Below are 70,825 nucleotides of genomic sequence, written 5' to 3'. Positions count from 1 at the left end.
GCAAAGCCATCTACTATGACCTGCACATTTCCCAGGGTCACTCCCCTTGATATCAGCAGATCTTTGATTGCGTTGGCTACTTGCATCTCAGCAGCCCCCACAGTAGATTTGCCCACTCCAAATTGATTCCTGACTGACCGGTAGCTGTCTGGCGTTGCAAGCTTCCACAGGGCTATTGCCACTCGCTTCTCAACTGTGAGGGCTGCTCTCATCTTGGTATTCTTGCGTCTCAGGGCAGGGGAAAGCAAGTCACAAAGTTCCATGAAAGTGCCCTTACACATGCGAAAGTTTCGCAGCCACTGGAAATCGTTCCAGATCTGCAACACTATGTGGTCCCACCAGTCTGTGCTTGTTTCCCGAGCCCAGAATCGGCGTTCCACCGCATGAACCTGCCCCATTAGCACCATGATGCCCATGTTGGCAGGGCCCATGCTTTGAGAGAAGTCTGTGTCCATGTACTCATCACTCTCGTCACCGCGCTGATGTCGCCTACTCGCCCGGTTTTGCTTTGCCAGGTTCTGGTGCTGCATATACTGCTGGATAATGTGTGTGGTGTTTAATGTGCTCCTAATTGCCAAAGTGATCTGAGCGGGCTCCATGCTTGCCATGGTATGGCGTCTGCACAGAAAAAAGGCGCGGAACGATTGTCTGCTGTTGCCCTGACGGAGGGAGGGGCGACTGACGACATGGCTTACAGGGTTGGCTTACAGGGAATTAAAATCAACAAAGGGGGTGGCTTTGCGAGAAACTGAATGGCCACCTCAAGGATAGAACTCAAAACCTCAAGGACAGAACTCAAAACTGGGTTTAGCAGGCCGTCGATTTCACAGAGGGAGGGAGGAGAAAATGAATACAAAACAAATCTGGTCTATTTCTTGTTTTGAGCCACTTCATCTATCTTTATACATCATGCTGGCAGCAGACTGTGCAGTACGACCGCTAGCCATCGTCACCTCCTGGGTGCTCAGCAGAAGATGGTGCAGTATGACTACTGGCCATCGTCTTCAGCTGACTGCAAATTAAAAGACAGTGCACTGCCGGTAGGACTCAATCGCCATGAGATGAAACAAGGGAAATGACCTGGCTGAGTCACTCCCACGTTTGCCCAGGTGCTCGGTTAAAAGAGCACCCAGGACTATGTCGACGACGGCTACCAGTCATACTGCACTGTCTGCTGCCAAAAGGCAATAAACTGCTGCTGTGTAGCAATGCAGTACCATGTCCGCCAGCACCCAGGAGACATACAGTGACGGTTAGCTGAGCGGGCTCCATGCTTGCTGTGGTATGGCGTCTGCACAGGTAACTCAAAAAAAAAGGTGCAAAACGATTGTCTGCCCTTGCTTTTACAGAGGGAGGGAGGGAACGGGGGCCTGACGATATGTACCCAGAACCACCCGCAACAATGTTTTAGCCCCATCAGGCACTGGGATTTCTACCCAGAATTCAAATGGGCGGTGGACACTGTGGGAAATGTGGGATAGCTACCCACAGTGCAAAGCTCCGGAAGTCGACTGTTGCCTCGGTATTGTGGACACAGTCCGCCGACTACATGCACTTAGAACATTTGTGTGGGGACACACACACTCAACTGTATAAAAACGCTTTCTACAAAACCGACTTCTATAAATTCAACCTAATTTCGTAGTGTAGACCTACCCTAAGCACTACAAAACTGCACCACAGCAGCGCTGTACGTGTAGACAAGCCCTTAGTCTCCAATGCTGTCAAGACAGCAGCTTTCATCAGCACTCGGTTCACCCACTCAAAAAAGAAGGTTTCAGAGTAGCAGCCGTGTTAGTCTGTATTCGCAAAAAGAAAAGGAGTACTTGTGGCACCTTAGAGACCAACAAATTCATTAGAGGATAAGCTTTCGTGAGCTACAGCTCACTTCATCGGATGTCCACCAAATGCATCCGATGAAGTGAGCTGTAGCTCACGAAAGCTTATCCTCTAATGAATTTGTTGGTCTCTAAGGTGCCACAAGTACTCCTTTTCTTTTTTTCAAAAAAGAAGGGCAGGGTGAGAGGGAGGCCAGGGGGAATTACAGAGATTACAAACTCCAGCACAGATCAAAAGGAGCCTCAAGAGAGTGCGCTCTCCCTGAAACTTTAGGCATATAGCGCCACCTAATGAACAATTAGCATTCAGACATGAACGAAGCACAAAATGAATGTAAAACAAATCAGAATGGTAGCATTTTATATCCCCTATGCACTGTATAAATGACTACACAAGGTGCAAAGCTATGGTGAATCTGGCCCTATGTCCCCTTCTCCCCACAGCTCTGCCTGTCCAGCCCATGCACTCAAGTCTGTGGACCAATCAGAGAGAGGGTGAGATTGAGGTGCTGGCTCATAGTTCTCCTCTCCTTTTCTTTGTTGACAGTTTCAGAGCCATCATGGAAGGCCATGGGGCACCAATGCACACCTCTGCTGGGAAAAGCAATGGAATGCCGTTCCAACCTGTTCTTCCCACTCCAGGTCTGAGTCCTGCTTCAAAGTATGCCTGAACCACCATCATGGCAAGTTTATAAATAGCAACTTAGTCATAGGCCAAAGTGCCAAAAACAAAATATATTACAATAAAACTTAAAACTAAATCAAAAAAATTAAACTACCAAAATACATGTAAATACAGATGAAAAAGAACATAAAACTAATTAAACCACGTATAATGACTGTGCTACTTGCCTTTCCCTTATTTTAGCGGCTGACTGTGCAAATAGGACAACCGCTTGGATCACAGTTACATTGTCAGTTCCTAATAAATATTCTGTTTTCTGAGAGCTCACAATTGAATGAAGGAGACTGCACAGATGGTGGATTAGGCCCAACTGCCACACCAATACACCCAACTGCCACCCTCACAAATCTCCCAGCATCCACCCCTCAGTACAACCACTCACACAACAACACAACCCCCATACCTAATAGCCTCAAACATCACTCCGGGCAACAGCATGGGCTTTCAGCTACTTAACTGTATAATAGCCCTTCACACTTCCTAGTGCCTTGCAGCCACACATCGCAAGGTGCTTTATAAACATTACTTAAATAACCCTGACAACATGCCTGGAAGCCAGGGAGATAATATTATTCTTGTTTAACAGACAGGGAAACTACAGAACAAAGAAGTGAGCTGTAGCTCACAAAAGCTTATGCTCAAATAAATTTGTTAGTCTCTAAGATGCCACAAGTCCTCCTTTTCTTTTTGCGGATACAGACTAACACGGCTGCTACTCTGAAACAGAACAAAAGTTAATTCACTTGCCCAAGGTCACATAGTTAGTCAATGGTGGAGTTGGGACTAGAACAGATCCTTTCTCTACTCTAACCACCAGATTTCACTCTTTCTCAAGGAACAATAAGGAAACCTGCCACCATATGGGGGCATTGGAGTACTCATCTGTGTCCTTGTCTCAGCTTGAGTGATACTCATTGGGCAGCTTCCCATACTCTACCATTTACCATCCTGTTGACCTCAGCAGGTCCTTCTCATCTGCTAGGCAGCGCAGGAATGGAATTTAGGTTGGTTCCTAGTTGATTAGGAGCTGAGCAGAGCAGTTGCAATATTAGTAGTAAGATAATATTAACAACATCCATAAAGAACTAGACCTACCATTTAACCAGTATGCAATTACCAGATGGAACCCAGCATTTTATATGATGAAACATCTAACAGTAAATGAACAAACTTTCCATGTTGGTGTGAATTTGGTGCTTGTGGAAATTGCTGATTTGACAGACCCAGTGATCAAAATCCACAGTTTATCCACAGAATAGGGACAGCGTGGGAAAGGCATGTTTCCTCAAACTGCCCCATTAACATGTCTCACGCTGAAGAGACCATTGTAGAGATGAGAGGGTAATTCACTTGCATGCTCGTTCAGTCCTTGGACTTCAGAGATGCTCAATAAGGGGGCCAATTGTGGTGTTTCTTATGATCTGAGCACGAGGAGCTGGACTGAGACCGCCAAATTTATCTCAGCTAGTGCTATGACACCTAACAGCAATCCGACAATAGCAACTTTCAGTCACTCCAGACCTGGGCAGACTTTGAACCACCAATCTACATGTGAAAGATGCTATAGCCCAGTAACAATTCCCCTATGCCATCCAGTCCTCACAATAAACTTCTTTGAGCGTTGTCTGCACAGAATATCTGAACGTCTCATCACTGACCCCTTTGCAATGGAGGAATTGGGAATTTATATATTCCAGCCATTTCAAGAACTAACAAGAGAAATCAGTGCTGGCTAAAACCGCTTCTCTATTGTGCTTTCTGCAGTGTGCACTTTGAAAGTGTATGTTCCACTCTGAGGCATAAATACTATGAAACAGAAATAATGAACTCTGTGATCAGCATGGGATAAAATATTGAATTGGAACAAGGTTATATACTCTTTGTGGTGGATGCACAAACCCCATGCTGGATCTCGACAGAAAGGGGTTAATGGTCTATCCTGGTAACTGAGACTTAAATCAGTCCAGTCGCCACAACACCTGCCAAAAACATTAAGCCTGATACAAAGATTTTCCAGATGTAGTTGATAATCAGGAGGGAAGATGATATAAAGGGGAGGAAGTATAACCTAGAGTTAGCTATTCTGATAGTGGGAACACACATCCCCAGAAGGAGATGCACCTGGGGATTAGAATCCACAAGTAGCCTTCCCTGAACTAGGTAATGTACAGCCAACTGAATGTTTGACCATCCAGGAAATACTGACCAGATTTCCGTGAGGAAAGGGAATGCCTATGTCATAAATATAAAGGGAAGGGTAACCACCTTTCTGTATACAGTGCTATAAAATCCCTCCTGGCCACAGGCAAAACCCTTTCACCTGTAAAGGGTTAAGAAGCTAAGGTAATCTAGCTGGCACCTGACCCAAAATGACCAATGAGAGGACAAGATACTTTCAAATCTGGAGGTGGGGGGGGGGACAAAGGGTCTGTCTGTCTGTGTGATGCTTTTGCCGGGAACAGATCAGGAATGCAGCCTCACAACCCCTGTTAGTTAGTTAGTAAGTAATCTAGCTAGAAATGCATTAGATTTCCTTTTGTTTAATGGCTGGTAAAATAAGCTGTGCTGAATGGAATATCTATTCCTGCTTTTGTGTCTTTTTGTAATTTAAGGTTTTGCCTAGAGGGATTCTCTATGTTTTGAATCTGATTCCCCTGTAGGTATTTACCATCCTGATTTTACAGAGGTGATTCTTTTACCTTTTCTTTAATTAAAATTCTTCTTTTAAGAACCTGATTGATTTTTTCATTGTTCTTAAGATCCAAGGGTTTGGGTCTGTGTTCACTGTACAAATTGGTGAGGATTCTTATCAAGCCTTCCCCAGGAAAGGGAGTGTAGGGTTTGGGGGGATATTTTGGGGGAAGATGTCTCCAAGTGGGCTCTTCCCCTGGTCTTTGGGTAAGACGCTTGGTGGTGGCAGCATACTGTTCAAGGACAAGGCAAAGTTTGTACCTTGGGGAAGTTTTTAACCTAAGCTGGTAAGAATAAGGTTAGAGGGTCTTTCATGCAGGTCCCCACATCTGTACCCTAGAGTTCAGAGTGGGGAAGGAACCTTGACAGCCTCCATTTGGACTAGATATTCTTCTTCTTTCTTGTGGATCTGACCTCAATCCATTCCCAACTTGGGCTATGGTACTTGTATGGTTGTTTTGCTTGTTGGTTTTGAGTAAAGATGATTGTTTTTTCCAATACTACTTACAAGTATCTCATTCTTTTTGGCCATCGCTGTGTCTAGCTGACACTCTACTGATGTGAAACCCCACTGCAGATGCTGTGCCAGAATATTAAGAGAGTTAACTGAAGGTTCAGATTTGAACACAAAATCACTCTCTGGGTAGGCTTGTGTGTTCCAAGGGTTCTGGGTTAGCCTAAATTGACACCAGTTTGGCAGGAATCTCCTACTGCATTCTTTCCGTGTGCTTTTACAAGCAATAAAATTAAAAATACAAAACAAAAAGTCCACACCATACAGGGTAGTTTTTCTGATTCCCCACAGCTTCCTGACTTGGCTCCTAGTCAACACCGCCCCTGTTGGCCTCTTCCTTTTCTTTTAAGCTGTTGAGCCTCTGAACCCTGTCTGGGAACTAATTCCTGAAACTCCAAGCTGTGACTTGCTCATCTGGGCCCTCTCCTAGGGATAGCATTGGCATGAGATATGGCAGGGCTTTGGGGTCTCTCACCATCCATGGAGTGCCGCAAGACCTATATATCCTTATTCCAGTAGGTGGTGCTAGCTAATCTGTCTAGGATCTTGGCTTCCTAGACCAAAGTGGTATTAAACTTATTTGTGGCATTCAGAAGGCAAGCTCTGATGTCAATTAACTGTTTTACTGTGTGGTCCCCCCAGCTCTTGTGAGGACATGTATCTCCCTGAATTGCTGTTACAAGAGTTCCATACAAAATACACCTGTTTAGGCAGACATATATAAATAGTGCCACCTACTGATAAAACAATAGCATTGGTCATAACTATGTAAGTTCAGTAAACTTGTTGATATGCATTGTAAATGGCTTCCTGAGTGCAGCTCATAATGGTTGCCAACTCTTGTGACATTACGGGACAATGGCAGCACAGTGCTATCAGGTTGCCAAACCTTGATTCTGTTGCAAGTTCACTACTTGGAGCTCTGCCAAACATGCATATGCTGAAGTGAGCTGTAGCTCACGAAAGCTTATGCTCAAATAAATTTGTTAGTCTCTAAGGTTCCACAAGTACTCCTTTTCTTTTTGCGAATACAGACAACACGGCTGCTACTCTGAAACCTAGCATTACTTCAGGGAGGCTATTCGCTTCTGCTGAGGCTACCTATGCTGATCATTGCTGCAAACTTCTTTTCCAAGATTAGGTTTTGTAGAGTGCAACTGATCATGAATAGATGTTAGTTATTAATATCAGTGTCTGCATCAACTGCAAGTTAAATCACTTCATCAAAGAATAGTAGCCATTTAAAATGATAATCACTATGAGCTAAATCCTGCCTGTAGTGCTTATTCTTATCTTACTCAGGCAAAACTCTCACAGCAGTTAACTGGGATTTTGATTAAGAGATTCTGGATTTGGGTTTACAAATTTGAATGAGATAATGATTCTGAGGAAGGGAAGGAGTGAGAGCAGCAGAATAAGAACAATGGACTTCAAAAAAGCAGACTTTAACCGATTCAGAGAACTGGTAGGTAACGTGTCATGGGAAAAAAATCTAAAGGATAAAGGAGCTCAGGAGAGCTGGCAGTTTCTCAAGGAGATCATATTAACGGCACAACTGCAAACTATCCCCATGGTCAGGAAAGATAAGAAGAACAGTAAGAAATCAATATGACTCCATTAGAAGCTCTTTAATGACCTGAAAATCAAAAAGGAATCCTACAAAAAGTGGAAACATGGACAAATTGCTAACAAGGAGTACAAAAGAACAGCACAAGCATGTAGGAAAAATTCAGAAAGGCTAAGGCATAAAATGATTTACACTTAGCAAGGGACATAAAAGGCATTAAGAAAAGGTTCTTTAAATTTATTAGGAGCAAGAGAAAGATGAAGGAAAGTCTAGGTCCTCTACTTACCGAGGAAGGAGAGCTACTAACTGATGATATCAAGAAAGCTGAGGTGTTTAATGTCTATTTTCCTTCAGTCTTAACTAAAAAGGTGACCAGATACTCAACACAATTAATACTAACAATAAGGGGGAAGGAAAGTAAGCCAAAATAGGAAAACAACAGGGTAAAGACTATTTAGATAGGTTAGATGTATTCAAACTGGCAGAGTACTTAAGGAACCAGCTGAAGCAATATTGGAACTGTTAGCGATTATCTTCCAGAACTCCTCGAGGACAGATAAGGTCTCAGCAGACTGGAGAAGGGCAAACATCTTTCAAAAGGGGAACAAGAAGGACCGGGGCATTACAGACCAGTAAGCCTAACTTCAATACCTGGAAAGATACTGCATAACTGCAACAAATTATTAAACAATCAGTTTGTAAGCACTTAGAGATTAATAAGGTTATAAGGAATAGCCAGCATGGACTTTTCAAGAACAAATCATGCCAGATCAGCATGATTTCCTTCTTTGACAGGGTTACTGGCCTAGCGGATGCAGGGAAGCAGTAGATGTAAAATATCTTGATATTTAGTAAGGCTTTTTACACAATCCCACATTCTCATAAAATGAGAGAAATGTGGTCTACATTAAATCACTATAAGGTGGGTGCACAACTGGTGGATAGGCCATACTCAAAGAGTAGTTATCAATGGTTTGTTGTCAAACTGAGAGTGAAGAGTATGTTTACAAAATCTGTGGATGATACCGAGCAGGGAGGGGTTACAAGAGCACTTTGGAGGACAGGATTAGAATTCAAAACAATCTTGAAAAATTGAAGAATTGGTCTGAATTCAACAAGATGAAACTGAATAAAGACAAGTACAAAGTACTACATCTAGGAAGAAAAAAATCAAATACACAACTACAACATGGGGAATAACTGGCTAGCTGGTAGTACTGATAAAAAGGATTTGGGGGTTATAATAGATCACAAATTGCATATGAGCCAACAATGTGTTGTACATAAATGCAGGAGGTATTTGTTCCGCGCTACTCAGCACTGGTGAGGCCTCAACTGGAGTAATGTATCCAGTTCAGGGAGCCTCATTGCCGTAAAGATCTAGATAAATTGGAGAGTCCAGAAGAGTGCACCAAAAATGATAAAAATTTAGAAAACCTGACCTACAAGGAAGGGTTACAAAAACCCGGCACAAGCGGAGGCGGTACTTATAACAGTCCTCAAATATGTTAAGGGATCTTATAAAGAAGTTTGTGATTAATTGTTCTCCATGTCCACTGAAGGTAGGACAAGAAGTAATAGATTTAATCTGCAGCAAGGAAGATTTAGGTTAGATATTAGGAAAAACTTTCCAACTATAAGGGTAGTTAATCTCTGGATCAGGCTTCCAAGGGAGGCTGTGGAATCTCCATCATTAGAAGTTTTAAAAAATAGGTTGGACAAACATCTAGCAGGAATAGTCTAGGTTTACTTGGTGCTGCCACAGCACAGGGGGCTGGACTTGATGACTTCTCAAGGTTGCCTTCCAGCCCTACATTTCTGTGATTCTATGATAATATTTGCTCTGAATTGTTCTTATATTTAATAGTTTAAAACCACTTACATATTGGGACCCTACACCACCGTGTATTTTAGTGTAACAGCACTTTAAATCATGTGCTATTATGGCACACTTAAAGTCATAACAGGCATATTTTCCAAAAAGATCTCAAATCTACCTGTTCTAGATATGCTATGAAACAGTATTTTATCATAAAATTGCTTTTCAAGCACTTCCAAAATAGTCTGCAGGATCAGAACACCTTGATTATCTGTCTTAATTATCCCTAGTCAATATTAAATGAATCTTACTAGCCATTACCTGGTATTCAAGTTGTAAAAACCATTATTTTCCTTCCCCTTCCTCTTTAATTTTCCTCTGGATAGATGACCAGAGGTAGAAAAAGTGGATTCCTACTTCAAACTACTACTACACTACAGTGAATAGCAATTCCAGTGACAATAAATGTAAACCTAATGTAAATTATTTTCTCTGAAGTATAAGATAAGATCGAGTGAACATTTTTGACAAAAAAAGTTATTTAGATGGCTTATCTCTAGAGTTCAAAAAGATGTGCCACAAATTACATCTATTAGATGTCTTAAATAAGGATCATGAACCCTATCAGCAATCCTTTCCTTTGGAAATAGCCAGTGGTTTTCAAACTTTTTTCATTTGCAGACCCCTAAAAAGTTTCAGAGGTGCAGACCCTTTTAGAAATTCAACCTGTGGTCTGTGAACCACTACCATAGAAGTCTTAGACTGAAAACTAACTGAACAGAATTCAACTATAAATGTTGCAGGTGCTTGGCATGGCATTTGATGCAGCACGAGAAAGGGTGCTAAATTGTTGGCTTCTACGGTAACACTTCCGGGTTTTAACCTGTAGGTGGGAGTATTCACATACTTTTGATTGATCAGAAAAATTGAATGACTTTTCTGGGATCTAACTTTATTTTCATAGTCACCTTTTGCGGACCCCTTAGACATAGTCTGTGCCCCTCAGGGATCCGCGGACTACAGGTTGAAAACCACTGGTCTAACTGAAAGCGGTGGAACTACTCATGTAAATAAAGGCTACTTGTCTGAGCAAGGGTTGTAGGATCAGGCTCTTCACCATCATAATCATCACACAGAAAACAGCCAACTTACACATTTTGTGCTGTCTTGGAATCAAACTGGAACTTCGCTGCTACACTGATATCATCTGGTGCCAAGAATTAATTTGCAGTCATTCCAGGAAAGATACAAGTGCCATTTCAATACCTGTAATACCAGTGATATAATAAGTGACATTCATTAAACTTAAAATTTTAGGCAACTATTTATTTGGGAGTTTTGTGATTGTGGATAAATAAATGATACTAATGGGGTCAAATGTGACCATTGCTATTGGATTACCCTAATTTATAGTGACACTGCCAGGTTGGTCAGGCCCCAAATGCAGGTTGTTTAAAATAAAAGTTTGAAAACTTAGTATTAAAAACATTCACAAAATATTTCTTAAATGTAAATGAAAACAGTGTGTGTTCAAAATTCAAGGAATATCATCTACTAAAAATCAACCTGTAAATCTTTTATGTTAATGGCTTAGATTACTAAACATTGACATTTTAAAAATTTAATTTGGTTCTTGCTATTCACATGCTGCTTGTTTTTCTGCTTCTATCTCACACTGAACTATGTCAATTTTCTTATTCTCATTATCAGGATCCTAGTGCTGCAATGTCCACTACAAAGGAAATTGTTTAAAAATAGGATGGATTTGTTGCAGTTCAGAAAAATGTTTCCAATTTGTTCATCTTTTGCTTTCTGAAAGCTTGTTTACCTCAAACTTAAACTTTATGCCAAATTTAAGTTACTGCTGCCCTTTAAAACGTTCTCTGTAGAATCTGAACCCCAAAACTACTGCAGTTTGTGCAAGTGCATGAGAAAATGAAACAGACTCAAAATAAATGTGAAATCGTAAAGTCTTATTTCACCATGCAGTTCAGAAAATAATCAAATATTGTGGTGAAAGAACTTTTGTTCTAATTTTAATAATCTAATTTGTTAGATGGTGGTTAAGAAACTTTTTAAAATGACTTCTAACCTAACAGTGTCTACTTAATACTCAGCAAAAAGAATACAACCTCTATGCTATGCTGTTTGTGCAGTTTTTGAACAAGCGTGTAGCTGCAGTAAATATAAAAACTATTTGCAAGTTCAAATGAAATAGATCAAATGCAACATATTTAAAGCAGATAATTAAATAAAACTTCCCTCCTGCACATTTTTGAGGAGTTCAAATGTACCTGCAAATTACCGCATTCTGTATATTATTCTTTTCTCTAACATTTCAATTTATGTAGCAGAATTCATACCAAAGTCCTCTAAAAACTTACATACATACAACATCAAAGAAGTGCAGCCACAGCTAAGCAGCAATCAAGAAGTGCTCTGCACAACACTAAGAAGAAAGGTGGCTAAAGATGGTGGCATAAGTGCTTAGTCTTATGAAAAATTTTTCATGAGACTTAAAGAGCAGATTTTTAATGCACAGCCCTGCAAATAAAAATGCACATACCTTTGTGTACTGCAACTGTATGTGCAAATGGATGCAGATATCTAAATACCCAACTGGTGTGGTAATTGTGCTTCCATCTTTGTGCATGTTGCACAAGAAGGTCTCTCTCTTGAAAATGTGACCTATGACATCCACCTGGAAGAGGAGGGTTCTCAGTACCTAGGTTATAGTATTATATAATGCTTTTCATCCATAATTCTTGAAACTCTTTACAGAGGAGATAAGTATCAAAGTATCGTTATCCCCATTTTACAAATGAGAAAACTGTGGAGCGATTATAGAGTTCCTCATCCTCCACAGTTAGAGAGGACAAGGATGTGTTGCAGCAGGGATCTTAATAAATGGGGGAATTTCTTGGTTAGGACTCGGAGTTCTGTATTTGCTGCTTAAAGCATACTTTCTGTGTTCAAGTCCTCACACTCCATGATGTCAGAAGCTTGTGAATCCCTTTCTTTACAGGAGTGAAAGAAAGAGCCCCCACTCACCCACCCCCGATTGACAGAGTGGTGAGTGCGTGGGGAAGGTTGAAAATCAGGGAGGAGACCTATGAAAGCTGCAGCAGGAAGAGCCCTGTCTCAGCATAGCAGTGGAGCCCACAGCACAAATAGAAAAGGAGTACTTGTGGCACCTTAGAGACTAACAAATTTATTTGAGCATAAGCTTTCGTGAGCTACAGCTCACTTCATTCTGTTAGAGAAATTTGATTTTGGAAACAACTCAGGCAGCTGGCCTTACTGGAGCCGTAGATATAAGCAACTCTGGATGGCTCCTGCTTTAAACAGAGAAAGCACAAGAATACCAGATAAATGCCCTGATATTTGCCCTGGATGCTGATGCTATCCTAAAGGCCCTACTCCTCGTTGAGGAGGAAAAGAAAGAATACTTAGAAATGAAAGAGGTTGTTGATGTCCATTTCATAGGCAGACAGAATATTATGTATGAAAGGGCCAGTTTAAAAGGAGATGCTAGGAACAAGGGGAAACAGCTGAGACTTTTATTACTGCAGTTCATAAGCTTGTTGAACACTGCAAATATGCAGTGTTAGAAGTAGGACTAATAAGGAACAGGCTAGTTGTTTGTATAAGAAACATCAGTTTATCAGCACAACTTCCGTTAGACCAGAGATCTCAAAGTCAAACCACCACGAGGGCCACATGAGGATAGTACATTGGCCTGAGGGCCGCATCACTGACACGTTTACATATAAAGATACAAAAGCCCCCCTCCCCGCCCTGCTTCCCCTCCACTCCACTCCTTCCATGAGGCCCTGCCTGCCCTGCCTCTTCCCACCCCTTCCCCGCCCCCAATCCAACCCCTTCCCCAAAGTCCCCACCCCAACTCCGCCCCCTCCCTGCCCCATTCCAACCCCTTTCCCAAATCCCTGCCCCTGCCCTGCCTCTTCTCCGACTCCTCCCCTGAGCACGTGGCTCCCCGCTCCTCCCCCCTCCCTCCTGGAAAGCGCTAAGCTCCACCAAACAGAAGCGCCTGGAGGTAGGCAGAGGAGCGGGGACACAGCGCACTGGGGGTGGGGGGCAGCGGGTAAGGGGAGCTTGGTGGCAGCAGGAAATAACTCTGGGGGGCAGGGAGCTTGGCGGGCTGCAGCAAATAACTCCGTGGGCTACATGCGGCCTGTGGGCCGTGTGTTTGAGACCCCTGAGTTAGACCCAGATCTCACACTAGCAATAGCTATATGTAAGGGGGCTGTTGGCCCCTTACTAAAACTCAGTGGGGTTTTTTGGTTGACTAGCTCCCAGTACTAAAAGAAAGGAGAAGGGTAGATGGGAAATCAGGACCCTGAGACTGAAAGTGCTCAAGAGCAATGGGGAGAGGCCAATGCTCCAGGTCAGCCTGATTGTCAGGGCGAGCAGGCTAATGAGGGAGTCAGGAGGGTCCTGTCTTCTGTGTGAGCTGGAATTGCCTGGAACAGAGTGGGGCCGAGCTAAGGAGAGAGCAGGAGCCTGAGCTGAGCTGGGGAGCAGAGCTGTGTTGGCCCGAGAGAACCAGAGAAGCAGCCCAGGGAGCAGGACAGTGCCGGGAGCAGAGCCACAGAAGCAGCCCAGAAAGCAGACCTGTGCTGGGATGAGAGCTGCAGCAACAGAAGCCAGAGGGGCCAGAGAAGCCACCCAAGTGGCTGGAGGCAGAGAAGCAGCAGTGCTGGGGCTGGAGCTGGAGCAGACCAGAGCTAGGTGCGGTGAGCAGCTGGGGAAAGCGAGGGGGGACACTAGGCAGCGGCCCAGCGCAGGGAGATGTCTCCAGCCAAGAGTCCTTGCAGGCCAGACTTCAAGGGGGATCATCACCCCGACAAGGGGGGGCTGATGCTGGGAAGAAGGGTCCTGCTGCCTAAAGTCTGACGGCATGTGGCCACCACCAGAGCAAGTGTCCGACCTGCAGCATCCCTGCAGCATAGCCAGAGCCTGAGAAGGAGGCTAGGGATGTGTGAGGAACAGACTGAACTTCCCTTACATTCCAAAGACACTGGTTGTGATGTGCCCATGCCACAGAGCGAGGTGACGGGTTTTCCTTTAATCTTTCCCATTTCTTCCTTATTTTTAAAAAATTGATTGCTGTTTAATAAATTGTATTTGCTTTAATATATGCAATGCTCCTATATGCAATGGTCAGTGGGTTAGGGAAGCATCCAGAGCAGAGAGAGCACCCCAGAGCTAAGTTCCCTCTAAGCTGTGCGGCCACACAGCAGTCTATTAAGCGCCACACAGGTGCTCAGGGCTGCAGTGGGGAGAGATTCTTTTCTCCCAGCCCCGGAACCAACCCAGCCCAGCCATGGACCTGCCATGGCCAGGGGAGAGGTACCCCTCTCCTGGCCCCAACCTAACCTGGCCTGGACCTGCTATAGCCGGGGGAGAGGCGTCTCTCCCATGGCTCCAGCCTGGCAGCTCCAGGCCAGGCTGCGTTGGGGCCATGGGAGAGCTGGCCCTCCCCCAGCCTCAACCCAGCCCATACCTCCCAGGGCCATGGGAGAGGAGCCTCTCCCCTCCAGCCTAGGTGCTGCTGAGGGGAGTCCTCTCTCCCCATTGCAGCCCCAGGGCAGCATGCACCCCAAACTCCTTATCCCCAGCCCCACCCCAGAGCCCACATCTCCAGCTGGAGCCCTCGCCCCTCCCCTGCACCCCAATCCTCTGCCCCAGCCCCGAGCTCCTCGTCCCCAACCCCACTCCAGATCCTGCACTCCGAGCCGGAGCCCACACCCCCCCGCCACACACACCCCCCATTCAAGGGTGCTGGAACAATTTTTATAGTGTGGGTGCTGACAGCCATAATACCAAACTGTAAACCCTGTATATAATGGAAACTACTTCAAGCCAGAGGTGCCGCAGCACTCCCCATCATAGGCAGCGACTTCTAATGACGCCGGTGGGTGCTCGACTCCTCTCTGCCCCCGCCCCGACTCCACCCCCACCCTGCTCCTCCCATCCCCATTCCAACCCCTTCCCCAAAGTCCCCACCCCAACTCTGGCCCCTTCCACCCCGATTCCAACCCCTTCCCCAAATCCCCACTCCAGCCCCACCTCTTCCCAGCCTCCTCCCTTGAGTGCGCCACATTCCTGCTCCTCCCCGCTCCCTCCCAGAGCTTGCTACAGCTGTTTGGTGGCAGCAAGCACGGAGGTAGGCGAAGGAGCGGGGACACAGCACGCTCAGGGGAGGAGGCAGAGGTGAGGTGGGGCGGGGGAGGGAGCTTGGCTGCCGGTGGGTGCAGAGCACCCACTAATTTTTCCCGTGGATGCTCCAGCCCCGAAGCACCCATGGAGTCAGTGTCTATGCCCCCCACCCTCCTAGTTCCAGCACCTATGACCCCCAACCCTCTGCCGCAGCCTTGAGCCACTCATACCCAGCCCCACCACACATCCATATTGGCGCACATAACAAAATTCATTCTGCACATGGGTGGGAAAAATTAGAGGGAACTCTGCCCCTGCGTGGGGACACCCCAGCCCCTCTCCTAAGTGACCATGACAAGGTTGGGGGTCGAGCCCCTCAAGAATCCTGGGCCCAGCCTTGGGGTACAAGGACTCTGCCACACAGGAAAGTGGAAGAGGAGCCCTCGAGGTCAGGCAGGCCTCTGGGTAAAGGAAGTGGGAGCGAGGACTCAGATCCTTTCGCTAGCCCATTTCACAGGGGTTATTTATAAGGCAGGAAAGTTCCCCACAATAACAGGGCCATTCCCACGCTTACATACAGCAAAAATGAGAATACAAGAAACCATAAAGCAACAGCAAAATGACTTACATGCTAGCAGCACAGGGGAGCCTGCATGAGACAACATTAACACAATAAGAGAAAAGGCACAAATGTGAAAGCAGCAATCGGACCAAATTAAAACATAAGAACAGTGCAAAATTAGAGAGTGGAAAGCCAAAAAACCTTAATAGCAGGGAAGACTGGAAAAACTGTGGAAGATGTGACAAGACACCAAGCCACAGATGACAACAGTGTAAAGAGGCAGAATGTAGGAGATACCATAAAATGGGACATTTTGCAATAGCATGCACATCACTAAGAGCAGTGGAACAATCCAAGAGGGAACGTTATCATCAGATGACGAGTCCATATTTCTAGGGACTACATCCTCAACAGAACATACAAACTTTGTTATGCAAGCATGAATCTAAATGGCTGAAACCTTAAATTTAAAATTGATACTGGGGCAGCAATCACTGCAATTCCAAAAGAAGATTATAACTGATCCAGGGATGGAGATCTGCAAAGACAAAATAAGAATCTCTGTGGGGCTAGTAACACTGCATTGGATGTCTGTGGCCAGTTCCTTGGGAAACTGGAGAAAGGACAGAAAGTTCTTCAACAAATATATGGAATACATGGACTGACAATTCCCCTATTGGATTGCCAACAATACAAGGAATACAGCTAGTAGAGAAACTGGAATGCATTAATGGCAGAAAGCAAACTATACAGGAGGTGTATCCACACATCTTCACAAGGCTAGGAAAGCTGTCAGGGGAGTACAAAATAAAATTGACGCCAGCAGCAATTCCCTTTGCTCTCATAGCTCCAGGTCACATCCCTAAACTCTTGTTAGGGAAAGTTAAAGAAGAATGAAAGAGACTCGAACACATAGGGTTTATTTCCCAGATAGAAGAACCCATTGACTGGAGTCCAGGGATGATTGTAGTACCAAAGCCCAATGACAAAATCCGGATTTGTGTGGAACTCACACAAATTAATAAAAACATGTGCAGAGAGAGATACATGCTTCCTTCAGTTAACCAGAAATTAACTCAGTTATGAGAAGCCAAAGTCTTCTCAAAGTTAGATGCTACAGCAGGCTTCTGGCAAATCCCCCTTGCTAAGAATTAATACATTTATCATCCCATTTGAACGGTACTGTTTTGGTCATCTTCCTTTTGTCCTATCTTCAGCAGGAGAACATTTCTAAAAGAAACTCTTTCAGATCATGTCAGGTTTGCCTGGCACCCTTTGCCATGCAGATGATGGGTTAGTATATGGCAGAGATAAAAATGAACATGATGAGCAACTACATGCAGTTTTGAGATGCTTCCGAAAAGCTGGCCTCACCCTGAAATGAGAAATGTGAATATGGAAAGAAGCAGATATGACACATCGTTAGCAAATGGAATTCAGCTGAATTCAGACAAACTGATGGCATTACTCGCCTTACCTGAACCCTCAGATGTTTTTGCTATAAGAAGATTCCTGGGCATGATTAGTCATTTTGGGAAATTCTTACCAGATTTAGCTCATCTAAAAAAACCCTTAAAAGATCTCCTTAATGGTCAAAATATCTGGATTTGGGGAAGCCACAACAAAATGCATGTAGTAAAATAAAAGAACTATAGGCATCTCCACCTGTTTTGGCACAATATTCAGTAAACTACCCAACAATTGTAGCAGCAGTGTATGTTCATATCGGTTAGAAACAGTGCTGACATAAAAGCAGACAAAAGGTGACCAAAGACTGGTTGCCTTCATAGAATATCAGGGTTAGAAGGGCCCTCAGGAGGTCATCTCATCCAAGCCCCTGCTCAAAGCAGGACCAATCCCCAATTTTTGCCCCAGATCCCTAAATGGCCCCCTTAAGGATTAAACTCACAACCCTGGGTTTAGCAGGCCAATGCTCAAACTACTGAGCTATCCCTCCTGCCACAAAAAACTTCTCTTCACCCCAGATGGGGCTTGAACCCATAATCCCTGTTTTAGGAGGCCAGTACCTTATCCATTAGGCAACTGGGGCTGCCACATTTCAAGAAGCCTCACAGAAACCAAGCAACTGTAGGCCCAAATGGAAAGGGAAGCTCTAGCAGTCATGTGGGCCTGTGAACAGCTCAGTGCATATCTGTTTCGCCTGAATTTTAACACAGAAACAGACCACAAGCCCTTAGTAGCACTATTGGGTTCAAAACCATTGGATGACCTTTCACCTAGGATTCAAAGATTTTGACTATGGCTAATGTGATTTTCTTGCAGCATACATACTAGAGAACGCACTCATAGCAGCGGACACTCTATCTAGAGTCCCAGTTGAGAAGCCACCAATAGAAGAGGTTTCAGAGAAAGATGTCAAACTCTACATTGACCGTGTTCTGGCAGCAATTGCAGCATCTGCCAGCTGACTTCAGCAAATTAGAGATGAACAACTAAAGAATCAGACTTGCCAGAAAATGACTCAATGTTGCCAAAGAGAGTGGAGATAAAGCAGTCAACTTCCAACAGATCTGTTATCATACTGACAGGACTGAAATGACTTTCACGTGGCCAAGGGCTTGTTTCTCAAAGGCCACTTCATTCTTATCCCTGCAGGACTTCAGAAAGAGATACTCTCCACAATCCACAAGGTATGCCAAGGTATAATCAAGTGCAGGGCACAAGCACAGCAACCTGTATGGTGGCCCAGTCTGAGTAGGCAAATTCCTTGGGACCTTAGTAGAGGACTGCAATATATGTAACAAGAGGAAGAAACAAAACAAAACAATTGCCAGAACCATTACTTTTTACAAAGCTACCTGACAGACGTTGGAAGTGGGTATCCACAGATGTTTTTCTGGAAAGGACACATATACATTATTGTAGTTGATTACTTCTCCAGTAATTTGACAAACTATATTTGACTTGGCTATATGTACGCAGACTTCATCGGCAAAGGTCATCCAAAAACTAAAGTCAATATATGTAAGTCATGGAGTTCCTGAAATCCTCATATCTGATAATGACCCTTAATTTACCTCTGAAACATTCCCAGAATTTCACAGGACTTTGATTTTGAATATGAGACTAGTAGTCCACATTACCCCCAGAGCCAACAGTGGGAGGTGAAAGGAGCAGTGTAGACAGAGGTGGATTAAGGTCTCCTGGGGCTGGGGCCAGGGCCAGAGCAAGTGGAGTGGCCCCAGGACTGAACTGTGGCCCTGCCTCACCCCTTCTGCCTGCAGCCCTGCCCATGGCCCCATCCCATTCTGCCCCTTCCTCCGCAGCCTTGCCCCTGTTTCGCCAGGGCCCCTGGGCACATGCCCTGCGGGCCCATTGGATAATCCGCCAGTGAGTGCAGACTACGAAATGTTCTGCAAAAATCAGTGGACTCATATAAAGCATTCCTGGCATATCAGTCAAAACCACTTGCATCTAGACTATCTCCAGCAGAACTTCTCATGGGATGACGACTAAGGATGCCTTTATATGTGGCACAAATACAACTTAAACCTAAGTAGACCAACCTGCAGGAATTTTGAAAATAGGATGCCAAAATAAAAATTCAGCAGCAACAAAACATCAATGTTCCACACAGAACAAAAGCGCTACCGAACAAAAGCACTACCTTTCGAGCTAGGGAACAAAGTTTGGCTCAAAAGCTCTCAGACATCTGGAACTGTTCTGAACTCCTCAATCTCCCACATCCTAACTAGTGAAAACTCCAAACCCAGTGAAGAGAGGATCTGAGACCTGCTGGCACAGGCGCCAACTTTCCAAAGTGCTTGGGGGTGCTCGACCCCTGGCTCTGCCCCAGGTCCCGTCCCTCACTCCATCACTTCCCCCAAGGCCCCACCCCCTCCCCACCTCTTCCTGACCCTGCTCCACCCCTGCCCTGCCTCTTCCCACCCAGTTCCGCCCGTCCCCCGAGCATGCCACATGCTCGCTCCTCCCCTCCGGGAGCCTCCTGAACGCTGTGAAACAGCTGATTGATGCGGGCAGGCAAGTGGGAAGCACAGGAAGGGAGGGGGACACACTGAACCGCAGGGTCCACTGGTGGGTGGGAGGCGCTGGGGGCTGGGGAGAGCTGATGAGGGGCTGTCGATGGGTGCTCAGCACCCACCATTTTTTCCCTATGGGTGTTCCAGCCCCAGAGCACCCACGGAGTTGGTGCCCCAGCCCCAGATCAGCCACGGGGTTGGCGCCTATGCCTGCTGGTACTTTGTCAGAAAGTGAGCCCCCTCCACAGGGAATGCCATGCCAAAATCAACAAAAGTGAGAACACATCTGGAAAATTGATCAAAACCCCCTTAAAGACCTGATCTTTAGAATACTGTTCAAGACTATTTAAAGGGGAACATAGAAGTTTAAATAGTTTTAAGGAACTGAAGTTTATTTTGAACTGTTATGTGTATACACATTGGTTTATAATTTAGGTTTTAATCTTATAGAGTACCTGGTCCTGCACAGTTACCAGAGGGGACCAGGATGTGTAGAAGCAGGGATCTTAATAAGTGGGGGAACTTCCTGGTTAGGGAATTCTCCATTTGCTGCTTAAAGCATGGTTCTCTATGTTTATATCCTCCTACTACAGAAACAGCACCACAAAGAGGTGAAGTGACTTGCCTAAAATCACACAGCAGGTCTATTCTATTCTCCATAAGATTTTTATATTGTGCTAATCACTGTAGTATCTGAGCACCTTCCAGTAGCACATTACTAACATTTGTTATGTGGTGGTTGTTTTCTCATCCTTTCCCCAGGGGGAGAAGTGTGTCCTGTGGAATGTTTTAGAAGGGTTTTTTAAATAGTAACATACCACAGGCACCGACTTTTCAAAGTGCTGGGGGGTTCTTGACCCCCGGCTCCACCCCAGGCCCTGCCTCCTTTCCCCCAAGGCCCCACCGCTGCTCCTCTCCCACCCTGCTGCTTCCCGCCCAGTTCTGCCCCCTCCTCCAAGAGCTCTGCGTCCTTGCTCCTTCCCCCCGCCCCCAGCCTCCAAACAGCTGTTCGCAGTGGGCAGGAGGCACTGGCGGGTGGCGGAGGGAGACGCTGATCCGCAGGGCCCACCAGTGGTGAGGAGGCGCTGGGGGCAGTGGGGAGAGCTGATAGGAGGGCTGCCGGTAAGCGCGCGCGCAAACACCCCCCCATGTGTTTATATTAGAGAAGGTAAGGTCAAAGAAACGCACGAGGTGATGAGGTTTGTTATGGCCCTCAGAGTTCATTCCATTCTTGAACTGACCCCCGAGAAAGCTCTGTCTCCTGCACAAACAAACTTTACCCTTGTCGTAGAGATTCCATTGTGCCAGAGAAGCAAAGTTGTCAACCATGGTCTTCATCCTGTAACTTTAGATTGTCTTTTAGATATCCTGGGCACAGGCCGTGGAACACCTTGAAGATAAATTCTGAGACCTTCAACTCAATATTCTCTGAGAAGCCAGGGTAGAGAGCAGGGGACAGGTGTGACGTGCTCAGCTGCCTGTGTTGCTGAGGTGATGCACTGCAATGTTCTATACTTGTTGGAGTTTCCTGAGAGCTGAAGGCTTCATGCCCAGATACATCACATTGTAGCCTCACTGAGAGGTGACAAAAGCGTGAACAGCTGAGGTCAGATCATTGTGCACCAGGACGGAATGCGTCTCCTAGCTCAATGGAGATGGTAGAAAGCACTTCCACATGCTCATCGGGGCAGAGCTGGGAACAGAGCCCAGGTCTCCTGGCTCCCAGTCCAGTGCACTATCCACCTACTGCACTGCATTTCCTCATTTAAGGTCTCTTCTTAAACAGTAAAAAAGAACCCGACCCCGCTCTACACCCCACAGAGCTCAGCAATGCTGCTCTTGGGCTTTCAGATGGAAGGAGAACTGCTGAAAGGGAAAGACAGGGGTGAGGCACTCCATCCCCTTCTGCTTGATCCCCCTCCCCATCACCTTCCAATTATGAGAGGAACACACTGCATGGGCCCTCTGCCCCTCCAAACAAAGGCTGTTCATCTCCTAGAAGGGGGTAGAACCTATGGCAGGGAGGGTCGGGAGCACAATGCCTCTCGCTCCCCCAGCTCCTCGGACACATCTTGGGAGTAGAGGAGCTCCGGGCTCGGCGGGCTCCCCAGAGAAAACTGGCCTAGGCCCCACCCTTCAACCTCAGCCGTTTAGTCAGCGCCAAATAGAGACCCAGCGGGAACAGCGAGCGAAGGCCCGGGAAATATCTCACACTCACGATCCGCTTGGCGGGAGGAGGGACCCGGCAAGGCGCGCGCCCGCGGAAGGGGGTGGGAGGCTCGCGCGCGCCTGGGAAAATGTTGCGCAGATTCTAAAATGGAACGTTGTCGGCGGCGTGATTGAGCGCGAGGGGGTGTGTGAGCGTGAGTAAGACAGGGACCAGCAGCGGCGGCAGCAGCAGCAGCAGCTATCACCACCACCACCACCTTCTTGCAGCCGGTCTCCCCGCAGCGGTACGGGGAGCAGCTGCCTCCTCCTTCCCTCTGCATGGAGCTCTCTGCTATCGGGGAGCAGGTGTTTGCGGTGGAGAGTATCAGGAAGAAGCGCATAAGGAAGGTGAGGAGGGGGCGGGGGCCACCAGCATCTATTCCCCACCTCGCCTTCCCCTGCTGCAGGCGGGGGGGCTCCAGAGCCTACTCTCTGTAGTCTCTCCCGGTCGTGCACCACGCTGCAGGGAAGGAGGGCAGGGGCCCTCCTCCCCTGTCGTGCCTCTCGTACGTATTCTGTGCTGGAGGGGGTGTGGTGGACACTGGTATCTACCTCCCGTCCCATGCTGCAGGCATCGGGTATGGGGGCATCAGTATGTACCCCCACCCATGCTGCATGCGGGGGGGGGGGCGTGGTGATGGGTACTAGCACCATGCTGCGGGCAGGGGGCGTGAAGGGGATCGTTGTCAAGCCCCAGTGCTGCAGGGCATGGGTATGTTTTTCTGTCACCATGTTACAAGTAGAGCTGTATGGTGGGGGGTCACCATCACCTACTCCTCCAGCCTCCCATAGAGAGGACAGGTACCATTTCCATGCATGCATCTCTGCATGCTGTTCCTTGCAGGGATGGAGAAAAAAAACAGCTAGATGTGAGGCTTGTAGGGGAAAGAGGATCCCTGCCTGTTCTTCTTCCCTTTTCCACCTCCCACAGCTAGGTCATCTTTTTCTTTTACCACCTCCCCTTAAATGAGTAATGACCTGTTCAAGAATAGGCCACCTTGCCAAATTTCCTGACCTCCCCTTCCTGATTCTTCACGCCTGTGGATGCAAGTCTCTTTAAGTGTGGCTTATATCTTCAATTTCTTGAGGATCTTAATTTGTAGTAAGGGTTCATTTCTTTTTGGAAAAATGTGGGTGGGGAGAGAGGCACCGATGGACATGGGAGAGATGGCTGCATGTTTAACCTCTCACCTCTGCTACCTTAGACAAGTCATTTTTGCACCATGTCTTGACTCTTGGGTGCTGAGCTATACTTGTGGTTTGAATGGGCACTTCTGTAGATGATGGGGTGATCGAAAAAGTGTAATGAATGCAGAATTTGTTTTGAAATGTTGATGTGGGACTCTAGGATGGATCATTGTATAAGAAAGCCATGGCTTTGTGCTTAAATGATAGAAGCGGGAGTTAAAGGAGCTCTGTTCCTACTTCTGACACTGACTCTTTTGGTAACCTTGGGCAAGTTATTTTGCCCCCTCTCCCTTTTTTTTTTTTAAATTGCCACTAATTTTGTGTACTGTTTTTGGATGCTTGGGGGCTCTGACTTTTTTCAGGGGTGCTGAGCTCCCATTGATTTGAATTGGAATTATGGATACTCAGCACTTCTGAAATTCATGCCAACATGTGTCGGATTGGGCACCCAAAATCAATGGACACTCCTGAAAATGTTGGTCTTGAATTTAGTGACTGTTTTCACAGCTGTAAAATGAGGATGGAGAGGGTATTAACCACCTCATGGGATATTGTGAGGATTAACCCATAAACATCTGTGAAGTGTCTTGAGAGCCTTCAGTGGAAGACACCTTATAAAGCAGTATTTTTTTTTTCACATATTTGAAAGCTAAACCCCTCCGCCCCCCTTCAAGCAAATGAAATCAATTCCATGATCTCCTTTCCTTCTACAACCCATTGTGTATGTTAAGTGTATCTTAATTTGTACATTTTCCATGTCCTGCCTCCATAAGTATGTGTGTACACACCACACTTCAGGCAAATTATAAGGGTAAAATGATGCTGTTATTTATTATTACTCAAAGATCATATCAGTTGTACACATACTCAGGGCTCTTGAATTGATTTCCATACTCTCCCATTTCTTCCTTCTCATCCTTATATAGTGAACAACTAAGTGGATACCTTTTAAATTCAGCTTTGAATTGCTGTTTGTTCGGGTCAGAATGTTGAGTGGCTTGGATGGAGGGGGACAGTGTTTGGGTAAACCATGTAGCAACTGGAAGGGGACATGCCAAAGAGGCATTTCATAGCTTCTAAAATTTTGTATTTCTTTTGGCTTCTTATAACTAGCCCTTCAGACACTTGTTCCATTCCTGGCATGAGTCTTCCTCCCATCATGTTCATGCATGCAGACTTGTTGTGGAGCTGTGCACATGTGGGATGCCTGTTGGAGGGTTGCTGGGGCTCCGCCTTCTAGTACATTAGTCACTTTTGAAGCACCAGCAGAGCTGTGCTCCCTGGATCATAGTAGGGTCATTTGAGAGCACTAGGAATACTGTACATTTGCTTGAGAAACCTATGGATTATTCAGTTTGATGAAGAAAAGGCTTAATTTTGTTTTTAAAGGTGGTGATACGGAACAAGCTCTTCAGTGCGTGCTGTTGCCAGTGCAGACTAAAGGGCATTCTCTTGACATAGTTTCTCCTCTTCCTATAGTACCCATTTTGGGTTGCAGGGCTTACCTCTTCTTTTTGTTTCCCGCTCTCTAGGGTAAAGTAGAATACCTGGTGAAGTGGAAAGGATGGCCCCCAAAGTAAGTATCTCCTCCCTCCACCCCGCTTTGTCAGTAATAGCTTTGGCTGTATTTCTGCTTCCCATGTTATTAATGTATGTTCTCTTATGCCTTGCTCCAAAAAAGACAGACAGCCCCAAACAAACTCTGTGTACCCATATTCCTGACTGACGTAATGACTGGTGAGGCTGAAGCATGGGCCCATATCCTTCAGTTGCCTATCTCTTTTCTTTCCATTGCCCTCTCCCCTCTGTACCTGTCCACTTGCTAACTACTTCCAATCCATCCATGTTACATAGGAAAACTCCTAGGGAAACCCAGGTGCTAGGGTTTTAAGTGTTACATTCAGTAGGAGGTGTTCTTCCTTCCAGGTCAGTACTAAGAAGACCCCCCCACCCACAACATATTATTAGAGGGTGGGTTGCCTCTAGAAGTGCTTCCTTTTGGATAAAATACAAATTGTGAGCATTACCTCTTATCATTAAAGATTTCCCTTCAGGAGAGAAGGGCACTGACTCAGATTTACTGGTCACAGTCCTCTGTGTTGCCTTTTGAGGTTTCCCGTTATTTTCCATTGGTTAGGGTATATTTCTGTTCCCGTCCTAAATTATTTTAGTAGTTAGTTTAGTCTTCCCCAGAAGTGGCTGCATTTCAATTGGGAGTGACTTTTTTGGCAAGGAACAATCTGTAAAATGCTGTGAGATAAAAGGGATTATGTAAAATTATTTTAAAAAAAAGAGTACTTGTGGCACCTTAGAAACTAACTAATTTATTAGAGCATAAGCTTTCGTGAGCTAGAGCTCACTTCATCGGATGCATGAAAGTGAGCTGTAGCTCATAAAAGCTTATGCTCTAATAAATGTTAGTCTCTAAGGTGCCACAAGTACTCCTTTTCTTTTTGCGAATACAGACTAACACGGCTGCTACTCTGAAACCTGTAAAATTATTACTATGTGAATTGCCTGAATAAAAGGACTAGCTTCTTTTCAATCCATATGGACATCTGTCTTCACTCATCTAAAAAGAAGTTTAAACGTCCCCAAATGCCCTGTCTCACCCCCCAACCTCCACTTCCTAGGTGTGCATGTGCACGTATACAGTCCCTATCTCTCTGGTTGGTGTGGGAAGAGAGATTTTCTTCCTGGCTATAAATTCTGTGATCAATTTAATCCTGTGCACTTGAGTACCAATCTCTATAGTGCAGTTTCACATCAAAGCCATTTTCTGTGGACCTGCTGACTTTAGAGTTAACTTCATCTTTGTGTATTCAGGCATTCAGGTTGGTAGCATGTCTGCACTGCTAGAAGCACAGAACATTGGTGTTTGTCCCCTGTTACTTTCCACAAGTGCAGTCACTCCAGGCACTATTTCACTTCTGCTTGATAGTTAGTCAGCAGGAATGGGTGGACTGAGTTTGGTCTAATAGCTCTTCTGAAGGACAGTGCAGCACTTACCTCCTTTTGCCTTCTTCTTTCCTTCCTTTCCCACAGACCTTGAGATCCGCAACGAAACAAAATCCTAGCATAGGCATTTGAACCCTCACAGCCTCCTGGTTCAGAGGCGAGAGGATTCCTTGTTTTGCTGCCATGACACCTCAAAACATAAAAATATCAAACCCTGTTGATTGGTATCACATTTTCGAAACCTGTTCTCTCCAGAGCTAGCATTGCTTGAAACCTAAATGCTTCTGTTGTTAACTCTTTTCCTTCCTTTTTATCAGTCTCTGTCTTGATCTCTGAATGTTCTGTACATGCAGAGGTGTGCAGCATACTTAGGTGTTTACATCCTAGCCTTCCAGCACATCCCATCTACCCCGACCCATCTTGGTTTTCTCTTCCCGTGTGTGTGTGTGTGTGTGTGTGTTACCATTTCTGATCTCCTTTACCCATTACTCAGTTACTCCCACTGTGGTGTTGATGGAAAGGAGTAAAGGGTCGGGTACAAGTAGTGCATTTGCTTCTTTCCTGTGCATTCCACATACTCTTCTCAAATTTCCCTCATTAATTTGCCACACCTATCAAATCACTGGGCTGGGCTGCTGCAGGCAGGGACTGGAAGGGTTACAGATCTGACTCAGCCGCAAGCTTGTTTACAACTTGTGTTTGAGGTAGGGGGATGGGGGGAGGAAGATCATGTGATCTGTGTTTTCCAGAGTGTGTGCTCTCTCTGCAGTTCTGCTGCTGCTGCAGCCTGGACTCTGTGGGGGGGCGGACACAAATTGCACCATGGTTTGTTTGGTTTTTTTTTTTTTTTTTGTTATATGCAGCGTTTTGCCACTGCAGTGAGCAGGGAGCTGAGCTGCAAAGGAAAAGGAAACACCCATCAGGTTTTTTGTAACACATCCCCCTCCTCCTCTGCCATCAGAAAAGGAATCCTCTGCCTGATCTTTTCCCTCCTTCATCTGTAAAAAAACGAATGCCAAAATCTCTGGAAGGGAGAGAAAGGAACCTTCCTCTGCACAAATAACATCTCGACTTTGACAGCCTGCGGATACCGAGACTGCTGCAGGAGGCTTGGGTGAAAAGATGGGGAAGAGTTGGTGACGGTGGAGTGAGAAGGAAGGGAAGAGTCAGTTAACAGGGAATGGTGAAGGCCTGTCCTTTACCCTAAAAAGAAAAGGAGTACTTGTGGCACCTTAGAGACTAACAAATTTATTAGGGCATAAGCTTTCGTGAGCTACAGCTCACTTCATCGGATGCATTTGGTGGAAAAAACAGAGGAGAGATTTATATACACACTCACAGAGAACATGAAACAATGGGTTTATCATACACACTGTAAGGAGAGTGATCACTTAAGATAAGCCATCACCAGCAGCAGGATAAACCCATTGTTTCATGTTCTCTGTGTGTGTGTGTGTGTGTGTGTATATAAATCTCTCCTCTGTTTTTTCCACCAAATGCATCCGATGAAGTGAGCTGTAGCTCACGAAAGCTTATGCTCAAATAAATTTGTTAGTCTCTAAGGTGCCACAAGTACTCCTTTTCTTTTTGCGAATACAGACTAACACGGCTGCTACTCTGAAACCTGTCCTTTACCCTGTGCTCTGTCCATAACCTTCTGGAATAATTCCTGGCTTTCATACCTGTCCTTCTCCCTTGTTGAGGAATCTACATTAGGGTATCTAGAATCATCCTCGGGAATCTCCCCTATCTTGGTACTCTCTTCCGCCTCAGGAGTGAATGTTCCAGAACCACACGCACAATGTACACCTCTTCATCCAAAAACCAGACCATTCTGTAATAATTTGGCTTGCTGCTCTGCTTCAGAGATGTTTGTACAAACACCACTGCCCCTGCATGTGGTTTTTGGTACCACTTCTCTCTCCCCTTCAGGAATGTATGAGTTTGTGTGCCCCACTGCATGGGTCCTAGACCTTTTTAGTCCAGAAAATCACTCTGGAACATTTTGTTCTAGAGCTATATTCTTCTCCCTGATGGGATGGGCATTCCAGACATATACCACCCCCAGCCCTAGTCAAACATAACCTTTGCAAGGGTAATCCATCCAGAATTGTTCTCTTGCATTTAGCTTCCATGTTCTAGCTCTTCTCAGAAAGCAGTTTTTAAAGACTTCCCCATAGTCGGAGTGTTTCGCTGATACCACACCTAACCCCTAGTTCCTGTCTCAGATGCATAACAGTCAGGGAGGAAGATGGGCTGATGACCTTTCTGCTCTGCAAGGCTAGCTTCTGTTCTGGGTGCTGAGTTCGGAAGCACTATTTCCAGTCCTTCCCCCCCATAACACCTGGCTTATGTTAGATAGTTTCTGTGCTGCTGAAAACAATATGCATGCATTCCTTTTTTTCTTATCCCAATCTAGAACGGGTGTGTAAAAGCTAATTGATCAGCGTCTTGTCACCTGTAGGAGGAGTTAGGAGCATAAGAAATAGCAAAAGGGTCTGAAGGCTCACAGTCAACTTTAGGCCCTAAATCTAGGTGTCTTTTTTTTTTTTTTTTTATCAGCATTTGTGGTGAAAAATCCATTCAGCTGTTATAATCCTTTCATCTTCAATAATCCGAGATTGTTTCTTCACCTGTGTTATTAACTTATTAATATTTCTTCTTAGGACTCTATTAATCTCGAGTGTCTTGTTTTCTTGAAAATCCCATCCAGCCGGGCCCATTGCCTTAGTGGTTAGTGCTCTGCCAAGGGGGAGAGCTGAATTTGCTCCCTGAGTTGGGAACAGCACTGCAGAGCAGATTTGCTCAGCCTTCAGTGGTGGGAGTAGTTTGATGCTCCTGCTGACTTTAAGAAAGGTTTTGAGGGGGCCTGTGATGGGAAACCCTCTCTATTCTCTTACAAAGAATGGATGATGTAGGGTTTAGACTGATTCGGGGGGGGTGTATGTACACGTGAAAAGGGGTGATGGGAAGTCCCCAAAGCTCTAAAAGTGGTGTGGCTGGTCCCTGACCTCCCACTGAGGAGTGATCTATGCATGGGAGGCAGGTTCCAGTGCTTCAGCAATGCCAGTAGCAGTCCTTGCAGCGAAGATGTTTCATTGAAGCCTTTTTAAAATATGTTCATTTTTATTTCTTCAGATACAGCACATGGGAGCCAGAGGATCACATCTTGGATCCTCGCCTGGTAGTGGCTTATGAAGAGAAGTAAGAGGCTCGCTCCCCCCCCTACCCCCCCCCGGCAAACTTAAAATAAAAAAGTCTTGTATGCATAGAATGGGCATAGCATGGGCAGCAATGGCATAAGCATCTCTCCTGTCCTGCCAATATGCCTCAATCGCCATCAAGGGTGGCCACCTGTCTGGTTCATTCTCCATGGCCTATTCAGCCCTGGGACTCTGCTGAGACTGGCAAGAAAGAAGTCTGTGCCAGTCATGGTGGTTTTTTGAGAAGGACACTTCTCCTGTCATTGCTCAAACGCTGCTGGAGAGCTATTGTGAATAACTTCCAGTCACTGCCACCTGGGCTGGATATAAACAGGTGACCTAGAGGTACCATATCCCAACCTAGATCAACTGAGCTGTGACGTTTCCTTCCTAACAAGGCTTTTACTCCCACGAGAAGCAGCTCTGGGGTTTTCTCCTTGCTCATGATGCTGGCCAGCGGGTTTGGTGAAGGAATTAAGGGAACTAGCTAGATACAGAGCATGGAAGCCCTAGTTGGGCCTTGAGCTGTGTTGTTCTGTATTGTTGTTTGTCATCTTGTCTCTCACATTTTTTCCTCACAGGGAAGAGAGAGACCGTGCATCAGGATACAGGAAGAGAGGGCCTAAACCAAAGCGCCTCTTATTACAGGTAACCTTTCACTCTTCCTGGCGTGTCCTCTCCCATCCTTAGCCACTTCATTACTGGGTTTATGTATCTTCCAGGGTGGAGCTGACTTTCTCTTTGCAATGGTATATCCTCTGACTGTCTGTACTAGGAAGAAAGGTGGTGGATTTTAAACATAAAAGCTAACACATTTTAAAATCCTAGTGTAGACAGGGCAAGCTGCAGTTTTAACCCACTTAGCGGATTGAAATGAACCCAAGGCATTCCCGTTGAGGGCGTGCCTATACTCCCAGGCTGAGTATGCAAACTTGTGTTGGCAGGGCTCGTGCTAGCACACGAAAAGTAACAGTGTGGACGTTGCAGCAGTGGCAGAAACGGGCTAGCGCGTGTTAAAACTAGAGTGTGCCCTGTGTATGCAAGGATTGTACAATGTCAGCTAGCATGTTAAACATCTCTTGTTCTAATGTGCACACGCCCCCTTTCTTTGCTGCTTAAGGCTCTGAGAGGGCACTGAGAGCATCCTTCTGCTGGAGATTATCCCTACATGAGGGATGGAGAAGGTTTGGGCAGCACTTGGATATTCTGTCTTGTAAACAGCTCTCCAGTGAAGCTTGTGCCTCTATGTTAATGTTTATTTTCAGCAAAACTTAAACCATGCTCAGGCCCAGATGGAGCTGGCCTGTAGAGGTTCATTGTGGCAGTGGAGGAATCAGATTAGGGTAAGTGGGTTTCACTGTGCAGAAGGGATGGCAATTAGGGCCATGTAAGTACCTAAACAATTAGATTTCTGCCATAAAAGAGATGCTATCTGTTTGTGTGCTCACTGGATTCAAACTGGGCCCTGGCCCTGTGGAATGCCAGAGCTGTTAGTCACATGGAAGCAAAGTTCTAGGAACCCTGCACAAGTAACCATAATGTCTCTGCTCACTACTGTGCCATGGAGATGATCCTAGGAGAGAGAGACTTATTGGCTCAGCTAGCCTATACCTCTCCATGGTATTCTTCTCCAGGATGTTTTCCCAATTTTAAATATCCCAAGCAATTAAGCTTCCAATTCGTGTTTGTTTTTGTTATGGTAGGGCCAAGAGGCACCAATCAAGATCATGATTCTGTTGTGCTAGGCACTGGACGATCACATAGTGAGAGACCAATCTTTCCCTGGAGACCTTAGAGGACAGACAAAAGATGGGAGGGGAAATGGAGGCACAGAGGGGAGAAGTGACTTATCCAAGGTCATTTAGAAGACACAAGAGTAGAACCAGGTCTCTTGACACCTAGACCACTACCTAGGGATGGACCAGGCTGTCTCAAGAGTCTATTCTGTACAGCAGCTGTTCTCAAACTTCATTGCACCATGACCCCCTTCTGACCAGAATAATTACTGCATGACCCCAGGAGCAGGGTCTGAAGACCGAGCCCCGCCACCCTGGGTGGTGGGGGCCACAGCTGAAGCCCAAGGGCTTCTGCCCTGGGCGGGGGGCATGTAACCTTAGCCCTGAGAGGTGGGGCTTGGGTCGCAACCAGCAAGTCTGAAGCCTACTTTGGGGTCCTGACCTACAGTTTTAGAACCCCTGCTGTACAGTAACAGCTCTTGCTGTTAGGACTGTTGACTTGATGCATTCATCTCAAGCTTTTCCTCTGCTCAGTGACCTCGCTGTACAACTCTCTCCTCCCTAGGCATTTAGGCACCTGTAGACAGTTATCCCCCTTCCTTTTAGCATGGTTCTGTCTCTGCAAGGGCATTGAAACACACAGGTGCTTTAGTTCTGTTACTCTGGGATGACTGGCTTTTCTGCTCCACTCCCATTCACAGAGGCTTTATGGTATGGACCTGAGGAGTGCCCACAAGGGAAAGGAGAAGCTCTGTTTTTCTCTATCACGGCGATTTGGAGGAGGAAGCAATCTGGCGGGGGCCAAGCCAGGACAGACAGAGCTATCTGAGAAGAGTGGGGGAGGCGTCCTACCATTCCCACTCCGGAAGCAGCGCAAGAACCAGAAATATCTCCGGCTGTCGCGGAAGAAGTTTCCACGCATGTCAAGCCTGGAGAGCCGTAACCACAGGCATGAGTTCTTCTTGAAGGAGTCAGTGGCACTAGAAACTAGGCAGACTCCCAATGACTGGGATGCGACGCAGCATGCTAGCAAAGAAGGTAAGGCCAGGGACCCCATCTGACTGTGAATTCAAGAGCATGAGCGTGATGCTCTCTGATTTTGTTTACTGGACACACTCTTCCTCCTTGCCTACTGCATCCTGGGAGTGTGGTTTTGGGTCGGCTCTTTACAATGTGTGCAAAGACTATAATTGGCAAGGTTGTCCCCAAACACCTCTGCAAGTTGTGTGGATGAATAACTCGGTTAATCTATCAGTCTGCTTCTGTGGTGTTGCCACCTATGTGTTCTTATATTGGTGACCATCATCATAGTATCAGAGTGCATGTGAAAGCTAGTGCTGCTTCTCCTCCCCACTGCTTTTCCAGAGGGATGACATGGCTGTCTGTTGCAGTGAGAAACTGTGTCTTGTCATGTTCCAGCATATAGTCCTTCCCCACACCCTGATAAAGGGAAACTTAAAAGGGATAAATTCACATAACTCATCATCCTCTAGCAGTGCCACTTTGAGGCATGTGTGCAAATGTCAGTGGGAACCCTGCCCTCCCTCTCTTCCACCCAAAATTCCTTTACATTAATATTGTGCTAAATCACCAGCTTTGAGGGTGGGGTGCAAAGGTCACTGGAATTTCATCAAATGTCACAATCTAAGTAGGGCAGTAAGTGGATGGCAGACCGCCAGGCAAACCCTGGGAGCTGCAGGGAGGGCTCATGGCATCTCAGGAGTCATATCCTTCAGAGTCAGTAGCAAACCCCATTACCCCTGCATAGTTTGAGCTTCTGAAGGTGCAGTTTTCCTGTTGAGATGTAAAATCAATGTCATGGCACTCCTGGTAGGAGCAAGGTGTTACCCGAGTTAGAATTAGGTTGGGCCATGGGGCTAATTAGATTCTGGCGATCTAAACTTTCCCTTCTAGTTTCAATTGGAGAAAGTACTCCACTTCCCCTCCACGACTGTCCTGTAGTGCCACCAATGCAGAATGGCTGTCGTGCTGCATATTGATGGTGGGTGATGTGATCCCTAGCTGTGCAGTCTGTAAAGCAGTTTGGGATCTGAAGGATGAAAGGTGCTAGAGAAATGTAAAACTATTTTTCTATTCTCCCCTCGACGTGTGCACATTCGGAATTCCGGTTAGTGTCTGGGTGAATGGACTCTTTCCGAGGTGAGAGTAGAGACACCTCAGATATCTGAGACAGAAGCCAGGAAATGCCCAGTTAAGGGGTCCACATTCCATACCCAGGTGGGACAACAGGGTGCAGTACAGGTAAAGTAATAGAGAGGGGATGTTTCCCTCCCCTCTCCATATATTTTTGTGGCTCTCTTTGGGTGCGGGTTTGTTCAATCTGTTCTTGAGTTTTTTACACTGTGGGGAAGTGGAAGTGGGGGGTATTTGGGTCCCTCACTTTGAGTGGTAGAGATTAGGAGCTCCAGGGGAGAGTAGATGTTTTTAGCTTCCTCCCCTCGGTGGGGAGGAGTAAAGAGGAAGACTCTTGTACCCTTTGGACCCCAAAGGAGTGGCATTGATGGGCTTTGGAGAGAGTCACATCCAGCCCTTCCCTTGGCTGGATTTGGAGGTACAATGGAGGAAAATCCTCAGTTTGTTAGGACCCCCTTAGGCCCAGGGAACATGGGGTATCGGGGATGAGTTTGGAAAAAAATGAGTTCTGATTGTTTGTTTGTTTTTTATGTTGGTTGATTGGGGTGGGGGTTGAATTTACACTACAGTGAACATGTGCACTAACCAGGAGACCTGGTGGGCTGAGATCCAGTTGCCAGATATTTCCCCTAAAGTGGGATATTTTGACTCCCATTTGGAAAGAGGGTGGGGAATGCATAATGAAAATGCTGATGGACCTGTAAGCATGGTGGTGCTGTTGGGGGCTGTTGTTGTATCAGCCTGCACAGTTGATTGTGTGTCTGTCGTTCTTCTTGCCGCTCCCCCTTCTTTCCCTCACCTTTCACTGTCCCATTATTATCTTCCCACCTCTTCCCTCTGCCCCTTACTTTCTGTGTGGGAGGGTTACACACCTACAGTGCCTTGGAGCATGTGCAAACTTGGCACAGGTTGATGTCACCCACCCATAGCCAGCAAGGGTGCTCCTCTTCTGTTAGCCCTTCATTCTTTTTCTAACGTGCTCTTATCCACCTCCCCCTCTGCAGTAGGCATGGATGCAGTTGATGGCAGCCTCCCCTGGATCCCCACCTTGTCCCCCAGCGAAGTGACAGTGACAGACATCACGGCGAACTCCATTACCGTGACCTTCAGAGAAGCACAAGTGGCCGAGGGCTTCTTCCGAGACAGAAGTGTGCAGTTCTGAATCTCCATTTTTAATGTTCCTAGTCAGATTCTTTTGGGGGTGGGGTGATTATTTCACTCTTTAAAAATATCCAAAATCTTTCTTGTAAAAATGTTTACAGAGGAGGTTTTTTGTTTTGTTTTGTTCAGTTTTTTTTTTAACTGAAGTCTCATTGATTTTTCTTTTCCCCTTCAGATACGCAAAAACGAAAGGCAATGTATGGGGTGCCTGTGTTTTTGTTTGTTATACTTGTCAGTTATTGCTTTGTCCGTCTGAGAAACTGATACCCCTTTCCTTGGCAAAGACTCCCCTGGTAGGGCATTTTGAGAACTTTTTTTCTCTATGTATTTCCTTTGCTCTGTTCTGACAGCTGCATTTAGGGTGAGAGAGGACACGGAGATGGAGAAGGAGTTGGACCTATTGCTTGCTTCCCTGATTTGCAGATGTTGTCCCTTGGTAAAGATGCTTCCTCTGGACTTCACCCTTCCCATCTTCCTCCTCCCGCCCAGCTACTGCAGTGAGATGTAAAGGACCCTATCACTTTAGGTAACTCAAGTCTGTTACAAGCTTCCTCCCTTCCAAATGTTTTATCTGTGGTGGTATTGCAGGTAATCTGTTTGCTTGGGAAGGTAGGAAACTCCATGGCAAATAATGAATGGGACTGATGGTTACAGTGTGATTCCATGAAGAGTGAAGGGATGTCGTCTTTGTCTCATGATCCATTTATCCTGTAACACATAGCTTTGTAATCTCCTAGCTGTGGTATATTAGCGACACATGCTCACTTCAGATTTGAGCCTTTAATAAAGGCAGGATTGTAACTTAATTGCCCTTTAGGAGGATAACTGTATATATTAACATAGTGTTACTCATTTTTCTCTATCCAGAGACCTGACCAGAACCCTTCTAGAAATATGAGAAGAGAAAGGTGTTTATATGTAAACCTCTTTCCCCCCCTCCCCCCCGCACCCACCCACTGGGGGATGAGGATTCCCTCCAGGCTGAGAACCCCTGTACTAAAAGATTTACCAAACCCAGACTGTATATAAATATTCTCTTGAAAATGCTTTACTAAGTCAGTGAAAAGGGTGGCTCTCTTCTTGGGAAGAAGGGCTCACAGAGGGATTGAAACAGTGCCTGGCAGTGCTGGAAATCCACAGATAATAGCAGAGGCCAAGTGCATGAGAACTAAGCAGTGAAACTGGACTTTAGCGGGTCAGTTTCCACTTTTAGGTAGCTTTTTTGCTCTCTGATCAAATTTAAAGGTCAAAAGTGAATAGCATAAGGGCTGGGAGGAGTCTACTAGACTTCTAAACATTTTTTTTTTTAACTTTTTTAATTTATCCTCTAAAGTGATAAGGACTCTTGGATTGAGTGTCCTACTTATATTTTCCCTCCTCAATTTACGTATCTGTGACCTCATCCTTATTTGTTCCCTTTACCAGGGGAGTTTCCCTTTTGAGGGTTTAAAAAGCTTTGCCAAGGAAAGCCATCTGCAGTTCTATAGACTGTGCCTGGTCTTGCACTTAAAAACGCTGGAGATTTGTGCTGGATTCTACCTGTGACATTTTGGGGTTTCTAAGAATTGCTGTATCTTCAAAGTTGATAGTTTTAGCATCTGTTCTTGCATGCTCACTCTCTTCCTTCTTTATTTTAAACTTAAAAATCTTTCTCTCTGTGGAAAGCAAGAAGGGTAAGCTAGGGCCTTGGGGGGAATTGTGGGGCAATGTGATACAGTGCAGCCTTGACTTTTTCTTTTTACTCCCCTCCTTTAATTCCTTCCCTCCAAAAAAAAAAAACAAAACACTTCATCTGCTGGTTTTGTGCTATCTGAAGCTACTTTCATACAGAGCTGAAGCTAAGTGTTAGTGTAAATCCTAAATGCTGTTTCTCTGCAGCTCTTCCCTTCAAGGGCTTAGCTCATGCAGAACTTAAGAGTTCTGCAACGCTGATGCTTTGGATCCTTCAAACACTTGCTTTTTACAAAGATTTTGGACTGCCCCGAAACTTGCTTTAAAAGCACATTTTACCTCTAATAAGCTCTAGCTGCTTACAGAATACTAAGATTCACCCTCCATTGTCTGAACTAGACTGCCTTCCACCAGGTCCTGGTACTTGCGGGATGGATTGACACGCCCTATATTTCAGGTGTCTCAGTGCAAATATTTTTGTCCCTCAAAATAAATACGAAGTGGGGGATCCAGGAGATTGCCCCAGCTCCAAGTTTTAATGAGTGGTGAATTCTGAGAGGAGGAGTGGAGGGCGAAACCTGAGTTGATTTTTTTTTTTTTTTTTTAAATGGTGGGAGTAGGTGTTGGAGGAGAAGAGGGAGTGCTGAATAAAAAAAAAAATAGTGCAACCTGTGGGATAAACATAGACTTAGGACAAAGTTTGTCAAACGTGGTTGCCTAGAATTGGGCTTCTAAATACGTATATAGTCACCTCCATAGAAGTGTCCTCTTTCCCCATCCCTCCCCTCAAAAAAAGAGTGCTGAGCACCTGCATCTTTTACTGACTTCCCTGAGAGTTGCAGGTGCTCAGAATGTCTGAAAATCAGGGTGACTTTGATCCAGGTGATTCTAGATTTAGAAGATTAATCCTAGGCACCTGAATTTGAAGAACTTACTTCCCAACTCATCGTTCCAAACCTTTGTAGGATCTGGAAGAGAGGTTTTAACTTTTTTTTTTTTTATATGTGGGTATGGCCTTCTATGCATTTTTCCCAGTTTAGTCCAGAAATACTGCAAGAAAAACTCGTTTGTGAATGTTTCTAGCCCTTGCCAAAATCTGGGAAGCAGCAGAAATCCTGTAAAGGGCAAGAAAAAGGCTTCTTCTCTCACCAGACTTCCGTTCTGCTTTTCTCTCTCCTTGTTGTCACCTTCTATGCACCCATTGAGATTTTCCAGACCAAAGAATTCTGTCTTGACATTCATTTTCTTTTGAAGAACACTGTTTTTGCAAACTTGACTGTAGGTGGAAGCTCTGGAGCCCTTGCAAACAGGATTCACCCACTGCTTCATTTTTAACCCTTTGGTAGATGTTTACTTTGTATTGCTTCTGATGACTAATATCCTCTTCTGACCTAAAAGGATTAAGGAGTATCTTGGTAGCCGTACCTTATGCCCAAGTCACTGGGGGGTTAATTCATTTCCGGTTGAGATGCAGAACCTTGCTGATGTGTGGGTTGGCTTTTTTGGGGGCATGGAGAGAACAAGTGGGGAGAGGATGTTTTGTGGTAGGAAATTAAACATGTATTAATTTTTTTTGACACATCCTTAGCAAGGTTTGCATATTGTAAAAATCAATCTTGCTCTCTTAACTGAATGTTTTTATTGTTTTTAGTCTCTGTAAAGTGTCGTTCTCTTCTGAAAAGTGACTAGAGAAATGGTGGTGTGGGCTCCAGGATGGTGGAATGTCAATGATTTTCAAATCAAATGTGCTCAGTTTACAAGTGCAAAGTTTAACTGCAAACTCAGCCTGGAATCTGAAAGTCATACAGGGGCCTTTTTGGCTGCTATCACAAAAATCAAAGATTCTGTGATTAGAGCTTCACTAACTACTATGTTTGATGCAAGAGCAAAAATAGAGTCCAGCTGGAGCTTACTTTAATGATTCTGTTTGAAATATGAGCCAGAATAGAATCCAACTGACTCCCCTATAGCTCTGTTGACTGCAAGGCTGAAGCAATGCAGACTGACTTCAGCCAGCAGAATTGCAAAAAAAGCAGGTCCCTTGAGTAAGAGGGGACTGTTGTTATAGAGTCAGTCTTCAGAACAGAACTGCACTGTAAGAACTTGCCAGCAGTTCGTAGGGCAGGCGACGCTTGTTTCATGTGTCTGTTCGTAGTGGTATTTCATGTACTGTTTGTATCATGTTCACACATAGGGGCTCCAGTCACATTGGGACTCGACTCCATTGTACTAGGCACTGTATAAACACTTGTTGAAGACTGCTTCGCACCCCCCCCAATACCTTCCATCACCACACCCCAGTATTTTTGATTCCTCAGAGCACCAACTACAAATCTTTTAAGGTACATCTACACTGGAAAAAAACCAACTCCTCAGAACCAAGTCTCAAAGCCCAGGTCAACTGATTTGGGCTCCCGCTATAGGGCTAAACATACCCAGTGTAGATGGTCCCATGCCCAGCCAAGCAGGAACATCTACACAGCTATTTTTAGCCACTCAGCGTGAGCGCAAGTCAGTTGATCTGGGCTCTGAGACTTGCTGCCCCAGGTCTTTTTTTTGTTTTTGTTTTTAAAACAGTGTAGACCTACCCTTAGTACCCCTGTGTCTCCAGCACACCCCTTATTCTCGTGTAATGACTTGGGCCCTTGGACGTGTCAAGTCCAAATTTGTTTTCAGTGGCAGACAGGATATTGTGGGAACACCCAAATGCAGTTCCTTTTGCCAAAATAAACCCAAGTCTGCCAGTGAAGTGACCCTGACTAAGTCAGAGCCTGAGACAGAAACGAACATGTGATTTAACATATCAGAACAGGGTGTTTTTTGTTTTGTTAGTGTTGTGAAACTGTCCAGAAAGATTCTTCTGGTGTGTTTGATTGAATATGTGAACTTGGTTTTGACCTCATGGGGCCCATGGCCCCAGTACTGCTTCCTGCTCTACCCCAGCCCCACGCTTAGTACTGATTGACAGTTTAACTGGAATAGAGAGAGTGGCCTCATGTAGGCTGAAAAATAGGCAGGCTGCTAATAGGAGATACTTAATGCAACCACCACAACAAAGATTGGGGTGAGGAAATAGTGCTGATGGCTGTGGGCAACAGCCCAGGGTTGATGGTTAAAGTAGGGCCCCTTTGCTGAACATTAATTTCATGCTTTTGAAATGGGAAAGAAGCAAACCTCCTTCCTAAAAATGGTAATATTTTCCCTTCTCTTCTGTTCCTATTCCATATATTCTTCCTGTAGCCTAGGAAGGAGGGCAGTGTAGCTTCCTGGGACAGTGTAGGGGCTGCTCGATGAATGGGGCCCCTAACTTGTAGAGTCTGGCATTGCTTGGACTCCAGAGTTGTGCTGGATCTGTGTACCATATCCCCATTGTCAATAATGCACTTGCTAGACTGTTCAAGACAGACTGTTGGGTAGAGTGCCTGTTACTTCAAGAAGAGTGCATTGCGATGCAGGAAGCATTCATTAACTCCCAAGGCCCTTCCATGGTCTGCATCATGCTGATACTTCCCATTTAATAAAATCAGATGCCAAAGTGAGAAATCCAAAGCTTTTCTTGTTGTTGGCGACTTCTGCTCCCATCCTTTGTAAATCCCAATTCTGAGAGTAGTTAATGGATTCGTTCAGCTGGGATCTGCGCTACACAGTGGCCTGTCACAGCTTTGGTTTTGCCACAGATTTGTTCTCATCTTTTCACTCAGATGGGGAAAAAAAAAGTGAATATTAGATGGGGAGTATCTAGGAGATGGAGTATGTTTCTGTTCAGTGTAGCCTAGCATATTCAGATGCACAATTTTCTTGTCTCTTCACTTCCTTCTCCCCCTTAGGACATCACTGCCCTGCATCAGCATTTTAGAAGGATTAACTGGTACTCTTCTGTGTGTTCTGAATGGGTACTGAGTGAGTGAGCATGTGTGGAGAGGGTAGTTTGCTTCTGTGTTAAGTAGTTGGGTCTTTCAGGGGGAGGGAAAGCAGAGACTTATCTTTGTGGGGGCGGGAGCCAAGCAGGAGAATGATAGTTCAGATCAGAGCCGTTATTAGAAAGGAAAATCTACCATTGGCAAATGCAGGTGATGGGGCCAGATTGTTGCAGATCTCAAGCCAATATCTCCCAGAACACAGTGGTCTAAAATCAGCTCTTTCTCATGTCAGAGGGTCCGTGTTGTCCTCTGCCCCGCCAAGCTCAAATGCCCAAAGCCAGGACTGTAGCCTTCTCGCAAAAGGAGAATGACTGTCCCAAATTATTTAACCACTCAGATGAAACTTAAGCTCTTAGGTAGGTGGAAGTGGTTGTGGGACTTGCCCAAGAGATGAGCATTTGTAAAGCAGGGGTAGGTTGCCAGTCTCATCAGAACAGTCACTGGTGGGGAAGGGCAGACATAGCATTCATTCAGAACCTCATATCTTCCTCTAACATCCATTTCAGACTCTTCGTTAGGAGAAGGAATGTTTCCTGGGGAGTTGGCCACTTCCCAGATTTCTGAATGGGCAATGGCTTTGGATGATCAGAAGTAGCACAGAGCGACTGAGCCCAATAATGGAAGTTGGTAGTGGCTCTCATTTGAATGGGAGACTGAATTACTGTACTTGCGAAATGGGATGGGTAGAAAGCTCAGGTTCAGAGAGAGGATTTGCTGCTTCCATTAATTTTGGGCCACTTGTTACTCTGCTTGTCTTTTCAGAGAAGAGGCACACTCCCCTCCCACAACTGTATGTGCGCTGGAGGTGCCAGATTGACATCTTCAGGTGGGAGGGGTGATGGTGTGATGGTCAGAAACGTGACCTTTTAAAATCTATCTGTTCTGTATCATTTTAGTGCCAACAGTGCGGGAGAGTTGACCGGGATTAGGGTTTTGGAGGTGTTAACCAGAAATGTAGAGGTAACACCAAAAACACTCTGAAATCTAAAAATGTTAGTCTGCTTTTTGGCTTTTCTTAAGTCAAGGCCTAAGTATGTTTGAAGCACTTTGAAGATGCAAAGCACTAGGAGCGCTGAGTATTTGTGTTGCCTCTTTAAAAATGTGGCATTTGAAAAGGGAAAGATGTATCCATTTCAGACCACTGGCTATTCCTTATCTCCTTTCCACAGCTGCCATCCAGCCCTTGGCATCCCTTCTACAGTTGTAGGGTGGGCTTGCCATTCCAGGCATCCTAAGTGAACAAGGCACAATGAAGGAGGGGAGGAGACTTTAAAACTTCACATCCACCTTCAGAACATGTATTCCCCCACCACTTGTGGTATATAGGGGAGTTATTAGGTTCTGTTCCCATGTTAAGTAGCCTCAGTGCTTAGAGATGGCTGAGATGTGATCCAATAGGTTTCCTCCATCTCTAGTTTTGGAGACCTCTTTTTAGTTCCCCTTTCTGGACAAATTGCACTTTAGTAGCTTATTGGGGATGGGAGGCATGTGTACCTCTTTGAGGTCGGGGCATCCCAACAGCTGTTTTTAGTGGCTGCTGGACTCTTCCAGTGGGTTAATGTCTCACCTCACATCCAACAGAACAGGTGCAAAGGAACTTGGTTTTAAAAAAAACTAATCACAAAGTTTAGTCTTAAAAAAAAAAAAAATCTAAATTGAACATTTTAGCTGGCTTTGTGGGGCATTTTACTTAGTAGCAGGCACCTGTGTTTGGAGGAACCCCAATCCTCCCAGCTTTTCAGCGTTGACCTTCTCTCCCATGCTCCTGCACTGCTTGATCTAAGTTCTTCTAAGACTGCTGTGTGACTTTATTGCCTATTTGCTATGCTTGTTTTCCACCAAGGATGGGGTTGGGGAAGGTTACTTTATTTTTTATTCTTGGCATGATAGAGCACCTGAGTCTTTGCACAAGAAAGCTTCCTTTGCACAGAATGAGCTTCTAGCTTTTGTACAGACTAATTGAATGTATTTGGGCAGAGGGAACGAATCAATTCCAAACAAACACACACACACACAAAAAACCCTAAGTATATAATGCCTTTTTGGAGGTGAGTGCTTGTTGTAAATGGAGATTGTAATACAAATGGGAGGACAGGTCTAGTTACAATTTGATGCAAAGTGTGGTTTTATTTTTGTACTGATATGGATAAGAGACTGTACAGCATCTATTTATTTAGATGATTTATGTGGTAAATGTTGCAAAGTTATTAAAAATATTAAATATGAGAACTGACATTTAACTAATGGCCTGTTTCTGTGTTGTCATTTTTCCCCTTAATCCTACAATTCCATTCCTTCTATCTCTGCTGACCTCTTGGCCTATGGAATGAATGTGCAGTAGTGCTACTGGCTTAGGAGAGATGGAAATCATATGTGTATGATGCATAGGGATCATGTTTAGTGAGAGCATTTTCTGACACCTCCCTTATTGGACCATTTCGAGCAGGTTAGGTTTTTTAAATTAATTTTAAACGTGGAAAGTGAGTTTTAGCTGGCCTCTCAAGATCCCTTTCAGTCCTATATTGCTGTTCCTCTTAGAGTGCTTGCTCGTATCAATTCCAATTAGGTGTGCGTGTGCTGCGTGCATGGCTGTTGGAGAATTTTTACCCTAGCAACACCCTGTGGGTTGGCTGTGGAGCTCCCTGGAGTGACTCCTCCATGGCATTAGATATATACCCCAGCTGACCCAGCGCCGCTTCAGTTCCTTCTTACTGTCCGTGATGGTCATTGGAACTGAGGAGTCCCGCTTCACTTGCTCTCCACTCTCCCTAGCGTATACCTAAATAGTTGATAGTTTATAGTTATAGGTGGTTTACTTAGTGTTAGTAGGGTTGCAGGGCCTTTCCCCTCCTCCCAGATTCTTCTCTTGTGCTCATGTCCAAAGCTCTGGGATTCAAGTCCTGCAGTTTCTGCTCTAAGCCCATGCCAACGGGCAGTCCCCATGACTCTTGCCTGAATTGTCTGGGGCAGTCTCATCAAGGAGAGAAGTGCATGGAATGCACCTGCTGGGCACCCAAAAGTAAATCCATGGTCTCTGCTGCCAAATGCTCTGTGCACTAACTGCTTTAGGATCGACTGGATTCCAAATTGCTGGAATAGAGAGGGAGACTGATTTTTTTTTTTCTTACCCTTTACCGGGCTTTTCTCTAGAAACAGCTAAAGTGGCCTTAAAACTCCTTAATCAGTGGAAGCTGCTGGAGGGCAAGGACCCTCCAAAAATACAGGACCTCAAGAGGATATTTGCATTGTTTGTGCCTAGAACTATCCTTGCTTCTTTGTACATTGAGGTGAAACACACCCACGTGCTGTCCTGGTCTACAGTTTTTGTACCAATATAATGATTTAAGTTAAGCATGTGAATTTGTGTTAAGTTATTTAGTACAACTCTTACCACGCATGCAATTATACAGGCATAAAGATACATATATGGCAAAGCTTATTCCCCTTCCCAGATGGGAATAAGCTCTAGGAGCATAAGCACCCTCAAGTAAATATAACTACATCCAGATTAGTGACTGTTACTGCTTTATCAATACCAGTATAATTACAGCAGAACAACTGGGTGTAGATAAGCCCTAACTTTAAGCATTCTATTGATTTCAAACAGAATAGTGAGTGTAACAGAGCAGATGGAATCTAATTGTGTTTCAAGAATCAAACTAGGACCTTGGGTAGTTCAAGGGAACATGGTTAGGGCTTACCTGCTGTGTCATAGGAAAATGGGCTTTAACCATGAGAAAAGAACAAGGGGAAAGGGAGTGCCAGGGTGGGTCAGACCCATGATCCATGTAGTGCAGCATTCTGACCCTGGCAGGGGCCAGCACTAGCTGCTGCTTCAGGAGAAAAGGCAAGAAACCCTGCAGTGGGAGTTATAGGATAACCTGATCTCAGGGAAACCTCCTTCCTAACCTCCATTCTTCTGCGGGCAGTTTCTGTCCTGAAGCATGGGGGTTTCCATTCCTTCCCCTTTGATGCCTTACTTATAAATTGGGCTACTCTTGTTATCTTGATCTGTGTCCGGACTTTTCCTGACCAACACGCTGCCGGCAGGTCCCTCTAACTGCACTGATGGGATAGACGGGCTGTCTACACATCTGCCCCCTTGACCCTGGGATCCGGGATCTCCTGGGGAGGAAGGCAGCTTCACTGGCAACCGGCTTACAGGAGCCGAGGGAGGGGGGCTGTATCTCTAAAACTGCCCCCCCCCGCCTCCCAGCGCGTTTGCACTCCAACCCACCGTTCCTTGTACCCCCAGCTCCCTTCCCCGCCCCCGCGCTTGGCCGCCCAAGCAGCGACCCAGCTCGCGCCCCGCTCTCTTCAGCCCGCGCGCGCCTGCGCCCTCCTCCTTTTGCCCTAGCAACCGCCGCCGAGGAGAGCCTGGTAACGGTGCACGGGGGAGGGGGAGAAAGAGAGGAGGGAGGTCACGTGCGGCCGCAGAGCGAGCGTGCGCGTGCGTGTGCGCGAGCCGGTGCAGCTCTGGTAGCGGCGGCGGCGGCGGCAGCAGCAGCAGCCTGAGCGGGGGGGGGGAGGGAAGGAAAGAAGGAAGGAGAGAGAGAGAGAGAGAGAGAGAGAAGCGGGCGGGATTATTATGGGCTGTGAGTGCTGCTGCTGAGCAAGATGGAGCTGTCTGCAGTGGGGGAGCGAGTGTTCGCGGCCGAATCCATCATCAAGCGGCGGATCCGAAAGGTGAGCAGCCGCCCAGCCTGGCCCCGGCCCCCCGCTCCCCGCTGCCGTGGGTTTGTTGCAATGGCCATTTCGCTAATCCTCTCTCTCTCTTCTCCCCCCTCCTCATCTGTGTTTTGCAGGGGCGCATCGAGTACCTGGTGAAATGGAAAGGCTGGGCCATCAAGTGAGTTGTTTGAGTATTTCCCTGGGTGTGTGTGTGTGTGTGTGTGTGTATGCGCGCGCGCGTGTAGATGTGTGTGTATAAAGGGTTTTTCCCCCAAGTCCGCGCTGAGATAATATTATGCATCCCTTTTCCGTGCGCGCAAACTGTACTCTGGGGTCGCTCTCCCCGCCGCCCACATTCTCCTTTTTTATGCGGGTGCTCGTGGTTTGTTTATTTTTTTGTGCCTTGGCAGGTACAGCACTTGGGAACCTGAAGAGAACATCCTGGACTCCCGACTTATTGCAGCCTTTGAGCAGAAGTGAGTTTAACAGGGGAAAGCACATTTGTTTATTTGACATCTGAGCTACCCAAAAAAAAGTGTAAGAGTGTGTGTGTTTTTTCTTAAGAAAAAGTTTAACTTTCTAAAATTTGACTCCCTAAAGGGAACGAGAGCGTGAGCTGTATGGGCCCAAGAAGAGAGGACCCAAGCCTAAAACTTTCCTCCTGAAGGTAACTTTTATTTAAATAACTTAGGCCCGGTTAGATGTATCCAAAATCCCGCTGCCTGTCCACTTCTGGAAGTACTTAACTCTCAAATTACTTGGGCCTCCCTTAGTCTGCGTGTCTGGTGCAACTAAATAAAAGGGCGGAATAGAAGTAAGTGCATGAGATGCTGCTTGGGGTAGTGAGGGATTATCACCAATGGGATAGTACAAGCTAGGGTGTGTGAATGTGTGTTTGTGGGGATGTTCTCTTCTTGTCAATCTTCTCCGTCCACCCCCAGATGTTTGTCCCTGTGGTGTTTGCACCTATCGGCTCTCTCTCTCTCTCCCCACCACAGTGGTATTTCATTCCTCCCTCCCCCCTTTGGTCTGTATGTGATAATATAGTGGCATACTTGGTGGCTATGAAAAGGTTTTGTAGTTGTTCTTTTTTTTAAGATATGACAAGGGTCCTGCTGCTGCCCCTCCTCTTCACATGTCAGTATGCTAGATGCCCCCAGGCGCTATATTGGCAGTCCTTTGGGGCTCGCTACTTGTTCTGGAATTCATGGAATAACTCTGGCTCTTCATGGCATAAAGACTCCACTTTGTCCCCAATGACAGTGTCATTTTCATGATATCTGTTTCTTCATGCATAGTCGTGTTTCGTCTCACAAGGAAGACTTTTAAAAAAAAAATAGTGGAGTCCCCAGTTTCCTCTTTTTAAAATGTGGTGGTGACCTTTGTAGAGGAAGCTGACAGATTTTTCCTGTAAGAGTTAGTATCTGCCATATTCTGCTCTCTCACTGACACCCTGCAGACTAATTTGTTGCATTATTGCTCCCCTACAAATCCCAATCCTGGATCATAAATGAATGGAGGTGCCAGAATATCAACCAGCGTATCATCCAGTGTATTTAAGACAAATTTGCATGGGGAGTCAGGAATTTCTCAATTCTGGTCTAATCTGATACCCAGATACTATGGAGATGAGTGCTGTAGCAGTGCATCTAATACTCCTATCTCAGGCATTGACTCATTCTGTGCCTTTGGGCAAGTGACTTTACATTTTTGTGTCTGCTTTCCCCATCTGTAAAATGGGGTTAATACTTTGCTTTCCTGCCTCACGGGTGTTGAGAGGCTTCACATCTTCAAAGCTCTGTTGAAACATAAGTGAAGCGCTAAGTGGCAGCACTCAAAGTTCTGTGCAATAGGACAGTGTTTATCAACCAGGGGTATGCGTATCCCTGGGGGTACTCGGAGGTCTTCCAGGGGGTATATCAGCTCCTCTAGATATTTGTCTAGTTTTACAACAGGCTACATAAAAAGCACTAGCGAAGTCAGTACAAACTAAAATTTCACACAGAGCAGAATAAACAAGTCATTGTCTATCTACTGTACACTGAAATGTAAGTACAATATTTATATTCCAGTTGATTTATTTTAAATTATATGGTAAAAATGAGAATGTAAGCAATTTTTCAGTAATAGTGGCTGTGACATTCTTGTATTTTTACGTCTGATTTTGTAAGCAAGTAGTTTTTAAGTGAGGTGAAACTTGGGAGTACACAAGACAAATCAGACTCCTACAAAGTGTACAATATTCTGGAAAGTTGAGAACCACTGCAATAGGATGCCCCCTGTTATCTGCTTTGGAAGGATAGAGCATATGGGAGGACCGCAGAAATAGTTTAAACATTGTGGGGAGAATCTTCCTGGGGTTTTCTGGTTGCCCTGGTAAAAACTGGGGAGCTCTCTGGAAATTTTTAGGAAGCACTGCTTGTGATTGGAACATCCTCCCCCACCCACCATCACCTTGTCTACATTGTTATTCTTTCCTTAATTAAAAACTGAAAATGATAAAAATCTGTTCGCTTTCCCCACTAATGAGTATGTTTCTTTTTACTTGTCACTCCGTGAAACGGAGCTAGTCAGTTTCACTCTATAGTCAGTTTTTGTCTGTGACACTTTTATGCTTTAGATCTTCTTGCATTTGGGAGTCTAATAATGCAGAGGAAAGCTTAAGGCAACACCACTGACTTAAAAATAACATTTCTGCTTGATTTTTTTTTTAACCTACTATTACTTGAACACTTGAAATCTGAAAAGAAATATTCTAATTTTTGCTTCTTTATTTACACTGAGTATTTGACAACTCTAATCAGTTTCCTGAATAGTCAGTTGGTTTCCTCTTCTATGTGTGTGGGACAGAGCAACATGGAAGGGAAACATTTAGTTAAAAAATTTAAATGTGTAATACTGTATATAGCAACATGTGATTGTATAGTCACAAAAAGCTGGTAGGGCATCTCAGAAACAGTTGCAGATTCTGAATCTACCTTACTTCTAACTTACTGTCTAAATTGATTAGATTTCTAGTTAATGGTTTTCTATTTTAAAAAGATATTGGGGTTGGGGGACACGAATCATTGACACTTCAAGAAAAAAGCATTCCTATAATTTCTTAAACACTACCACAACAAACAATATTCCTTCACTGGCGTCTTGACTTGCCTTAATTCTTTTCCCTCCCCAACTCTTGAAATCTACTTGACTGTTACTGTAATCCTCTGACTTGTGCTTATAGTTAGCTTGACACTCTGGAGAAGAGAGTGAAGTGTGGAACAAAAAATCACCACTGGTAGGTTGATGCCTGACTGTGGGGAGCACCGAGTAGGGCAGGAGCTGCTGGTGTCTCCTCTGGGGAGGAGATCTGGTGAGGTTGTGTTGGGGACTTCCCTTAGTTGCTGGTTTCTTTGGGGTGTTATTTTTAGGGCTGGATCAGAAGTCAGACTAGACAGCAAGAAATAACTCTCTTTTGGTTTAGTACCATCTGAACTTGTCCAAACTTTTTTTGAGGAAACTTTGCAATGTGATTTTAGTTAGAAAATCAGCTAAAAGAGCCCTTCAGTCCTTTGTACTGAAGTCCTATCTTTGTCTGCCAAAGCCAAGGTTTTGACTCCCGTAAATCCTGCAGGACTGATGCCACTACAGAAGGAGAAGGAGGGTTCTGTTCTGTCTCGCACATTAAACATGTTGTCAGTTCTTTTGACTGCAGAATCTCTTGCCGATGAGGACTTCTGAAGCACGGGGGAGAAACTTGACTCTTGGGTCCCCGGGGGAGTTTGCAGAGCTGGCAGTTAGAACAATATTCTTTTTAACTTGCAAACTCAACCGATTAGAACTGGAAAGGCATGGAGATTAAATACGGAACCAAACCACGACTGGTTTTAAAAGGCTAGCATGCACTTGTAATGAATGGTTTCATATATAATGTTTCTGACCAAGATTTTCAAATGTGGTATTAGGCTTCTAAATCCATATTACAGCATCTAAATAAGTGACCTGATTCGAAATTCCGTTTGCTTATTTAGTTTATCTTAATACTAATTTGGAGCCAGATTTACAAAGGAATTCTCTTTGAATTGAGTTATGTGCCAATCTGCTTGGGCACTTCTTAAAATCCCACTAGGTGCCTATCTGCATTTTAGGGCACCCGATTGTTTTATAAATCTGGCCGTTGGTGCCTTAAGTCAGGCTTCTAATGCTTGGCTTTTCTATCGGATAGTTAAGAGATATCACACCAGTGTTTGTGACATCACTAACAAGCTCTTCCATCATGGATGGCAGGACTGAAAGTGTGGGCTTCAGCTACAGTATTTTGGGTAGAAGGTTTGGCTGTATTCCCTGGATATTAATCAAACTTTCCCATGGATGAAGAGCTCAAGCCCAGAGGACAAGTTTACTTGTAGGGGGGATCATGGCATGCAATAGCCTGTAAGGTGAGACTAATTTATGGAAAATGTAAGTTGTTGCTTTGGGAGGGGAATTTGGAATGGCTGATGTGGGGCAGTCCTTTCCAATCTTTAGTAATCTGACATCCCTGATAGATCTTGTCTGTAGCAGGTTACTTGAGGGTTTAGAAATATATAGATAGGAAATAACAATAAGATTCAGTCTGGGGAAAAATGGATGCTCATGCAGGATAATAGAGACACATTAACTGTCCCACACATACATTTCGCATGCAAGTTTTGTCTTCCTTTCTCACCTCCCTGACATACTTCTTTCCTCACAGCTTTGTTGGCTTGGGAAATGCAAGGGTCACATGCAACTCCATAAAGTCATGCATGTGCTATCGGAGGACATGTCCCTGATGCTCCTGCTCAGCTTGCAGAGATCTCTATTCTCAGTCACTCTAAATAATAAGGTAAAGATTGGAGGATGTTACTGGAGGAAGAAGTAGTAATTGAGAGCATGCAATAATAGGCAATAGGGGATTTCCCTCTTGCTGCTTTCAAGACCTAATTTAGTCTGTAAACTGAAGTGGAGGGAGGCGCAACATGGTGTTAAGCAACTTTCCCCCTCAAACTCTGCTTTTGATCTCACTGTTCATAAATTACCCCTCAGCAGATTGAAATTGAAATCTGTTCCTTCATAGCATTCATTTCCCCTCCAATGGGGAAACACAATTTATGGTAGGGTTGCTTAGGAACCACAGCAACTTGCTGTTGCTCTGTCAGCTAAAGGTTGCAAAATGCTAGCCAAAGAGGTGAAAGGGGAAATAAGGGATCTTATAAATATATTATTTGAGGGGGGAGTACAAGACAAAGCAGATGTACTAATAAATAAGGGGGGACTCGTGTAAATACGGCAGAGCTACGACAGTGTTTTCTTTTGAATCAAAACAAGAAAAGAGTTGTATCCTTTATTACTTCCTATTTGTAGAGTTATTGACATAAATTAGGTAAAGTAAGATTTGTGGGGAACTTGAATATGTACTTCTCACCCTGTCTTCAGTATGTGTATCCTAGAGTGTGAAGGGAATGAACTGATTAAATTATGTGTTGGATCACTAGCAACAATTATTTAAAAAAGAACAGAAGTAGGGAGGGGCTAGCTGATGAGAATTCATTAGGGGGCTGAGCAAATGTGATACAGATTTCCAAAAGAAGGGAAAAAAGTGATCCTAGCAATTACTGTGCTGTAAATCAACCTTCGTTCTCTGTTAAATGAGAACAAAATCTCTAGACGTTTGCAGACTTTTATCTTGGTGAAAACTGAACCGGGATCAGTCAATCAGGGTATTCTATGTACAGCACTGAACACATCTTCCACTCTAAAGTCACCAAGGTAAAGACCGTTCCCACTCCAAGCAATTTACCATCTGAAGGAGGCATTTAAGATGCACTTGTGAAGTTCAGAGAAAGGATCAACTTTTGTTGTCTTAAACTATGAACCCTTACAATTCATGAGCACCATAGAAGAATTGAGCCTTCAGCAGGGAGAAGTGTGTTTCTTGCAGAAATTTGAGTGGGAAGAAGACTTTGTAAAGTGGGATTGGGAGGTAGCACCAGGTATAGAGGGAAGCAGGCACATAACCAGGAGTAAGGTAAAATTAATGGGTCAGTAAAACTATCAACTTCCAGGGGGGAAGAGAGGAGCGTTTGTAAATGATATCTGACAAACTTGATCACATATTTGATAGAATTACTGGACTAGTGTCTGGAAGGAACACGGTAGTTGGGACATCTGGATTTTCGCTAAAGCATTTGATGTTGTTTCTTGAAACTTTACTTGAAAAATGAATTCAAGCTGACTTGGGTATGTGTACTCTAACATGGATTGCTAAGCGTCACAAAGAATGTAAACTAAGCAGTGAGTAACAGCAGCGTATTGAGTTGGAGGGAGTGTTAGGTTCCATTTTAGCCTATTTGTTGTAAATCTGTCAGAGGAGAAAACCAGCATGTTAATTCCATTGATAGGATAGTAAAATACAAGGTTTCATGAGGGCAGGGAAATAAAATATGGGCAGGAAATAAGAAATGGATTCAACCAGGAAAAATGCAGACAAGTGCTTCTGGAATATAAAGTAATATGGGATACAAGTATTCAATGAGCATAAGAAACTTTGAGAGCAGAAATACTTTTATAAGAGAGAAAGTGACACACACACCATGGTGTGATGGCGAAAAGCAAATTGGACATCAGATTAATGTGATATAGTGGCAAAAAAGACAAGGGGATTTATGGGTTTGCTGTGCAGGGGGAGCCATGTCAGCTATCAGGCAGTTAATAATCCCTCATTATATGGCTTCAGTTCACTTGGAATAAGAGATGTCATTCCCTGCACCGCACCGCACCACACCACTAGATAATCCCAAACTGGAGGGAGTTCAGAGAAGAGCAGTAAAAATGCTTGAGGGGCTGTGATAATGATGTTTGAGACAAGACATGGATTCAAAGTAAAATATGGACCAGATAGCTTGGTTAAAAGATGTCTGAAGAGAACCACTACCAATCTGTATGTATTTAAATGGTGATGAAAAGAGAGGAATTATTTGGCTTCAAAGAGCTATTGAAACATACTAGATGGTAGGCTCTTTGGGTTAGGAATCTGAATATCTGTGCTGTAAGGCACATAGGCCATGGAATAATGGATGGAGTCTGAGCCAAAGAAACTCTGGATGCGCATTAGGACGTCATGCCTGACAGTGAAATCTATGAGGATTTGTGTGTGCTAGAGATTTTTAACCTTTGCTGAGGATAAACACATGTTTGTGGCCTGTAATAAACATTTGGGGAGTGGCAAACACTGTCCTTACAAACACAGTAACCACCTTGAGTTATTTGACAATCGTTTAATTCCAGGTATAAAACACCTAGTGTACATGAGCCTTTAGACTGTGGAATAGTTTCCAGACGAAGCAGTAGAAACCCCCATCCATCACTGGAGCCACTTACAGCTAGACTAGACAAAGCATTGGAGAGCTTACTGTAGGGAACAGTCCTCTATTAGCCAGAGATGAGCTACATGCCTTCAAGTCTCCATTCCCAACTTCTCCCATTGTGTGGCAGGGCTGTTTGAGAGGTTTGGGGCTTCCTGCAGTGTGTGCTGTTGTCATAATTTGGGATTGGAGTGGGCAGGGTGGGGGCAATCAGCAGGAGTGGAATCTTTTGGGATCAGATAGAAGGAGTTTGGGAGATAGGCAGGGGAGATAATAGTGCAGCTTAAAACCTTAGCTCCCCAGAACCTGTCCTGAGCTCTGTGTGTGTGTGTGTGTGTGAGAGAGAGAGTGTCAGTGTCAGGAGGACGAGGTGAGAAAGTGGATTTTGTATCCTGGGGACTGCAGTTCTCACTGTGGTCACTAGATGGTACAAGGATCATTTGATTCTAAGTTGGCAAGACAATAATGGGTGTGGGGCCAAAAGGTCTGGTTACTTCTGTCCGGGGCTGGGTTTTGGGGGCAAAGAATTATAGAGTGATTGTTTGGGATGAGGGAGAGTGTGTTTCAAAGGGGATGGGGCATCTTATCCTTGCAGGGCGCCTTTTAAAGTGTGGCTATGCTCTGAAAAGTGAGTGTAAAATTACGCTGTAGGATTCTGTGTTTGTTGTCTCCAGATCAGACTATCTCAATTTACAAATGAAAATGTAGTTAGCTGCTTGCAGACAATCCTGTTGCTGATGCACGAGCCATAGTAAATTCCAGCTCACTCTGCCAGAGCTGTCGTGACTCTACAGGACTAAGAAGAACTAAAAACTTTTGTCCCAAATGTTAGCAGATATGACTCCTGATACGTTTATTGGAGAGGAGGGGGAAGAGCAGCTATCTTTTCTCTGAGAAAAGCATTTGCCTTTTCTACACATTCACTATTTAATCTGTCACATTAAATGAATATTTCATCTGAAGGGGCAGGACAAGTCTGGCGCTTAGGGGGAGAATAAGAACACAGGATTTGCATAGGAACCTAGGGGTGGAATAGGAATATAAAAATTGCATCGGAAACCACGATAGACCCTAGGTTAGGGTTAATTAATTATTTTTTTTGGTCAAGGTCCAGAATCCAGAGAAACGTTTTTCACACCACAGTAACAATAATAAGTAAATAAAAAGATTTTGCAGTCTGTTCAAAAACATCTGATGGTCCAGATTTGGCCTGCAGTCCGCGTATTGACTACCCCTGCCTTAGTTCCATCTAGCCCAATATCGTGTCTATGACAGTGGCCGGCACCAGATGTTTGAGGAAGGTGTAGGGACCCTGCAGTAGGCATGTGTGAGATAATCTGCTCTTTCTCCCCCTACTCCCGCGCCCTGACACACACACACTAGGCTAAAATCCTAAAACGTGAGGTTTAACATCCCTTCCAAAATTTGCATTTTCATTAATTATGATAACTCCACATGTTCTTGATCTCCATGCAGACAACGCAGGGGATTACAGACCAGTCATCTTAACTTTGGTACCTGAAAAGATAATTAAGCAATCAGTTTGCAGATACCTAGAAGATAATATGGTGATAAGTAACAGTCAGCTTGGATTTATCAAGAACAAACCTAATAGCTTTCTTTGATAGGGTAATGAGCCTTGTGGATAGGGAGGAAGTGGTATATCGTATCTATATGATTTAATAAGGCTGTTTTACGTGACCTTCTCATAAACAAAAGAGGGAAATGCAACCTGGATGAAGCTGCTATAAGGTGGGTGCATAACTGATTTGATAACCGTTCCCAGAGAGTAGTTAGTTATCAGTGGTTCACAATCAAGCTCGAAGAGCATATCAAGTGGGGTCCTGCAAGGATCGGTCCTGGGTCTGGTTCTGTTCAATATCTCCATCAATGATTTAGATAATGGCATGGAGAGTACACTTATGAAGTTTGCAGATGATACCAAGCTGGGAGGGGTTGTAAGTGCTTTGGAGAATAGGATTAAAATTGAAAATGATCTGGACAAACGGGAGAAATGGTCTGAAGTAAAGAGGATGAAATTCAATCAGGACAAATGCAAAGTACTCCACTTAGAAAGGAACAATCAGTTGCCCACATACAAAATGGGAAATGACTGCCTAGGAAGGAGTACTGCGGAAAGGGATCTGGGGGTCATAGTGGATCACAAGCTAAATATGAGTCAACAGTGTAATGGTGTTCCAAAAAAAGCAAACATTCTGGGTTGTATTAGCAGGAGTGTTGTAAGCAAGACACGAGAAGTAATTCTTCCGCTCTGCTATGCTGTGAATAGGCCTCAACTGGAGTACTATGTTCAGTTCTGGGGGCCACATTTCAGGAGAGATGTTGACAAATTGGAGAAAGTCCAGAGAATAGCAACAAAAATTATTAAAGGTCTAGAAAGCATGACCTGTGAGGGAAGATTGGGGAAAAAAAAAAAAAAGGGTTTGTTTAGTTTGGAGAAGAAAAGACTGAGGGGGGGACATTAGTTTTCAAGTACATAAAAAGGTTGTTACAAGGAGAAGGAAAGTAAATTGTTCTCATTAACCGCTAAGGATAGGACAAGAAGCAATGAGCTTAAATTGCAGCAAAAGTGGTTTAGGTTGGACATTATGAAAAATTTCCAGACTGTCAGGGCAGTTAAGCACTGGAGTAAATTGCCTAGGGAGGTTGTGAAATCTCTTAAAAATCTCCAGTGACAGAGCAGGTTAGACAAACAACTGTCAGAGATGGTTTATACTTAGTCCTGCCTTGAGTACTGGGGAATGGACTACAAGACCTCTCGAGGTCCCTTCCACTCTTACAATTCTATGTCCAGTATCTTTTTGAACCTTGAATCTGAGACTTTCCCCTCATAGTATCCATCAGACCACTACCTTCTCCATCAACCCTTCCTAAAGATCCATTTCTCCCATGACACCTACAAAAAATTAACCAACTAATAGTCTGGATGGGACTTTGTTTGCTTGTTTTATTCCTCTCCCCTATCCTTTGTCTTGTTTGTTTTCTAGATTGTGAGCTTATGGACACAGTCCCGGCTCCCTACATTCAGACAGTGTCTATTGCGCATTGGGGTGCTTACTCACCACAAATAAACTTCTTGGTGTTGAGCCCCACGAACAACCACTAGATGCTTATGAGGATGATTGGCCCCTTTTCCTGGTGACAGAGTATAGTAACAATTGAGTGTAGCTTTAGAATCTCTGGCACCAGGCTCCCTGGGCACTTTCCTTTGTGCTCCTCTTTCAGGGGAGCATGTAAGAAGGGGCAGGTCAAGGAAATGCGCTAAAGCAGCACTGCATGCTTTGTGAGGATGCTACTTATCATGACAGGAGCGCGTCTCCTGTCAGCGTAGGTACTCCATCTCCTTGAGAGATGGTGGCTTTGTCTACAGGAGAAGCCCTCCCGTAGACATAGCGCTGTCTACACAGGGGGTAAGATCAGTATAACTGTGTCGCTTGGGGTGAGGATATTCCACACCCCAGAGCAATGTAGTTCTGCCGACATAAGTCTGTAGTGTAGACCTAGTCTCAGACTTCCACAAAGTGTAGTCCTTGGTAAGTCCTAGAACCTGACCGGCTGACCTGCATTAACTTCCCTTGTTTGTGGAGGGAGCCGTTCATGGTGATTGATAATAACAGTCTGCAGATGAAGTCTGCTGTTCCTTTCCCATGGCTCTGAGTTCCTTGGTTGGTTGTTTTCATTGCTGCTGAACACACACCAGCAGGTCGTTTCTCTCATCTGTCAAAGACGATGCAAGTGTCACAGCTGCCATCCTGGCTGATGCATTGGGGATTGAACAGGGGACTTCTGGAGCTAAAGCAGGAGCTCCTACAGCTTGAACTAAAGAGCCAAAGCTCCATAGCTAGGGGCTGTAACAGGCACTGACGGGGACTTCTGGCAGCCATTCGCCACTGGGTTACCTTAGTACTAGGGTCCTGTGCATTTAGTTCTTCATTTAAATGTGTAATTTGTATACAAACAAGGTGTAGCCTTCTGGCTCTTGACAGGGTGCCTCTAATGTGGTCTTGTCACCGCAAGCTGAGGTGCCCCCGACTCAAGGCCTGGCAAATCTCAGGTAGTCTCTGACTCCATTCTGCTCTCTCCCCCATCACCGCAGGCTCGGGCCCAGGCGGAGGCCCTTCACATTGGGGACGTACACTTCTCTGTCAAGCCTGGCTCTAGCACCTCGTCGCCCAAGCTGCACTCCAGCGCCGCAGTGCACCGGCTCAAGAAAGACATTCGACGATGTCATCGCATGTCCCGGCGCCCCCTGCCCCGCCCAGACCCCCAGAACGGCGGGGGGGTAGGGGGAGGGGCTGGCATACGTCCGCCAGTCTCGCCCTTCTCCGAGACCGTCCGCATCATCAACCGCAAGGTGAAGCCTCGTGAGCCCAAACGCAGCCGCATCATCCTCAACCTCAAGGTCATTGACAAGGGCGGGAAGGCCACGAGTGCAGGAGGGGGCCTGGCCCGTCCAAAGATCCCCTCACGAAACCGTGTCATTGGCAAGAGTAAGAAATTCAGCGAGAGCATCCTCCGCACCCAGATTCGCCACATGAAGTTCGGCACCTTCTCGCTGTACAACAAGCCGTCCGCTGCACCAGCCGCATCTCTAGAGGGCAAGATGGAGGCAGGAGGCTCACAAGGTGCCTCCTGCGGGCTGATCATGGGCTCCACCCCTTATGATGCCCACAGCTCCAGCTCCTCGGGCTGCCCCTCTCCTACCCCTCACTCCTCCTCCGACCCAGACGATTCTCCCCCAAAGCTGCTTCCTGAAACCCTGAGCCCTGCCATTCCTGACTGGCGTGAGTCGGAGGTCCTGGACCTGTCGATCCCACCAGAATCAGCAGCCACCAGCAAGCGCTCTCCCCCCGGGGGATGTGCTGGGGGCCAGACACCCTCATCGTCCCTCTCCTCTTCTGACCCGGAGCAGGAGGCTGGCGACTGGCGCCCTGAGATGTCCCCCTGCTCCAACGTGGTGGTCACAGATGTCACCAGCAATCTCCTGACCGTCACCATCAAGGAGTTCTGCAACGCAGAGGATTTCGAGAAGATGGCAGCGGGTGGAGGAGGCAGCAAGTGAGAAGTTGGCTCCCAGCTTCGGCAGGGTAGGGGAGGCTCTGCTGGAAGAAGTCATGGTGTGAATGGCTGTTGTTAGTTTTCTCCTGCTCTCCCCGCCATCCCCTTCCCCGGTTCTTTTTCTTTCTGCTCAGAGACTGGGATGGGAGTTGGAGGGCAGAGGTGTCTGAAGTTCCCAGATGTCACAGCTGTGAGGGGTTGGGCTGGGGAATGATTATTTGTCTTCAAAGAATATGTTGTCTAACTGGTGTGGAGCCTGGGTGACAACGGGGTGTGTGTGTGTGTGCGCGTGTGTATGTGTTGGGGCTGGGTGGGGAAGGATTCCCCCCCATCTTTTCTGAAGGTATGGTGGAGCTCCTATTACTGGAGAGATGGATAAGGCCTTTGAAAGGGGCTGTGCTCCTCTCCACCTTCCCCCTCTGCCATGCACACACTCTTCCATTTCTCCAGTTCTTCACCCTGCCTTCTCCCAGGGCAGCTCTGACCCTCTCCCTTCTCTGTGGCATAGGTTAGCTGTCTCTTATGATCCAGCTTCAGTAGTTCTGGCTGTATCTCTGGAGAGGGACACTATTGGGGGGGGGAGGGAGAGGAGGGGAGGAGATCAGAAGATAAAGCATCAGGGCTAGAACGAAATTGCAGCAGAGCTCGAGTGGGGGGTGGCACCCCTACAACACATGCCCCAGGCTCACTTCCTTCTTGCTTTTACTATTGGTGCTAACTTGGCAGTTGTATGGGCACTTTGAGACCACCTGGGTCCTTCCTCCTCCCTTCTGCTCCTTCCCTTCCAGATCTTCCAGTCTGCTGAGCTTTGTTGGGCCTGTCACTTCCAGCCTGGATCTTCCTCCTTGTGTTCATCACTTGCACTTGCTCGGGTCTGAGGCATGCCATACCCTTCCTAAGCCTTTTCCTAGTGGAAGTGGGAAAGCCACACATCCGTCCTTCAATTCAGGAGGAGCAATAGCTTGGCATGACATTACCCCAGCAGGATGAGGTCAACAGGTCTTACTTCCCAGGAAAAATATAAGCCTCCTTGGCTCCACTGAATCACTTCACAAGCCTTGTGGGTGTGAAGGAAGATCTGCTACTCTTCCTGCTCAGTTTCACCTGTTTCTGGTGGGTGCGTTGGAGAGGTTCACTGCAACCATTTCCAGGATCTGAAATTGCCTCTACAATTGTCAACCAAAGGTGCTAAGAACCTGTTGTAAGAATTACGGTGTCTTGCATTTTGTGTGTGTGTGTGTGTGTGTGCCTGCCTGCCTCTCCTTCCTCTGCCCCCCCCCCCACTCCCCAACTCCTTGTTTTTACATGTTCAGTGTGAAATTGGATCTGGAATTGCCCCCACCCTCTGTAATTGGAAGCAGGCGATGATGTGGCTTCCTCCAGTTCCCTGAGACATATTCTTAATGTCTAAGTGTGCAAAAGCGCTCTTCTTTGCCATTCATGGCTTGTTTGATTCTGTGTCAGTGCTGAGCTTTGTGGCTAGATAACCCTCCCTCACTTCCCCACATCCGAGTGTTTCACAGATTCAGCAACAGGCGTGGGGAAGAGGGGCTGATAAAATCCATCTAAATTAGTGTTGCAATAAGTGTCTGCCTTGATTCCCTGACCATGGGGAAAAAGGGGGTGGGAGGGGTTGCCTGTTGTGGGATCCATAATTCTTTATATGCCTACAGGGGTGCATGTACTGGGGGAAGGAGAGAGGAACTCAGCTCTAAGGAGACTCTCTCTCTCACACTCACACAGCCACCAAAATAACTAAATTGGGTGGAATTCACCCCTTTTGTAGTTTTGCATGCAGACACCCTGGATTTGAAGGGTATGTCTACACTACAAGCACTACTGCTGCCGCTACGCCACTGTAGCGTAGACACTTGCTACGGTGACAGAAGGTGTTCTTCTGTCAGTGTAATAAAACCACCACTTCAAGAGGCGGTGCTTGGTTGACAAAAGAGTTCTTCCACTGACCTGGCTGCACCTACAGTGTGGGTTAGGTTGACCTAACTACATTGCACAGGGCACAACATTTTTCACAGCCATAATCAACGCGGCTAGTGCGAACTAATTTTTAGGTGTAGACCAGCCTTAAAACTCACCTACTGCAAAATAAATGTCTACACAGAAACTTGCATCAAAATTTTAAAAACGTGTGAATTCAAATGAGTTTAGCTCCAGTTTGTGTGTAGCCAATCTGAAAGATGATCCTACATGTGGTTAGTTGTATTCCCACACAACCACAACACCCACCTCTACAAAACTGCCCATCTTTGGTGGATTTTTTTAAACAAAACTTTTAAAATCCAGCAGAATATTTCAAAACCAATTACAGGGTGGGGGAGACTTCCCCATTCATTCATCAGTCCAAGGCTTCCTGTAATTTGTTGGATATGTATGTGTGTATGTGAATTAATACCTGCCTGTTGTCTTTGCTTTGTTTTGCATCTTTCCTTCACCTTGCGCATGCAGGGTTCTCTTATTTCATGGTAACTTCAAAAACAAGCAGGCTGGGAAAAGGTGGGAGATCTATATTGGGAGAATAACAAAGAGACTTGTGTTTAAAAAGAGACGATTTTAAAAAGGAATTAATTTATGAGGCTGCAAGATAAGAGGAACTATTTTACGGAGTAGATGCATGCCAGCCAGTCACTTTTTTTTTTTTTTTTTTTTTTTTTTTTTAGGTTGCTTGGTTTCTCTTGGTGTGTATGTGATGGCGTTCTTGTTTCGTGGTAATAAAGTTCAGAAATATTTGAAAAGTTTAAGTGGGAGAAAAAAGGGAACTTTAATAGGAAACTCTTGACATGTTTTAGCCAAGAAATGTTCACTTGGCAGAGGTTTTTTTTTCCCTCCTAATATCTGTTGTTTGGTGTTCCTGGATTTTTTCGTGAATGGTTTTCGCCTTCCTCTGAAGCATTGGCCAGAGGATTGCATGGGGGCTCGGTGACCCTTCTTCCTGGAATTATAAAGACGGGAGAGGGGCAGTGGGCTTTGGAGGAACTTGTATCGTAGATCATCTCTCTGTAGGAAAGAAGTGCAATCCAGTCAGGAGAAGTAGCTTGACTGCATGTGTCACCACCCTCCGGGTGGGTCACCTGTGGGGATTGAACCCTGAACCTCTGGATATAAAAGCATGAGTCTCTATTGCTTGAGTTTAAAGAACAGGCAGTAGCAGTCTCATAAATTTTTGTGTGGTCCAGCCACTAGAGGCTGACAAAACCCCACGCTGGTATGAATGTGGGTTACGCTCACCTTCCATCTTCGATTTATTTTTTCCTCCCTCCCTACTGGAAGATAAAAGGGAGGTCCCATCCATGTCTTTCAGAGAGGGCATAGGGTTGGGGGGAGTATTCAAAAGCATTCCCCCAAAACCAGGGAAACAGTCTGTGTCTGTGCCATGTTTATTCTCTTGTTGTGTTTTTAGAGGAGATTTTATGATGGAAAGTGGAAAAAGTGAAATGAATAGTTTTTCAAAAAAAAGAAAAGAAAAGAAAAAAGAAAAGTTTTTAAAAAATGAAATTTCTATAGGGGGAGAGAGAGTTTAAAAATGAATAATAAATGCAGTGATTGCACAAACTGTAGTGGTATTAGATGGTCCTTAGAGAAGAGAGTATTTTGTAGTGTTGAAGTGTGTGTCTGGGATGGTATTTGGCTCACTTGAACTGGAGGAGGGTGTCTTTGGGGTAACCAGCAATTTCTGATTTGAAGAGGCAAGTTCTGTTTTGGAGAAAACCCCATATAATTTACCCTTCTCTTCCCCACTTCCCCAAGTGTTGGCGTGAGTTCCATCCAACAGCACTACCATTCCCCTTCCCTGCCCCCTTTCCAGAAATTAGATGGAGGCTCTGTATTTTTCTCCCCTTCCCAGGTACAGTGGTGCCAAAGTTGTTGCAGAATGGTAAATCCTGACCTGATGGGATCTGGGCCAGATTGGTAAAATGGAAATGGCATGTGAGTGGAGCTACTGACATCTTGGATTGGCTTGCATCTTTCTTGCTAGATAACCACCCCAAGAGCAGAATAAACGCTCACTCAGAACAAGGCAAAGCTCCCTTCCTTGTCTTCTTATCAGCTCACTGATTTCAGTGCTTAGTGGAAATGGCATTTTAAATACAGAATTTGCCACAGCAGAACCCGACGTAGCCCAGTCTAGTTTGGTGTCCCACCTCTGGCAATGTCCACTACCAGATCTTCAGAGGAAGGCAGAAACCCCCACGTGTACCTGAAGTTTTGGACAAGTGGGGAGCACCCTCTTCTTGGGAAGGCTGGGGTGCATCGAGTGCATGTTGGGGTAAGAGCCAGGGTGGCGTTGGTGGGTTTTTACTAGCGCAGGATTGTAGCCTTCTGAACTGTGGGGTGTGTGAATGTCCCATAGTGATGGAAGGAGCTTTCCCAGCCAAGGCGGCACTGTCTCTCTTTGTTGCATATTGTTCATCTGCTGTGTTGGGGTGACTGTAGGAAAGAGGATGGGAACCAGACACTGGCGTCTGAATGTAATAAGTTACTAGATATGGGACTCTAAGATTTCTGGCTTGTCAGGGTCTCCTCTGTGCATTTTGGGTAAAAAAACAAAGCTGGGCTGTTCTTGGGAACTCATTTTCTCCACTCTTCACCCCTGAGTTCTGCCAGTGCTCCTCTGTCCTGACCTACAGCTTCAGTCCTGAGCTGAGCATACATACTAGTCTCCCACCTTTGCTCTGTTCTGGTCTCACTGAAGCTAGCATATGGGCATGGAGCTGACAAGGATACAAAGCCAGGGATGGGAGGATGTATGTAGCCCAGTGGGGAGTTCTGTCTTCTAATCTTAGGTGAGCCACTCGCTTGCTGTGTCTTTTCAGGGGATGGGGGAGTGTCTCCGCATCTCCTGTACTTCAGTCACCCCTCTCCTGCCACCCCTGCTGGGATGGAGGTAAGGTACCCTCCCTCCTTTACCAAATGGGTGCTCTCTGAGCTGAGTCTTCCTGGGTTGTTAAATCCCCTTCCTCGCCTCTGCTGTTAAAGGAAGTTTCAAGTGCTTTGCAATATTCCCGACAGTCAGTCTAACTTCCTTCATGGACCTGACAGTACTGGGAATGGAGAGTCAGAACTCCCTGTAGATATCCAAGCTAAAGCACAGGTTGGGGTGGGGAGCAGCAGGGCCGGCAGGTAGTCATTTTCCCCACACTCCCGCCCTCCACACCACATCAACAGTGGTATCTGTGGATGTGGGATGGTGGGAGGAGAAAGTAGCATAGCCAACTGGGGAGGCCCTTCTCACCAGCAGGTGTGGGATTCCAGTTCCGTAGCCAGGGTTTGAGCAGGGAGGTGCAACAAACCAAGAATGGGTTTCCAACCCTGATATTCTATGCTTGTCTGTCCCCCACCCCCGCACCTCTAACTGAGGCCTTGCACTGTTTGGCCTGATGTATCCTTTTCTCCAGTGTTGCTTGCTTTGCTGCTTTTTGGATTGCCCAATATCATGCAAGAGCTGGGATCTTATTTACTTTTTATATGAATATAGATAGATTATAAAAGAATCCCCCACGTAATCCATCCCAATCCCTGTATCAAACGCATAATAGTTCAGAGAGTTGCTCTTGGGGCTGGGAGCTAGGCATTCCTGGGTTCTTTTGATTTCTTGTGACCTTGTGCAAGTTGCTTCACTGCCCTTTGCCTCCATTCCCCTGTCTGTACCATGGGGGCAATGCCCTGTAGAGGATGCTGGGAGGCTAAAATTTATTAATGTGCATATAGAGCTATAGAAGGGCTGAGTATTGCTTCAGAACCCACTCATTCCTTCCCAGATATTTTATAAATCCATTGTATTGTCACTCTGGCTTTGAATGAGAGAGCATTTTGGCCCTCCTCCAAAAGTGCAATGTGTACATTTCTGAGGAGAAGAATCTCTCATCTCCTCTTCCCTCACTCTTATTTTTCCATTTGCTGCTTAACCTCCCCACGTCAGTTATCCATCATCAGATCTGGGCGTCCCTACTGCTCCTAGTCGCCTCCTCCCCCACAGTGAGGCAGTTGTGTTGACACTGTGTGGTCATATATTCTCATTAAAACATGCTATACGCTTCCAAGGTTGAGATAGCCCTCACTGGTTTACAAGAAGTGGGGACCAGGAAGTCTCTTCTCTTCCTCTCCCCTCTTCCCCCCCCCAAAAAAAAAATCTGTCAGGTAACAAAGGAGGATACCAGTTTTTCCAGGGTTGTACCTCTAGCAGTTCTTCTGTCCTTCCCACCTTCTGCTGCCTAGCACATGATGAAACCCTACGGGACCGTCCAGAGTTCTGTCTTTGATGCAGAACTGCATCCAAGACCTGCTTTCCACCCTAACAGGGCATATCAATCCCTTAGGGATGTTCCACTCTTGTCCCTCAAGGGGTTGCTGTCTGGGGTCTTCTGCAGAGACAGCATGTTCAGTCTGGGGGGTGGAGTGCCCCACTTTTGCACACTCTGGCCAATCTAAGACTGGTATGGGGAAGAGGGTATTGAGATATGGCTGCAACTGGGGAAATAGTGTGGCAGAGGAAAGAGACAGTGTGATTACCCCAAAGGAGAACATCAATAAGAGAAATCAGAGTAATGTGATCTTAAATATTGGCAGTGTTGGGTGATTCAAGAGAGATTAATTTGATGGGGGGTAATGGCAGGTTAAGTCGTTTAAACATTAATCCCTGTATTAGATAACACCCCATGATGCCCCAATTCAGCAAAGCATCGAAGCACATGCTTAAATCCATCCCTGTTCAGCAAAGCACTTAAAGCATGCACAAAACTTCTAAGCGGGTGGTTATGGATCTAAGTACTTTACTGGATTGGGGCGTCATACAGGAAACGTGTCTTTTTAAATCCAATTAAATTTTCCCCATTATTGTAGTTTTCTTCTTTGCACTTCCGCTAGCATGGTGAAATTAACTTGGTCAGTATCACTTCCTGGTTTCCCGGGAGTAGCCCTGACTCTTCCAGTGTAGCAGGGACAGGTGGGTTTCCTTGTTGTGGGGGAAGGAAACTTCATTCAAGTTCTGAAAATAAATTTACCATTTTTTTTAAATCTAAATTTTGGAGCTAAACTATTTGCCATGCCCCCCCTTCCCCTCTTAACAGTAGAGGATTCTCTTCTAAATTTTGGGTGGAAAATTGCAAGGAGGGAGGAAATCAGGGCTTGCCCATCTGCCTCTTCCCTCCACCTCCCCAGGTGCCAAGCTGAGGCCCAGATCCTGCAGACTTATGCAAGTACTTAACTTTAAGCAGGCGAGTAGTTCCACTGATGTCTAGAGATACTTGCTTCAAGCTAAGCATGTGCATAAGTCTTTGCAGGATCAGGGCCTTACTCTTTATCCCAGAGAGAGATTTTGATGTAATTTCTATAATGATGATGATCCTGATGCAACCCATATACCCCCCCATACCCACCCCACATTTGGCATACAGGTTATGGTTACCCTTTAACCTGGTTGTGTGATTTCCAGCTCAAGGAGACATTCACACTATTTCTTATTGAGCTAATGCACTAAAAATAGAGTGCAACTGTGGCAGTGCAAACTTCAGGACTGGCTAGCTACTCTAGGGTCTCAGATGGGCATGTACTCGGGGCAGCTAGCCCGTCCTGTGGCTTGTGAAGCCATGGTGGCACTCTATTTTTAGTATGCAAGCTCTGAGAGCTGGCACAAGTATGTCTCTTTAAGCTGGGAATCGCACACCTGGAGTCAACTGGAGACATACCCAGAGAGGGGAGGTGGTGACTTTTTTTAATTTAAAATAAACCTAAATATCTTGTAACTTTTTTTATTTTGAAAAATGCATTTAATTAAAGAATCATGCACGAATGAATTGTATATCTATATATTTTTTGTCTTGTAATTTTCATTTTTAAATATAGTGTTTGCGTTTGTTTGTTTTAATCCAGTTCCCAGCTGGCTAAACTCTGTCTAGAGTGGATGGATGGGACGTGGGATGGGGCGATAGGATCCCCCTCCCATTGGCGTTTCCAGTGGAAAAATGGCTTGCTCTGGGTTTGGGGGCGGTTTGTGCTAATTACTCTTGTATTCTTGTACATTTTGTTCTTTCTGCTGCTCTTGAGTATTGTATCAATGCCAGAAATGGGGAGTTAAAGAAAAATATTAACCCCAATAAATTGTTACATTCCAAAGCCTGTTGCCTGCCTTGTGTGTATGTGACTCTTCGTGATTTTCAGAGGTGAGTGGCGATGTTTTAACTTGCCAAGGGAAGCAGTGTCCGCCCCATCACTTCAGTTACTTACAACTAGCTTCGCCAAAGCACAGGAGAATATACTGCAGGTAACAGTCTTGTCTAACGAGGAGTGTTGGAAAATAGACTAGAGGTCTTAATAGGTCTTTTGCCCTTTAATTTTTATGTAATTGGGGACAGACTAGCAGAGCTGTTAACTTGGCTCTTTGGGTAGTTTCCATATTTTAAAACAAAACAGCAGCAAATACAAATGAAGAACAAAGCTCGAGCCAAACTTTTTCCCAAAAACAAAAACACAAGGAACTGGGCTGCTGCTCTTAGAGGCAGGGACAGACACACAGGTGTTTTCCTCTGGAGACATCCATTCACCTGGAATCCCAATATGACTCTGGCAACAAGTGACTTACTAACTACCTGGACAAATCTGATGGCTATTTGTTATTGATACTGGCTCATACATAGTTCTTGGACTTCAAAATCTATTGTAACTAGAAGAAGAGGAGATGGAAGCCTGGTGTCCGTTTTCTACTAAAAGCAAAACAGTCCCAGCGTTATGATGTGAAAATGCCCAACTCCTGCCATCTATTTACAATGCTTAATAAGGCATATTGAAAACCCATCTAGATGTGGGGCAAGCCAAGTCTATGCTCATCATCTGTTTCCCCTCCTTTTGTCTTCAGTGCTTGCCGCAATTTTGCCCAGAAGAGCCTGTGGGCACCAGATCTGGTCACTAAGGCCTGGTCTACACTGTATGGTTAGGTCAACACAAGGCAGCTTACATCAACCCAGCTGTGGATGTGTCTACACTTAAATTTTGTTCCCGCCAATATAACTGTCCCGGTACGGCAACTTAACACCACCACCTCCCTAAGTGGTGGAGAGTCAAGGTTGATGTAATTAGGTTGACGCAGTGTCAGTGTAGATACTGTTACTTACATCAACTGTTACTGGCCTCCAGGAGCTGTCCCACAATGCCCCACAGTGACCGCTCTGGTCACTGTTGTGACCTCCATTTCCCAGGGCCCAGGTGGACAGGAAACTATTCCTCCCCTTTAAAGCCCTACAGATTTTTGAAATTCCTTTTCCTGGTTGCCCGGCTTGGCAAACACCTAGCAACACTCCATTGTTATGGCATGCTCCCCTGCCCATGCCAGCTACTTGCAGTACACAGAAGGTTTTGTACCTCCTGGGTTTGTGGGGAGAAGACAGTGCAGGCACAGCTCCGATCCAGCTGTAGAATTGTTGACATCTATGAGCAGATTGATTGGGGCATGCAGGAGAAGGGCTAGAAGAGGGACCAGTAGCAATGCCGCATGAAAGCCAAGGAGCTGTGGCAGGCATACCAGAAGGCAAGGGAGGTCAACAATCAATCCGGTGCGGAGCTTTGGCTTGCCACTTTTACAAAGAGGTCCATGTCATCCTTGGGAGACCCCACACTTGAGAGCCCTGTGGATACTTTGGAGGAGCCCGAGTCACAGGACCCTGCCATGAACAGCAAGGAGGCTTATGGGGGACAGATGACCAGGGGATCCAGCTGCACAGTGAGCCAGGGTATTTTTTGACCCCAGTGCAGTCCAGCCAGTTCTGACAGTCAAACAAGAGCGAGCCTGATGCAGGGTAAGTATGCGATTTGCTTTGAAATTACAGAGATGGAAGCCCCAAATTAGCAGGACACATCTGTTGATTTACTCTTTTTTTTATTTATGCTAGAAGAGGTAGTGAAACAACCAAGAGACGTAGTGTTGCTATCCGCTTCTCATCCCCCTCTAGAGTTAGGCAGAGGGGGCCATGCAGAGCAGTTTGTTTTATATTCTCCAGGATGTCCTGTGAATTCTCCATAGAGATCGTGATGAAACTGTGATGAAGGTACTCTGCAATCCTCTGCCAAAGGTTTCTGGGGAGGGCTGCCTTATTTCTTCTGCTGCAGTAGAACACTCTTCCATGCCACTCAGTGATTACTTCAACAGGCACCATTGTAGTACATAGGCTAGCAGCATACCGGCCCAGGTGGCATTGGGATGCCAGCAGCAGCTGTTCTCTCTGCTTCTGTTACCCTCAGAAGTGAGATACTAGCTAAAATCATCCCTGCCGGTGGAAAACAGTGCCACTATTCACTTCCATTGCCCTATACAACTATATTCATAGCTGTGAGCTATCCTCCTTCAATTGCCTAACCATCTCCCCAGCCCAAGGGCCATACTCACCATGGCTGGTGCTGTGACTGGCGCAGGACTGTATCGTCCCAAGAAGTGAGAATGCAGTGCTCACAACTTTTGGGGATCAAGAGGTGTGAGTCCAGTATCCTAAGGTTTGATTTCTGTTGTGAATATACTGACAATGGTACTCCTGTGTGTTGTGTCTGCAGCTGCTGCTATTGTGGCCTTTAGGGTCTCCCCCTCCACACCCACAGAAAGCCTGAGCCAGATAAGAAAGAGAGAGAGGACGACTCAGGCTTATGTGTTCTAGGACATGTTGTAAGCCTGTACTGCATCAGAGACTGAGAACAGGGCCTGGAGGATGACCCTTGCAGACATCATGGGGAAGGAAGGAGTGGAGAGGAGAAGGAGATGCACCAGAGCATAATGGGACTTCTCAGGCAGCAAACCAAGACCCTGCAGACTCTGGTAGACCTGTAGGTCCAAGAATCCCAGGCTCGCCTCCCTCTGCAGCCCATAGACAACTCAATGTTGGGACCTCCTTACACCATCCTCAACATTCCACGTGGCACTGCACTACCCCTACTAATCCAATCCGGGGCACATTAAAGACAATCACAGCTGCACATACATGGACCTGTGAAAGACACGGTTAGTGTGTGTGCACCTGAAATATAAAATGGCAGTTCTTTCCCATTCGTAAGTTGTGTTCCCTTAATTTACCAAGTTTTATAAAGTTCTAAATGTTTAATAATTTGCCTGGTTCACATTACAGAATAAAATTCTATTTTTTGAAATATAATTCATCTTTATTCGTTCACAACATATGCTATCTGGTTCTGAGCATGTCTGACGCTCACCAATTTCCTGTTACTTCATTTTATCTCAGAACCCACAATATCATTCTCACAGTATTAAAAGGTGCATTGACAAAGTTTTATATTACTACACACACAGCACTCACTACAAGATTCATACTGGGCTCAAAAGAGCAAGGCCAGCTGGAGCATGCAACTATGAACCCTATTAAAATGGTCTTTCAGAGCCTCCCAGAGCCATATAGCTCTTCTTATAGCCCTTGTATCTGGCTATTCAAATTCAGCAGACAGCCATTCACTCCACCTCCGCCCTCCAGCCTGGTGGAAACTTTTCCCCCTTCGCTTCACAGATATTCTGCAGCACACAGCAGGCAGTTACAATCTTTGGCATTTTTTTTCATTGAGGTCCAGTCTCGTAAATAGACAATGCCATTGACCCTTCAGACAACCAAAGGTGCATTCAACTCTTTTTCTGCACCTACTGAACCTGTGATTCAAATGGTCCTTGGTGCTGTTGAGGTACCTGGTGTACAGACTTATGAGCCATGGGAGCAAGGGATAGACTGGATCTCCCAGGATCACTGTTAGCATTTCAACATTCCTGATGATAATCCACCAGCTGGAAAAGAAAGTCCCTGATTGTAGCTTTCTGAACAGTCTTGTGTTCTTAAAGATGTGTGCATCATGTACCTTCCCTGACCAGCCCACAGTGATGTCACTGGTGATCCACCAGTGCTTGCATTACCATAGAAAAATAGCCCTCTCCGTTGATGTACTCTGTGGTTTGGTGCTAAAATAAAGATGTGTGCCCTCTATTGTGTGCCACAGTTCAGGAAGCCCATTGCTGCACAACTATTCACTATGTACTGCACATTTCCCAGAGCCACAGTCCTGTGTCGTAGGAGGCAATTAATGGCCCTGCATACTTGCACGACAGCTGCCCCCAGGGGGCGTCCTTAGCCATAGGCCAAATAGGCAGCCGCGTAGGGCACCACTCTGCCTAGGGCACCACTCTGCCGGGAGTCTAGACAGACGGGAAGCAGTGGAGCAGGTAAGAGCAGGGCTGCTGGGTCTGAGAGAGAGCCGAAGGCAGCACAATCTGAGGGAGGAGATTGGCTGCTGGGGTGTCTGGGAAGGGGCGGGGTGGCGAAGGAGGAACTCACCTGAGAGTGTGACTCTCCCCCGGCGTGAGGTGAGGCAGGCTCAGCGCCTGCAGTATCCTTTGTTGCCTCCCATAATGTCCATTCTTCTCCCCTCCCCCCACGGAGCACCCCTCTCTCCCCCCACCCCTCTGGCAGGCTGGGTTGGGGCTGACTGGCTGCGTGCTGAGGAAAGGTTTCAGAGTAGCAGCCCTGTTAGTCTGTATTCGCAAAAAGAAAAGGAGGACTTGTGGCACCTTAGAGACTCACAAATTTATTAGAGCATAAGCTTTCGTGAGCTACAGCTCACTTCATCGGATGCATGTAGCTGTAGCTCACGAAAGCTTATGCTCTAATAAATTTGTTAGTCTCTAAGGTGCCACAAGTCCTCCTTTTCTTTGTGCCGAGGAAAGAAAGTGAAAGTAACTCACTTCCTCGGCAGCCAGCCAGGATTGGAATGGTCACACACAGCTGGCTGGGCCAGATAGCATGTGTAAAAAATCAGGATGGGGGTTGGGGTAGGGTGACCAGATGTCCCACTTTTATAGGGACAGCCCCAATTTTTGGGTCTTTTTCTTATATAGGCTCCTATTACCCTCCATCCCCGTCCTGATTTTTCACACTTGCTGTCTGGTCACCCTAGTTGGGGGTAATTGGTGCCTATATAAGACAAAGCCCCAAATATCGGGACTGGCCCTATAAAATAAGGACATCTGGTCACCCTAGCTGGGGAGCGCGTCTCTCCCCCGGGCTGGCAGCGATCCTTCTCATCTGGGGGGAGCTGCGCAGGGCAGGATGAGCTGCTGTGGCTGTGTAGGTGCCCTGTCCCTGAGATCAGGTGCTGTGCTAACTTCACCATGGTACGTTAGGCTGGCAGTGGCGCCCATTGGCATATGATCGGACCTGAGGGTTTGCTGCTGCTGTTGCCACTCTGCACTCCAAGAGGTGGATGCTGGGGTCCTGCAGTTTTCCACCTATTTCCTCCTCTACCAGCAGGCTGGGGCGTGAGTGAGCCAAGCATGAAAGCAGTACTGTGTTGCCATTTAGATTGTCATTTAACAACTTTGTGTGCCAAAAATGCTTGCTAACAATCCTGAATCCAATTTCAATATTTTAAAAAAAAAAAATCAATATCTTAGCCAAAACCAGAAAATTAAGTTGTTGACAATTGTTTGGGGCAGGGAGTGAGCCAGTTTTCATCAGAGAAACAAAAAATGCTGACTGGCTTTCCAATAGCCCTGTTACTGCTAAATAGAGTCCTCCAACAACTGTAATATGCGCATCTCCTTACTAGGGTATAGAGTGACCATATGTTGTACTAAGATTCTCTTGCTTTTTTTCCCCAGTGAG

The 70,825-nt window shown here is 45.6% G+C and overlaps 2 protein-coding genes across 5 annotated transcripts; both read left to right on the top strand.

Annotated features, from left to right (window-relative positions):
* Window positions 1-22,103: 22,103 nt before the first annotated feature.
* On the top strand, window positions 22,104-42,063 carry CBX7 (chromobox 7). 2 transcript variants are annotated; one of them, XM_038411609.2, is made up of 6 exons: window positions 22,104-22,416; window positions 24,789-24,832; window positions 29,353-29,418; window positions 29,999-30,065; window positions 31,855-32,191; window positions 34,312-42,063. In XM_038411609.2, exons 1-6 carry the CDS (start codon window positions 22,348-22,350, stop codon window positions 34,467-34,469), a joined length of 741 nt encoding a protein of 246 aa, XP_038267537.1. In that variant the 5' UTR covers window positions 22,104-22,347; the 3' UTR covers window positions 34,470-42,063. The 2 variants fall into 2 exon arrangements, with proteins under 2 accessions (XP_038267537.1, XP_038267547.1); XM_038411619.2 differs by having other exon boundaries at window positions 22,107-22,416; window positions 33,287-42,063.
* Window positions 42,064-44,449: 2,386 nt separating this feature from the next.
* CBX6 (chromobox 6) lies at window positions 44,450-65,303 on the top strand. Of its 3 annotated transcripts, XR_006276837.1 has the most exons (6): window positions 44,450-44,745; window positions 44,865-44,908; window positions 45,141-45,206; window positions 45,331-45,397; window positions 56,215-62,521; window positions 63,275-65,303. XR_006276837.1 is itself a non-coding variant. In XM_038389546.2 (5 exons), exons 1-5 carry the CDS (start codon window positions 44,677-44,679, stop codon window positions 57,178-57,180), a joined length of 1,212 nt encoding a protein of 403 aa, XP_038245474.1. In that variant the 5' UTR covers window positions 44,450-44,676; the 3' UTR covers window positions 57,181-65,303. The 3 variants fall into 3 exon arrangements, 2 of the variants coding, with proteins under 2 accessions (XP_038245474.1, XP_038245493.1); XM_038389546.2 differs by having other exon boundaries at window positions 56,215-65,303; XM_038389565.2 differs by having other exon boundaries at window positions 44,500-44,745; window positions 56,269-65,303.
* Window positions 65,304-70,825: the final 5,522 nt, after the last annotated feature.

Source organism: Dermochelys coriacea, chromosome 1 (assembly GCF_009764565.3).
Source record: "Dermochelys coriacea isolate rDerCor1 chromosome 1, rDerCor1.pri.v4, whole genome shotgun sequence".
In the NCBI taxonomy this organism is placed as follows: Eukaryota; Metazoa; Chordata; order Testudines; family Dermochelyidae; genus Dermochelys; species Dermochelys coriacea.
Note: the sequence above shows the minus strand (reverse complement) of the source record. Positions and strands in the feature narration are given on the sequence as shown.

What these genes read in the sequence shown, in the direction of transcription:
- CBX7 (XM_038411609.2), top strand. Translation starts at nt 22,348, where the DNA reads ATGGAGCTCTCTGCTATCGGGGAGCAGGTGTTTGCGGTGGAGAGTATC. An exon ending in CAAAGCGCCTCTTATTACAG is followed by an intron (nt 30,066 to 31,854) that starts GTAACCTTTCAC and finishes TCCCATTCACAG; the next exon opens with AGGCTTTATGGTATGGACCT. An exon ending in GCAGCATGCTAGCAAAGAAG is followed by an intron (nt 32,192 to 34,311) that starts GTAAGGCCAGGG and finishes CCCCCTCTGCAG; the next exon opens with TAGGCATGGATGCAGTTGAT.
- CBX6 (XM_038389546.2), top strand. Translation starts at nt 44,677, where the DNA reads ATGGAGCTGTCTGCAGTGGGGGAGCGAGTGTTCGCGGCCGAATCCATC. An exon ending in TCAAGCGGCGGATCCGAAAG is followed by an intron (nt 44,746 to 44,864) that starts GTGAGCAGCCGC and finishes TGTGTTTTGCAG; the next exon opens with GGGCGCATCGAGTACCTGGT. An exon ending in CTAAAACTTTCCTCCTGAAG is followed by an intron (nt 45,398 to 56,214) that starts GTAACTTTTATT and finishes CCATCACCGCAG; the next exon opens with GCTCGGGCCCAGGCGGAGGC.